This window comes from Lampris incognitus, chromosome 1, assembly GCF_029633865.1.
Source record: "Lampris incognitus isolate fLamInc1 chromosome 1, fLamInc1.hap2, whole genome shotgun sequence".
NCBI classification, from domain to species: Eukaryota; Metazoa; Chordata; class Actinopteri; order Lampriformes; family Lampridae; genus Lampris; species Lampris incognitus.
Genome location: NC_079211.1, coordinates 142,296,303 through 142,361,393, shown reverse-complemented (window position 1 = coordinate 142,361,393; position 65,091 = coordinate 142,296,303). Strand labels below are relative to the sequence as shown.

The 65,091-nt window shown below is 45.4% G+C and overlaps 1 protein-coding gene across 1 annotated transcript; it reads left to right on the top strand.

The window, feature by feature from the left end:
* Positions 1-37,115: 37,115 nt before the first annotated feature.
* Positions 37,116-59,603, top strand: LOC130112576 (anthrax toxin receptor 1-like). The gene is made up of 18 exons (XM_056280009.1): positions 37,116-37,267; positions 40,396-40,467; positions 40,672-40,743; positions 41,308-41,389; positions 41,571-41,604; positions 41,925-42,004; positions 42,735-42,803; positions 42,976-43,056; positions 43,990-44,050; positions 45,036-45,134; positions 48,332-48,401; positions 48,543-48,621; positions 48,818-48,913; positions 50,726-50,767; positions 52,187-52,282; positions 53,339-53,506; positions 54,473-54,553; positions 57,485-59,603. Exons 1-18 carry the CDS (start codon positions 37,116-37,118, stop codon positions 57,911-57,913), a joined length of 1,863 nt encoding a protein of 620 aa, XP_056135984.1. The 3' UTR covers positions 57,914-59,603.
* Positions 59,604-65,091: the final 5,488 nt, after the last annotated feature.

The window sequence follows — 65,091 nt, the reverse complement described above, 5'->3', positions numbered from 1 at the left end:
ACGGGCTAACGGGTTGTGAAAGCGACAATGTCAGCTTGTTCACAATTTAACGAAAACAAATCCGTGGGGATGCCCAAGATGGCTATTAAGGGGCATGGTTGTAGGTCAATTTCAAGGACATCAGAAAGAGTTTTAAAGATTGAATGCTAATAGGGTCACAATTTGGGGTAGTGAACAAACATATGAGAGAGGTCACATGGGGAGGCATGACACTTGTCATAATTGTCACTTACATTCGGATATATTTTGGATAGTCTGGATTTGGGCAAGTGTACTCTGTGCAAAACTTTGAATTGTATCAGCCCGAGACGGGCACAAGAAGTGGTAGTTCGCACCCTATCAATCGCCTCATCCCACTAGTTTTCATCCAATTCAACCCCCATTTCTTGTGCCCAAACAGTATTTGTCTTGTTCAGAGAACACATATCCAATGACGTGACAATTGAACAGATGTTGGAATTAGCTGTCCTCAGTTGGGGGAGTAAAATTATAAACTTGTCCCAGCGTTGTTTGGGAGGGAGAAAAGGAAAATTAGGAAAACAGGAGGAGAAGCACTGCCTAACCTGGAAATAATGGAAAAGATGAGATGGGGGTAGGGAGACCTTAGAGGCTAGAGTGGGGAAGCTAGAAGAAGTATCACTTACAAATAGGTCTTGGAATGTCCCTAAACCTTTCCTTTTCCAAAGAGAGAATGTGTCATCCATTATGGATGGGGTAAATGCGTGATTTCTATCGATAGGGCCTTGAAGGGATGTGGGAAAAAAAATTTAAGTGTCTGCGAAATTGGTACCACATCTTCAGTGGGGCGAGTACTATAGGATTATTGGTGAAACGAGAGGGACTTAACTGGAGGGAGGAGCAAAGTAGAGCAGGGAGTGATGATGAAGTAAGAGACTGAGCCTCTAGATGGTACCATGGGGTATCGGCAGTATGTAGCCAAAACTAATGTTCGTCGCCCCGCCCAGCATCTCCTCGATAGCCTGTTTGAAATGCTCTGCTGCATGAGACTCGCGAAACGGATGTGCATGCAATACCGCAGACTTCAACTTAAAAGCGGAGTCGATCCAGTGTGCAGTGACATTGGGCTAACATCAGAACTCCAAATGTCTGTAGTAAATGCAATAGCCTTCACATCTGATAAAAGACCTCGTAGGTGGGGACGAACCTTGTTGTACAGCTCCGGCAGCGCTGTGCACAACATGTAGTGTCAGGAAGGTAGGACATAACGTGGCTCCAACGACTCCAAAAGATGACGAAAACCAGTGTCCTCTACCACAGCGATGGGCTAGTCACCAAAGCGATGAATTCAGCTACTTTTTCCAGTTAGGAGGTAATTTCTCTCTCTTTTTAAAAGTACCCTCCAGTGTGAGTTGCTTCAGTGCAGCCTTCAACTTGGTTAGCTGAGGGGACTCGTTAAATTCCGTTTCGTGTTTTTTTTTTAGGTGCCTAATCAAGTTAGTGGTATTGTATGCAGCTCTACAAAAACCGCCCCGTGAAATGCTTGCACTGCAAGCGGCTGTTGGGGTATTTTCAGTTTCTATTTTAAAATAACGCCACACCTCAGACCAGATATTTTAGCTGCGTCCTGGTCATACCTTATTCTGCCGCAAATTGTGCTCCCTGTTTATGACAGCTGCGTGACAGCGGACTGAGCGGAGGTGTCGCAAAACAAAACAAAAGATTGGACTTATTTTCTACTCGATCCGATCTCTTAAAAAATGCCTGGATCAGCCCCGGTCCTGATCCTTAAGATCAGATCGGGAGATCCCTAACAACTAATACTACTACCACTTTCGGCTGCTCCCGTTAGGGGTGGCCACAGCAGATCATCCGTTTCCATTTCTTCCTGTCCTTTGCCACACCAGCCACCTGCATGTCCTCTCTCACCACATCCATAAACCTCCTCTTTGGGAAAAGAATGTGGAGGAGAACTGCCTAAAAATCCTCATGGGGCATTCTCCAGGAAACAATCACAGCAATGTGGTATGCACAATTGTATGCATCTATCAATAATTCCAGATATGGCAAATGACAGATACAGTTCAGCACAGCATCCGACAACAATGCATCCCATAAAACACCCATGTTACAGCAGTACAATGAATCAAAGTCACAACACACACACCCAAACGTAACGTAGTGTATTTGGACCCTATTGCAGAGAAGAGGCAATAGGTCTTTGACAGATGACATCACACACTAGCGCGCTCTGAGTCAGCCGCCATGTTTCTGGTATTTCTGTGGTCAACGCTGTACTCTACTCAGAGCATTTTCCTTTCATTCGCTTTTTTTTTTCTTCTTTTAAATCACTAAAATGGTAATAAAAGAAGACACACAAATCTGAAAATCCACGTTGAAAGGGTCATCGGAAATGTTTGTCAGAAGTATAAAATCTTAACAGGAACCACACCCATCAACATGATACTTCCATGTGAAGGTGAGGCAGTCACATTTTTAGAGAAGATTGTCACCGTCTGTTGTGCGCTGACAAACCAATGTCCAGCTATAGTTTAAAAATGTGATGTGTGCTGATGTTAAGCTCAGCCTTTAACTGCACCAGCCAAATGAATGCAGCTGTAAAATCAATCAAACATGTACATATTCAAGTAAAGGATCTGAATACTTGCACCATTGTTACCAACAATAAAGTTGAATAAGTTGACTTTTCATCAATGTGTTCTTGACTCTTTCCTTATCAACATTTTCACAGCCAAATGACATAAGGAAATCAAATGTTATCCAAAGTGCATGTATTGAAGTTCATTTAATTATGTATTTACAAGTATCTGAAGTTCATCTGCCCAATACAAACAAATCAGTACAGTACACGCGTCTGTAACATATGCAACGTAAACAAACTTTTCTAAACATCTTTTGTGCTGTATGTATTGGCAGATGTGTGTGTAAGACAGACATAAGTAAAAGAAAGAGCATGTCTTCATGATCAGTCAACTTGCAACAGAAGGCTAGTCGATATATAAATAACGCAAAATAATACAGCAATTCAGATAAAAGAAGACACACAACTAACCCTAAACTTCTGTGTCGGATGTTTGGTGTGTTCTTTTCTGATTCCCTGCAGGAATAGAAATCCCTTGAAGTGACCTCTGTCTTGCACCCTGAGTGAAGTAACAGCCTACAAGTTCAGAGAGACACACGTGCTCAAAAAGTGCTGTGCCTTTTTCAAAAAAGCACTCCAGAGCTGTGGGTCAGGTGCAACATGCAATACAGCGCAGTCTTCTGAAGTCCACAAAACAAAGTCACAGTACTCTAGATCAGCCACAAACAATTGTGTCTGGACCTGCTTGTAGTATGGACTACTCTTCTTAAGCTGTAGTTCTCCACCCACCACTTCCAAACAGAAGTGTGTCACTGCATGCCTCCTTGACAGTACTCTCACGGTGCTAGTATGGACACTATCTCAATGCAGCCTCTTCCACAGCAGGTGCACTGCACCATCCCCTCTGGCGAAGCCCCAACCTGAGGAAACTTTGGATTCATGATGAAGCCACACTCAGTCATCTCTACATCACAGTGATGTTTCTCAGCCTGCACTCTATACCGTGTTCTTGCATTCTCCTCATTTTGTCTTCCTCATGCAGTAGCAACATATTTATTCAGGGGACCGCTGTTGGGATAACAAACTGCTTTCACTGTAGACAGTGCAGGCTTGTCCAAGTCAGACACGAAGACTGAATGCATATTTGATACAGTTATCCCTCCAGTGCAGAAGTGATGCCAAGATGAGGATTGGTGCTGCTTTCTGGTCTGTCTTTCAATGACGTGTGCCTGCTCAGGTGAAACGTCTACCTTACTTGCCAAGGTTTTACAGTGCAGGCTCAAGAGAGAGAGTTCACTGTCATCCATTTTCTCATCACGGAGACAGCGCAGCGAATCTGGTGCTGAGAATGGCTGCACAGGGTCTGCAAATGCGTCACAATAACTGGGCAAATTTGACAGAATTGCAGCTTTCAGGGATACTTTCTGCAGTTGTGCAAGATATGACGCCCACTGCTCCTGTGTAGCAATGCCGAACTTGTAGGTGTTTGATGAAGTCCTTAGAGCAGGCATGCTCTCTATCTCACTATCCAGGAGTCTATTCAGAGACTTTCTTTTCGCTTTGGCAGAGGTGAAGTCAATTCTGTGTCCTGCCTCTGCTCCCACCTTCGTGATGTTGCTCGGTATCATCCAGTATGCAGGTTGGCCAGTCACTGTTTTGGTCTCCCTGCATCTGACTACCACCTCCAACTTGAACATCATAGCTGCCACATGCGTGTATGTCTCGGCTATGCCAGCCATACATGTGAAGTGACCTGATGTTATAGCCCCGGATGAGTTGATGATGGCCCATGGCTTGAGTGGTGTGTCACTCAGGCGTTGCAAGTGCAAGACCTATAGACAAGACAGGTAGACAGGGGACAACAGGATTAGCTCATTTTTACCTCCTGTTTGACATTTGTCCATGTTCAAAATAAACAAAACATAATCAGGCCCCAAAGACAGTATAACATGACTATATCCTCATTATTACAGCCATGGGCATAATTTCCTGTGCTTCCCCTTTCTCCCCCCACTTTTTACAGTCTGTAAATCCAAACTTAGTCAGTGGTTGTGCTAGCTATTTTGCACAAATAGCTAGCTAGCTAACGTTACCTCAATCATCAAAAATGCTAGCCACCTGGTAGATGAAGTTAATGCAAGCTAATGGTAGCGGACCTTATTTTAAAAGGTAAGTTAGCCAGCCGGTAATGTTAGCTAGCTAGTGAATGTGGTCATCAGCAACCCCAAACGAGCCCAAAAATGTTCTCAAAAAGTAAGATAATGACCCTCCCTCCCTAAAGTTTCGCCCTTGATAACAATCTAAATGTGTAATATGTTTGTAATATCTTACTTTTCATGGGAAGAAAATGGAAATTAAGGCTACTATGCTAAGCACAAGTTTCCTTGATTTAGCTTACCTTTGCTGTCAGGACTGTGTTGTCGCAGTGATCCGGTCGAAATATAAACAATTCCTGCACCCAGCCATTGGTGAAATGTCCGTGGGCTTCAAGGGATTTGTAATTTCAGAACTGTTCACAGGTATAAGCACTTATACCATAAACAAGATAGTTTGTGATATCAAGGGACGAGGTTGGAGGCAGCAACGCGGGGTCAGCACTCCACCGTTTTGCGGGCAGGTCGTATGGATCAATGTTGTTAATTGATGACAATTTTTTTCCAAATAACGGTCCCTAGCATCCTTGCTAATTTTGTCTTGGTATAATATCCTCTCTGCTTTTTTATGCTTCTCCATAGCTACTTTAAAAGGGATTTTATTTGCTGCTACCTGTCTCCGTGTTAGCTATTTCTACACCATTGGTAATAACAGAAAACCGGCACCTGGGAGACATCACAATCAACAAACATACGTAACTATCAAAGACCAATTGGTAAGGTATCAAGTCTCTTTACTAGACTTCAGCCGAAACACAAAATAACAAAAGACTACTGCCACACAGGGCAGGCAAAAATGCAAACTAGAATAAACATACTAAACTACGCAAACACACTCTCTCACACAGAGGAAGTAGATGAGACACTCTCTCCCACAGAGGAGGCAGATGAGACACTCTCTCCCACAGAGGAGGCAGATGAGACACTCTCTCCCACAGAGGAGGCAGATGAGACACTCTCTCCCACAGAGGAGGCAGATGAGACACTCTCTCCCACAGAGGAGGCAGATGAGACACTCTCTCCCACAGAGGAGGCAGATGAGACACTCTCTCCCACAGAGGAGGCAGATGAGACACTCTCTCACACAGAGGAGGCAGATGAGACACTCTCTCACACAGAGGAGGCAGATGAGACACTCTCTCACACAGAGGAGGCAGATGAGACACTCTCTCACACAGGAGGCAGATGAGACACTCTCTCACACAGAGGAGGCAGATGAGACACTCTCTCACACAGAGGAGGCAGATGAGACACTTTCTCACACAGAGGAGGCAGATGAGACAGTTTCTCACAGAGGAGGCAGATGAGACACTCTCACACAGAGGAGGCAGATGAGACACTCTCTCACACAGAGGAGGCATATGAAGGTTCGGGATCCAAGCACTTCTGCAGACCAATGTGAAGCCTCTCCAAGACTTGACCGGGAATGTCTGCAAAACACCCAGTCAAATAGTCCCCAGCACAGGCCAATCAAGGAGACTGGGCGCAGGTGAACCAAAGCACCAATCAGGAGATGGGAGAGCCCAGATCACAGACCATGACAGGTGCCCCTAATCACAGGCCAACCAGTACGCAGGTACCACTCATACTGGCTGATTGCAGGCCGATAGGGAAATGTCACCTGTTGGCTGCTGACCCTCTGGCCAGTGATCGTGTCAACACACACACACACACACACACCAGGAACACTCAATTCATGGTACATGCAAGTATACACAAACATCCTTAACAGACTAAGAATGTACACTCATGTAATATGACTTAAGAGTTTTCACAAGACAAGAAAGATAAAGGAGAAAATAAACAAATAATTATAACACACACACACACACACACACACACACACACACACATATATATATATATATACACAAGCGATAGTCATAATAGGCCTTTAGACTTATATGACAAAGGAAAACATTGGTTGGACCCAGCTCATATAGGCAGACCATATGGAAAATATTGGTTGGTTAGAAGTGATTTCGGGGATCTTTTAAACTGCCGTGAAGACAAATTCAAAAAATATAAAGGCAGAGAATTCCATATTTTGGACCCTTGGTAGAATATACTAAACTGAGATTGGGAAGTACAGGAATGGGAAGGTCTAAGGAGAGAAGAACTACGTGTGAAGTAAGTATGAAATTGATAACTGTATGCAAACGTCATGAAAAATGGGGTGAGGGTTCTTTTTAACTATGAACAAATAAGGCTATCTGGAGATGGTTCACTTGATAAACACTGAGGAGACGTAACTGATACAACAGAGACTGAGAGGAATGTCTTCCATGTACACAATTTATTATTCTAAGTGCTCGTTTCTGAAGACAGTATATGGAATCAAGTTTGGTCTGATGAGTACTAGACCAAGAGAGAAGGTTGGATGATGTGGGGACAGTGAATCGAGAAGTGCGGTGGATTAGCAAGGAGGAAGTGAGGGCAGCTATGAAGAGGAGGAAGAGTGGAAAGGCGGTTGGTACAGATTACATACCTGTGGAGGCATGGAGATGTTTAGGAGAGATGGCAGTGGAGTTTATAACTAGATTGTTTAATACAGCTTGGAAAGTGAGAGGATGCCTGAGGAGTGGAGAAGAAGCATACTGGTACGGCTTTTCGAGAATAAGGGCAATGTACAGAACTGTAGCAACCAGGGGCATAATGAATCAGCACCAGGCCCTAATGCCAGATGATCAAAATAGGCCCTATAGTAATAGGTCGGATCACCATAACGCGCACCTCTAACCACAGATGAAAACATAACGGTGACGGTGCACCTCTAAACACAGGTGAAAACATAACGGTGACGTTGCACCTCTAAACACAGATGAAAACATAACGGTGACTGTGCACCTCAAAACCCAGATGAAAACATGACGGTGACGGTGCACCTCTAACCACAGATGAAAACATAATGGTGACAGCACACCAACACACAAGCCTACATAAACATTATGGTGACAGTGCACCAACACATAGGCCTATGTAAACATCATGGTGATAGCACACCAACACGTATATAAGCACCGCAGATTATAATAATAAACAAGATGTACTTACATCATAGGCGCACTGTAAATCCCCCCAAGGCACGGCGAACACAAGTAGCTTTCTCGAACAGGTTTAATGAAGTCTCCAAATCTCGTTCAACACCGTGAAAACTGTATACATGAAACAATACAATTAGCACAACTAACAAAAAATCAGACCGCACATAACGTGGGCTACACATAGCAAACATAACATACCTCGTTGGCTGCATGCCAGAATGAGGGAATTGTCCGTGAAACTTGCAATGATTGTCTTTGATGTCCTTATAGCTTCCGTGACAAACATTAACCCATGATGTCCGCGAACAACGAGAAAAGACCGCAGGGCCACCCGACAGTCTATGCATCATCCCGCCAGGAAGCAGGCGGAAGCGAGCGACCGGAAAAGAAGGTGAAAGCACGTCTCCCAAACAACACGAGACGAGACTCAAATGCACACATGGGAACAACATGAGAACAATCACAAACAAATCAAATCATGTGTCACTCAATAATCAACAAATAAACAACATACAAACCAATCATGGAATCAATTATTAATATGAAATGTAAATAACTATATATAAACTGTATATCAATTAAGTATCAATGAAATGTATCAAACTGTATGCACCATTATGGCTACATTTATGTACACTCCCACCAAATTACACAAAGTTAACAGTATGTGGGATTTCTCAAAAACAATGTTATTGCAGGTACCATATCATCAAAGGATATTTCTCAAAGTTAGAAAGGTAAGTTTTTTTCAACAGGTAAACTTCTATATCATAGGTACCAGGTAAGTAAAATATATTTCTTTCAATGTGTAAAATAAATAAAACTGTTTCCTTTTCAGGGGTGAAAGGTAAGTAAGAAACTTGCTGTAGTACTCTGTACTCTAATCTGCTTCTATCAAAGTAACGACTTTGTGTATAGGTCTTTCTAGATACATTGTGCTGGTTGTAGCTTTCCCTTTGCTATCAAATGTGGTGTGGCTAACTAGCAGCTTTAGCTCTCTGACCCTACCATCTTGCCCTGGGTAGACTTCAGTGACTCTTGCTAGTCTCCAGTCGTTGCGGGATGTCTATTCGTCTTGGAGAAGGACGATGTCATTGACTTTTGAGTTCCTTCTGTTTATACACCACTTCTGTCTTGGTTGCAAGTTCAGAAGATATTCTTTCCTCCATCTGGTCCAAAACTCGTTGGCCAAATACTGGACTCGGCGCCACCTCTTTTGTAGATAGAGATCTTGCTTCATGAATTGTCCAGGTGAGGGAAGAATGATTGTTGACTTCATAGTCAGAATGGGGTTAGGGGTTAATGGTTCAGGTCCGGATGGGTCATTCAGGTGCTCAGCGGTAAGTGGCCGGCTGTTGATAATGGACATGACTTCATACAGGTAAGTCCGGAGAGAGCTGCTGTCGAGCCTTTGTGCAGACTGGTCCAGAATTGCAGTCAGGGTGCTCCTTAGAGTTCTTATCTGCCTCTCCCATATGCCGCCCATGTGACTTGCCACTGGAGGATTCATGAGGAACTCACATCCTAGAGCCTTCAGTCTCTCTTCATCCATTCCTTTCATGAGTTCTGCGAACTCTCTCCTTGCGCCAACGAAATTGGTTCCTTGGTCACATCTCAGTTGGCGAACGTTTCCTCTTAGGGCAATGAATGATCTGAGTGCATTGATGAATGCGTTGGTTGTCATATCGTCAATCACTTCTATGTGAACGGATCTTGAACATAGGTAAGTATGAGTCCATATCTTTTGAGATCTTTTCTTCCTTCCTTAACGCAAATTGGGCCGAAGCAATCCATTCCAGTATACGTGAAAAATGGAGTTGCTTCCATACGATCTTGAGGTAAGTCGCCCATTCTTTGTTCTTCGTTAAGTCATCTGTACATTCGGCACTTGACACATTTGTAGATGTGTGATGAGACAGCACTGCTGCATCCCAGGATCCACCATCCATTTGCTTTGAGTGCATTTGTCGTCATTCCGCGTCCTTGGTGTTGTATTTTTTCGTGGTGGTGCTTGATGCGTAAGGCTGATATGTGGCTTTTCTGTGGAAGTATTGCTGGATGCTTTATGTGCGGGTGTAGCGCAGCTTGACCTAGACGTCCTCCCACCCTGAGGATTCCGTCTTCGTCCAGGAAGGGGCTTAACCTCTGCAGCTTACTTTCTTTGGTCTTGGCAACTTCCTTCTTTAGCTTGAGCCTTTTTATCTCAGCTGGGAATGCTTCTTCTTGAGCCAACTTAATGATGGCAAGCTCTGGTCGTTCCTTTCTGAATGGTAAGGGCATCTCGTAGTGACCACTCTCCTTTTGTGTGATGTTTTCTTTCAGTTTTGACAGGAACTTCAGGTCGTCTTGTGAGATGGGATTATCTTCTTTGGCTCTTTCTGAGAAGTCGGACTCGAGGACCTTGATGATGTCTGAAGTGGTCACTTCTTTCACTTTGATCCGGCTTACATAGTGTACTTCTGTTCGGAGGTTGATAGAAGACTCAACATCTGGTGTCACTTGTCTCACTACTATGCAATGACTCGTTCTGATGGCATCTCCGTAGTCTACACAGGGACTTCCACACCCCACAATGCTCCATCCTAGGTCCGTGCGTTGTGCGTAGGGCTGGTTTGCTTTGCCAGATACGACTTCTCTTGGTAGAAGGGCTTGTGAGCAGTTGTACCCGATGAGCAGGCCCACTTCACATTCTTGTAGAGGTGCTATCTTTTTCTGAAGGTGCTCCAGGTGGGACCAGGCTTTCGCTTTTTTGTTTGTTGGTATGTGAGCTCTGTTGGCTGGAATGAACTCCCGTGTATAGGCTGGTGGTAGGGAGATCTTCTTTCTGGAGTAGAAGCCACGGACTTATAGAGTGTTTACTCTTTGAGAGTTTACTGTTGTGGTTGCAGTCATCATAGTGAGCTTGAGCTTGATTTGGTCTTTGTTGGCCTTTAGCGTTTCAGCTACTTTGCTTAGAATAAAGGTTGAGTCACTTTGAGATCCAGCAGCGCATACACAAGGACTTCTTGTTCTGGGCAGGTTGCAAATGAGAGCCAGACAGGAAGTATTGCAGAGGTATGTGTGCCAGCCTCACCAACTATTGCTCTGTGAAGTGGCAGCTGTGGGCGTTTCTTCAGGAGGTGATGATTCGGGTTCCTCTTTGCTTGGGCTTTGCTTTTCCTTGGCTTGTGGTGGCCTCTTGTCACCTTTGGCTCTATCCGCGTGCAGGCAGGTAGGGTGCCACTTGTGGCACACATCACAATCACTTCTGCTGCTGCATTTCTTTGAGTGGTGGCCAGGCTTGAGACAACCAAAGCACAGCTTGTTTTCTTTAACAAAGGTTGTTCTCTCTTGAACTTCCTCCTTCATGAACTTTCTGCATTTGTGCAATGTGTGTCCATTCTTCTTGCAGAAGACACATGTCATGACCTCTTTTTCATCTGAACTTGTTGTCAGTACCTTTGCTCCAACGGTTCTATTCTTTTTGCCTCTTGGGTTCTCAGCTTCGCCTTGCTTGAGTGACTGCAGAGAAGTGATGGAGTTACAGGCGATCTTTGCTTCTTTGGTTAGAAATGCGACGAACTGGCTGAAGGTGGGGAACTGGTTGTTCCGTTCTTCTATTTCAGTAGACTTCCGGTTCCACCTAGCCGTTAACCAGTCCGGTAGCTTGGAGAGAATCTTCCTGTTTTCACTGCAGTCATTCAAGATTTCCAGAGACTTTATGTGGGTCATAGCGGCCTCACAACTGCGGAGAAAATCAGTGAACCATCTGAGCTCGAGGCTATCCTTAGGTCCCATCTTGGGCCACGTGTGGAGCTTGTCTCTGTATGACTGTGCGATTGTGAATGGGTCTCCATATCTTTCGTCCAATAGTTCCCATGTAGCAACATAGGCAGACTCGGTGCCAAGTAGGAAATAGCCATCAATCGCTTTCTTTGTGTCTCCATCCACATACCTACGGATGTAGTAGATCTTCTCATTTTCCTTGATATTCAGCATTTCAAATGACAGTCTCCAGTCATTGTACATCAATGGATCCCCACTGAATACTGATGGCTCAGGGATTGGGATTCTGTTGGTACTCACTGCATCTGCTAGCACCTTGACGAGTTCTGCTGTACTTTCATTTGGGGAGGTGAGCACAGTCTTTGGTGCAGAGAAAACATATGGGGATGGAGGACTTGTGGGAGCAGGCACTTGCTTGACTGTTCTCAACTCACTATCCAGTGTGATCTCTTTCTTCTCTTCTGTGACCTCCTCTTGATCATACACTTCAATTCTCGCTTGTGCTGCTTTTAGACTTTTCATCGTCTCCAATTGCTGTACCTTTCTTCGCTTCTCTTGCAGCGTCCTTTGGCGAGCTGCATGTTTCGCTTCCAGTTGAGCCTTGATTTTAGCTTCCTCTTCCTCTCTCTGGATTCTTAGTTTCAACTCTTCGGCTTCTCGTTCTAAACGACGCCTTATAGCAGCTGCCTCTTGCTCGGCTATGTCATTTCTAGCTTCTTCTTCCAGTCGCTGTATTTCCTGTTGTTCTCTTTCTTGTTCTTGTGACACTTTCAGAACAGCTTTGCTTGCAGCGACATCAGCAGCAGCGTCTTGTCATTTTTCAGTGGACCCATTTGTATGTAGTGAGGTCCTCTTCGAGCCAAAGGCGAAACTACTAACACTAGAATTGAACAGAGAACCTGCTTCAGGCCAATCTGGTTCTTCCTCTTCAGGTGCAAGTCCGCCCAGTCGTCTTGAGGCTCTGTCTACGATGAACTGGGATACTTGGATGCACAGATCGACTCTCCGACGTGCTTCTTGGTCTGATGTTATGATTTGCCGTAGTTCATCATAAGCACACTGGACGTTAGAGCTGTGAACGAATGCCAAAAATAGGCCTCGAACGAATAACGAATATTACACACTGAGGTTCGAATGGCATTCGAATACCTTGAATTTGCATATCACCCCCAAAAATCAATACAGAGAGAGTAAGTCTATTGTAGCCCGTGTTTTTATTAACAGCATATTTATGACAACATACAACTCCAGCACATTGTCCGCACATATTAGTCCAAAAACTGTTGTTGAGCACCCCTAAACATAAAATAAATCTGACTAGGAAAAGGCCAGATGATGTTAACTAGGGCCTACTCTAAGTAACATACAAGTAAAATAAATCTGACTAGGAAAAGGCCAGATGGTGTTAACGAATTTACCGTAAGTAACATAGGCATAGTAAATTATCCATGACCCACGGGGCTTAAAAAAATAAAATCAAGAGTCCTACTCACTGTAGTAGTATAAGAAGTTTTGCTAATAGTGGTTTGCGAGAAAAACCAAAGCGTCCACGTGTTCAGACTCGAGAGCGCTCCTTTTTTTGGTGACTATGTTTCCCGCATCAGAAAAGACACGCTCAGAGCGCACGGATGTCCCTGGCACGGCGAGGTATCTCTGAGCCATCTTCCCGAGGTGTGGATATTTTCCGGAACCACACGCCTTCCACCAGAGAAGTGGGTTTTGGTTGGCAGGTATCGGGACTTCAGATTCATAGTTGTTCATCTCTTTCTTGAGGTTTGATGTTGTGGAGTATGAATGACTCTCGCAGGAGATGTGCTAGTGCTAGTGCTAGCGCTTGGGTCACAGCCAACGTTCTTCTCGGATTCCGCCATTTCCTGTGTTCTATGAGCCCGCCCGCTCGGCGTGGGAACTGACGAGAGCTTTTTAATTTCCGGTTTTACTACGGATGTAGGCTATGCTTATTTTCATAAAATACGTTTCACGAAACCATCATTTATTTCCATTTAAACGTGTGTGCATTAATAATAATAATATTAATAAGGGGGAAAAATATATAAAAAAAATATATTACAAAAAATCGAATTTCATATTTTCATATTCAAATTCGAATATTATTACCATAATTCGAATGTACATTCGAATTTCAAATGCTATCTGACAGGCCTACTGGACGTCTGCAGAGAGACCATGGACTTCACCGATGATGTCGTTGAGCATATCATCAGATACTGGCTCTGTCTGTGATAATATCTTCTTGGGAAATTTAACCTGAATTCTCCATTTATCATACGTTAATTTGAATCTTTGTTGAAGACCTTTTATTTTTTCGTCTTGCATTCCTTTACCCTTCTCTGTCAGAGTTCTGGTTCTTTCACTTCGTCTTACCTTCTGTTCTTCAGCAGCATCACCGACTTGATTCTTTTCAGGCTTCTCTATGGAATCTTCTTTGTCACTAGCTTTATCCCTAACCTCACCGGTAGACTGCTCTGGACCTTCACTATCCCTAGTACTGTCTTTAACTTGATCAGTAAGCTGTCCTTGCTCTGAAATCTTGTAAACTTGTTAATAGGTAAAAGTTAATGTAAACATAATGAATGTCAATATAATAAATCTGTAAGCCTTTTTAAACTTACTGCTTGCTGTGTGATTATTTATGAATTTTAGAATTGTTTCTCTAAAATAACCTTCACTTATGTAAACCCCTTTTTAGTTTAAATGCATCAAATAATATTGTTCAATGAAATTATACTTATACTTTAAACTTCAAAGCACACTTATTTCAAACATGCAAAAGGAATTCAGTCAGACCTTGTTATCTTGAAAATCACACCCAAATATAGGCTAGTCAATGAAAGACTTCAAACGCCCTTTTCTTAGATCACTAATTTGTTAAGTGTCCAAGCTCTTTATGGCTTCGTTTGGCAAATAGCCCTTACGCAATCTTCTTGCCTTTAATGTGTGTGTGTGTGTAAAATGCGAGCTGAGCTTAGCTTTCATTTGCACCGTCATGTAGTCCCACGCGCGTTGGCGAAACCAGGGGGTGGAACAGACATCGGCGCCATCTTTCGTCCCACTTGCGTTGGTGAAACAGGTCGAGTTTTCACTGTAAATCCCCCCCAAGGCACGGCGAACACGAGTAGCTCTCCTTAACAGGTTTAATGAAGTCTCCAAATCTCCATCAACACCGTGAAAACTGTATACATGAAGCAATACAATTAGCACAACTAACATAAAATCAGACCGCACATAACGTGGGCTACACATAGCGTACGTGACATACCTCGTTGGCTGCATGCCAGAATGAGGGAATTGTCCGTGAAACTTGCAATGATTGTCTTTGATGTCCTTATGGCTTCCGTGACAAACATTAACCCATGACGTCCGCGAACAACGAGAAAAGACCGCGGGGCCACCCGACAGCCCACGCATCATCCCGCCAGGAAGCGAGCGACCGGAAAAGAAGGCGAAAGCGCGTCTCCCAAACAACGCGAGACCAGACTCAAACGCGCACATGGGAACAATCGCGAACAAATCAAATCATGTGTCACTCAATAATCAACGAATGAACAACGTACAAACCAATCATGTAATCAATTATTAATATGAAATGTAAATAACTGTATAGCAATCATCAATGAAATGTATTGTAACGTGCATGGATAAGTACACACGCTGGCCGCTAGCTGGCGTGTCTGACCCTTTAGTCGAGCGGTTAGCGATGTCTCCCGCGGTGCGGGCGATGCGGGTTCGCTTCCCGTCCGCACCAGCGCCTGTGATTGCGTTGTCCCCCCAATACACTACAGTATCAATGAACTGTATTCACCTTTATGTCTGCATTTACGCGCACTCTCCTGGCTTTTCGCTGTGCGAAGTTGTCAATTAATCAGTCAATCAATTAGTCCTGCTTGCTAGCTCCTCATCTTCCTTTTTTCTAAAAGACACTATTTTTGGGAGCTTAGCTTGTTCCTTCTCTGCTGCTTCTTTTACTTTTCTTTTTTGAAACCCGCTTTTGTGTTTGTACTCCACGCTGCTTGCTGTCAGTTTTAAACTAGCTGTAGGCTATTGTATTGCAGTATTACCCAGCAATCGTTGCATATTGTGTGTAAAATTACGAAAAATATACCAAAATAAGAAGCACTCATTCATTTAATTGAATAGTTTTAGTTTATTTATCGTGTTTCATAGTTTATACATTGCTACAGACTACTTTATGTAAAAACCATAACGGAGAATGCCTTTTTGCGGGTATATAGACCCTTTTACTGTTTGAGAACAGTGATGACGTAAGTGTGGGTGCGCGCGCATTTAGGCAACGGAAGTATGGCGGAGTTAGCTAGTTTATCAAACTATGCAAGGGGATTAACGACAAAAGATCGTGAAAGTTACCTGAATAAATTAAATTTGGCGAACGGCAACCGACTTCCAGATCCATGTGGTATTACCGAGTGGGTGGAAGACGTTACTAAGTGGCCTAATATCCAGTGGCCAGATATATATACTACATATTTGGTGGAGAAAGCGAGCGTATTAGAGAAGTTGCGGGCATACAAGTCACTGGATGCTTACAACTATGTTGTGTGTGGTCACGTACAAAATGTAAAATACCATGACACAGACTCTGAGTTTTGTGTCCTGAAATCCGAAGTCTTGGCAAGTCAAAGACAAGGACACAAGACGGCTATGTACGAGGCATGGGTCATCATAAACAAACCCGAGAACTACGTCCTCACAGCCAAGTGTACCTGCACGACAGGGTGAGTATTTGTTGTCCTGTTGCTTTTCTAGTTTGCTCAGGGTTAATGATATCGGCCTAGTTGTTGTGCAAACATGAACTCTGCTTCTATTTTACTGTCATTTTCTCCCCTCATCACATCAAAATGTGCCTTTCCCTGTAACTCAGTCATGATAAACGGGGCATGAAATTCACATTATCATGAACTAAACAGTGTCTTGTTGATTCAGAGTTCGAGCTGTGGATGTTATTAATTTGCAGTGGAAAAATGCGAAATTATATAGTAGAATTTACAGTCTTCTCAGCCACAGCCCAATTTTGACTGAGATTAAGTGTTAATTGCAAGCCCTGGTCATCAAATTAATATATAATGTGTGTGGAAAGACCTAAGCAGCAAAGATGTCAAGCCAGCTCCAATTGGGGAAATCAGCTTACATAAACCAAAGAGGCTAGGCAGGCAGCTCCCACCAGCTCCCAAAACTTCTAGGAGGAACAGTGTCAAACCAGGAGGCATGTAATAGTTGACAGAGGCTAGATAAGTTTCCTTTTGTCATCGTGCATTTAATTCATTTTCAAAAGTTCTCCTGCATCTTGTAACACCATAAACTACCCTGAAAACCGAGCTTTTTTATAATACAGAGAGGAAAACCATAAAGACGTATAGACACTGAGTCATTTCAATGTATTTGTTTGACCTTTACCTTCAGATTATTTATTCTGGAAATCAGATTGTCTAGTTTCTATTGTGTGTGGTTTCTGTTGTAATGCTCTGCTTCATGACTTTAGTAAAAATTCAATCAAGGGTCATAAAATCTTGAAAAAAAATTATTCAGCATAATAATTGTCTTCTTGTTGTCCTGTCATCATTTTCATTGCTAGACCCAGTCATCAGTTGGATAACTGGGTCTAGCAATGAAAACCTCTGTGCAATATATTATGCACCGGCATCTTCTAAAGTTTCACTTGAAGATTTTAGGCATGTTCTTTAGTATAGCTCCCTTACTTGGCCATTTAATGAGTGGCTTGAGGACTATGGCCATAGCAGGTATCCAGCTCAGACAAATATTTGATAAGGTGGTTTTTGATACCTTAAATCTATAGGCTAAATCAGTATTAGTTAGGCCCAGCCTTAATTTCATTAGCACAACCAATAGATGATCCTGTAGAGAGAGGTTTTGGCTAATTCTTTCTACACTGTCTGTTATTTTTGCACACAGCCAGTCAAAGATAATGGAGGTAAATCCTGTGAAAAAAATCAGTTGTCCCATGTTGGACTTAATAGTGGCACAGGAAAACTTAGAGTTTTGCAGCTCCTCTTTAAGCTTCTCATTTTCAGCCCGTAGTTTTTCACACTCCTGCTGCAGGTTGACATAGTCATTCTGAAGCTGAGTGTACTTCAGGTTCAGATCATCATATTCTGTCCTTGGGACTGGGATGTCCTCTTCAGCTTTAACAGAAAAGCGAACAGTTAGGATATGCTGGCACAAGCTCACAACAAATTGGTTGATTGCACAACTAAAATATATCCTTACCAGGACAGTGATCCATGCTGCTGACTTGTCCTGGAGTTTCAGAAGGAGCAGGCTGATTTGGTGGAGCGTAAACCCTTTCATCTCGTCTCCTTTTCCTATGGTACCTTAACATAAAAAAAGCTAAATTAATGAACAGAAATACTGATCAGAGGCCATATTACAGGAAATTACTAACTTGCAGATCCCATCTTAACTGTTTGGTTATGATTGGATATTAGGTTATGATTTGCTTAATACCAACTGGAGAAAAATCCTATCTTAGACATCCCTAGCTTCACTTTATACTTAAGATGGTAAATATTTGTAATACAGCCCCATTTTCTCAAAGCCAGCAGCTGCAAGCTCCAAAGTGCACTGAATAGCATGAAATGAAAGAGGGGGAAAGGTAATTCTAAAACGATTAGGAAGTGTTGGGCCTAATTATTCTGACCTTTCCACCTTTGCCTCGGGGTTCTGACTTTGTTTTGTGTACTTAAACACAGAGGGCACAAAATCAGGATTCTGTGAGTCCAGTGATGCCTCACCTGTAAATAGCCAGACACACCACATTAGCCAGATAATACCAGCTAACGTTGCTTATCGGTTACTTTAGATATTAGTCTACATCTACACCAGGCATTCCAGTGGAACCAAGAGTAGATAGACAACTTACCTGATATAAAATGGCCACTGCAAACGCCAGCATTTTTGATCGTGTCCTCAGTCCAGTTTTCATCAACACGTTTGATGGCTTGCAACCACAGGCGGCTCCGGTTGCTCTGAAATGGCCGTGATCCCATCGGAATTTGGTCAAACTTCAGTCCGCTGTTGGTAGAGTAGCGATTCGCACAGCCAAACACACAACAACCGGACATTTTGATGCTGGCTATACTTCTGAATAAACTTTGTAATCTCCTCTTCCTCGTCTGAATCCGTGAATGAATGGGAGACTTGTGGGTAGCGTTTCACTTCCGTTGCCTAAATTCGCGCGCATACTTTTGATGACGTAGGCTGGAAAAGACTCTCTATGGCTCGCTCCACGGGCCCATTCGCCTCCGGGGGCGGGGCCCAGTGCAGCCGCGCTGCCTGCCTTGGCAATATTCGGCCGTGCAGGGCGGGCCCCAAATAATCGCGGGCCCCTATGCAGCTGCACACCCTGCATATATGGTAGTTATGCCCCCGGTAGCAACTATTGAGGTATAAAGTTGATCAGCCACAGCATAAAGCTATGGGAAAGAGTAATAGAAGCTAGGTTAAGAGGAGAGGTGACGATTAGTGAGCAGCAGTATGTCTGTGAATGTTCTCATTCATCCAGGTCATGGTTATCCAAAGGAATTGAATCAAGTGCAACTGGACTTGGTATATATCCGTGAAGACGTTTCGCCTCTCATCCAAGAGGCTTCATCAGTTTGTGCCTTTCTGACTAGACCAAGCTAGTCTGGATGAGAGGCGAAACGTCTTCACGGGTATATACCAAGTCCAGTTGCACTTGATTCAATTCCTTTGGATGAGCAGCAATATGGTTTCATGCCACGAAAGAGTGCTACAGATGTAATGTTTTCTTTGAGAATGTCGATGGGGGGGGTGTCTAAGAGTACATCTCTTGTCATCTTACAATGCTGTGATCGCAACTACTCCCCCCAATCCTTTGTGAATAATACACATGACAATCGTACACTAGTTAATGGTCACAGTAGTTTGCATATGAAACCAATCATTGGTTTTGGTCGTTATGCCACTGTATTGTTTATAAGGGTGGGATACCTGCAGTCAGTTGACACTGAAGAGGTCACTTAGATGAGTGATGAAACGTTTCTCTCAAAACACGTTGTGTCCAGATGAACTGATTCAACCTTCTGTGGTTATGGACGAGGTTACTCAATGAACATGAGACGAGAGAGAAAGAAGGGACCTTAGGAGAGAATGTTGTGGCAGGAGATTGTGCTGTGTGTCCCTGTGGTGGGGGACAGGCACCTGTAGTTGCTCATAATAAATAGAAGATGCAACTTGATTGATTGATTGATCATCGTCATCAGTTCCGTAACCTATGGAGGTTGTAGGAGCACAGCTGATGGCTCATCAAGTCTCTTCCACCATTCCCTATCCATTGCAGCACTCTCCGCCTCCACTACACTAATCTGTTGCCATTCTCCGATGTTTACCCAGGGTTTTCTCGGTCTCCCTCTCTTCCCAGTCCCTTCTACCAGGCCTTGCAGGATGCCCTTTGCAAGTGTACTTTCTGTTCGGCAAACGTGCCCAAACCAGTTTAATTTCCTTTTTTGACCATTGTTGGTAAACTGTCATGGTGACCAATAGCTTCCTTAACTCTGTTCAGCACTTCAATGTTGGTGACATGCGCTGTGTGTGGGATTTGCAGCATTCTTCTATATGCTCTAAGGTCAAAGGTTTGTATTTTTTTCTCCATAGCTTTTGTTAGGGTCGAGGATTCTGCACCGTATAGAAGAGTTGCTATTATGATGGTGCGGAACAGTTGCATTTTTTACTTCATTCCAAGGTTTCTATCTTTCCAGATCGTGTTGAGCTTGGTCGTTGCACTTGTTGCGATGGCAGTTCTGCTCCTAATTTCTTTTTCTAATCTTCCGTCTTCATTAAACACAGATCTGACATATTTGAAAGACGTGACTTCAAGTTTTTTGCTGCCAACGATGATTTCAGTGTTTTGCTCTTCAATCTCTTCAGTCTCCCACCTCGGGCGATCTTTTGTTGTCATGATTTTGCTTTTTTAAGTACTCATCAACATACCCTGAGCCGCCTTGTCCAGGCTTCTGGTTATTTCAGCCAGTTCTTCCCTGTTGCTGGCGATTAGATCTATGTCATCTGCAAAGCAAAGGATTGGTGATTTTTCTTCCGCCGATTGTGAGTTGGTTCAAAACCCTCCATAGTGTTGGTGATGGTCTCGTCAAGGAATACATTGAAAAGGCACGATGACAGTAAACAACCTTATCTCACTCCTACTGTTGTAGTGAACCAGTCGCTGAGTGTGCTGTCCACTAGCACTGCGCTTTTCGAATCTTTATAATGAGCTTTGATAACTTGGACAAGGTGTTTGTTGATGTTGTTTTCTCATGATTTTCCGTAGAGCCTGTTGCCACAGTCTGTCGAATGCTTTCTTAAGATCAATAAAGTTATAAATAGAAGAAAAAGTTATGAAAAGAAGAAGAAATATTTTAAATAGAAGATTACTGCACTTAAAAATGGTGCCAGCAGTGGAGAACACACACACACACACACACACACACACACACACACACAAAAGCTTCATGTCCCTTTTGAGTATTTTGAGTATCACATCTCTTTTGGTCATAATTTAATTTTCAGATGTCAGCTACTTGTATTTTGTGTACAAAACGTTTCCAATTTACTATTGCCAATTTCTAAAACCACACAAAAGACAGTTGTTTGAATGCACCAACCACATAGTGATCAACCCAACCTAATGTTGTTCTGCCCTTTTAGTCCAATTTTTATTGTATTGCGGTGATACACAGTTGAGGGTAGATTCACCAGGGGCTGCTGCTCCTTTAAGGCAGACGTTCAGCGTGCTGACGTAGGCTCTGCTTAGAGTTTCCGGGGTGGAGCCATGTTTTCAGCAGCCTAGCGGTTAGCTGGTTGCCACGAGAGATTGTGCTGTATCGGTGTCGTTTTGTGTGGCGAGTAAACGGAATTGACTCGACCTCTCCATTCCTCATTCCTGCACTCCCACAGTAACCAAGATAGAATGGGACGTAAAATGGAATGATGACCTGAATTTGTGAATCCCGTCACAATATTGTAACGTGCATGGATAAGAAGACACGCTGGCCTCTGGCTCGCGGGTCTGACCCTTTAGTCTAGCGGTTAGCGATGTCTCCTGCGGTGCGGGCGATACGGGTTCGCTTCCCGGCCGCGGCAGTTCCTGTGGTTGCGTTGTCCCCCTGAATTCGCTACATTGGTGTCAGAAGTGGGATGGAGCGACCGTAAGGCCATCGGAAGCGTATGCGCCCTGAGGCGTGAAGGAGCTGATATGCTTAAGCACGGGGACGCGCTTCCCGAAGGAGGGGGGGTAGTGTAACGTGCATGGATAAGAAGACACGCTGGCCGCTGACTCGCGGGTCTGATCTTTTAGTCTAGCGGTTAGCGATGTCTCCTGCGGTGCGAGCGATACGGGTTCGCTTCCCGGCCGCGGCAGTTCCTGTGGTTGCATTGTCCCCCGAATTCGCTACAATATGCTGATTGCCAAGTGAACTGAGGGATGCTTACTTAGGACTTGCTGCTTCTCCTGGAGCACAGGCTTTGCCATGGATGTCTGCTTCATCCAGACGGCAACATCCCTGATCTTGGCGGTCCATTTTGCCACTGATGCCAGAGAGTAGACACTTTGTGCAGCAAAATTTAGTGTGTGGGCAAAACAGCCTAGCTTTATGAACTGTAGCCTTTTTATTGCCACGTCCATGTTTGTGGTATTGTCAACAGCGACAGCCACGATTTTGTCCAATATGCCAAATTCTTGCAAATTCTGGCGGGAGAGCTTCTAAACGCGGGCTGGTTCAGATGGCGGACTAAACCGCGTTTTTCTGCGTAGAAGATCATTTTAAGTCCTGTGTTAAAGATTATATTCGGGGCCGCTCTGGTGGCCGAGCGGAATAAACCGCCGTTCTTGCAACCCGTTCGTCACGTGGCTGGGAGGTTCGTATCCCAGACTCGCCATAACCGGTCACGGCCAGAGCGTCCACGGGGTACGGCATTCATTAGGCCACCCTTACCGGAGGGATAGTGGGTGTAGTGTTCGGGGACTCGTTGTTCTCCAGCGACCCCTCTGGCCCACCCGGGCGCCTGCAGCCAAGCAACTGAAAGCATTCTCCCTACGCCTCCTTCGCGGCCTGAAGGTGATGCAATCCACGCGAGGCTTCAGCGTGTAAAATAGCGAGAGCGGCCGACACGAGCTTGAAGGAAGCTGGTGTTACGACTATCTCCCTCCTGTGGAAACGTGAGCCAGGGGAGGTATTCGACAAGAGTTCCGGCCATATGCCATTGGGTTAACCGGGTGGGATAAAGTGGAAAACTAGAAATAAATTTATAAAAATAAAAAAAAAGATTATATTCGATTGGGCTCATGTTTGTTGTGTAGTAGGCTACTAACTCATCACCATTATCTCTCTCTCTCTTTTTTTTTTTAAATCCAATTCGTTGTGTAATTTTACAGGCAACAGCAAAAACATAAGAGAAGCGCGGTGAGTAATCATGAACAAAACGTACGTTTGTTGTGCGTGGAATCAGCTTTTAAACGAGATTAAATGTTTTGGCAGGGGATGGACCTACAGCCCTGTTTAATTCCAAAGGTCTCTGAAGAGCCATTATTTAAAAGCGAGGCCACCCCATTGAGAAGATACAATCCTGTATTTTAAATTCACTATCTTGCCACCATTCACCTCTAACAGCTACCTGACAGTCCGACGGCCACTATGGTGAGTGATTATCGTTTCTTTTTCTTTTTTGTAATAATAATAGTCATAGTAACTGTAATGAATGAAAGGTCACGTGTTTAACTTGACCTACTCACGGATGTACGTGCAGTGCGTGTGACGTATACAGGAAGTTGGAAGCGCATGTTATGAAGGTTGTATGTCGGATGAACGCTAGTAAAAGCTACACAGTTAAGAACCTACGAAGTCGGCTCGTTCTTGAATTATTCTTATGTCAGTAAGACGAGGCGTCTACGGACATTACATGGTGTCAGAATAGTCTGTGTATCTGAACACGAGCGGTCATGCCGAAGTTTAATCCGCCGAGTGAATTCAAGTTTGACTGCCCCGTTGAATGGCCGGAGTGGAAACAAAGGTTTTCGCGCTTCAGGCTCGCAACAAAGCTGGATAAAGACGACGGGGAGATTCAAGTGAGTTCGCTGATTTATGCAATGGGCAGCGAGGCTGAAAAGATATTCAGCTCGTTTGACTTCGCGGCGGAGGGTGATAAAGTGGACTATGATATCGTACTGAAAAAGTTCGACGGCTACTTTATTCCCCGCCGTAACATCATACATGAGAGGGCGTGCTTCTATCAACGTAGCCAGCAGCCAGGAGAGACAGCGGAGATGTACATCCGGACATTGTATGAGCTGTCTGAACACTGTGAGTTTGGGGACAAGAGGGATGAACATATCAGAGATCGTCTGGTAGTGGGCATAAAAGATAAGGTGCTCTCCCGTCAGTTCCAGCTCACAGCGGACCTTACTCTGGTGAAAGTCATTGAACAAGTGCGCCAGGCGGAGGCAATAACAAAGCAGCTCAGCCTCCAAGCTAACCAACCAGAGGCCCTGCTGGCTAACGTCAATGTTGTCCGATGGCGGGACGAACGCCAAAACAAAAAGGGCGGACAGCGTCATGGTGGCGGCAGTCCGGCAACCAACAAAGTAGATGAATGCGGGAGGTGCGGCAAGACGCAGCACACCGATGAGCGGAAGTGTCCTGCAACGAACAGTAAGTGCAACAAGTGTCATAAAAAGGGACATTGGGAGCGTGTATGTCACTCTAAAGCGGTGAGAGAAGTCACTGAAGAGGTTAAACAGCTGTACTTTCTGGGAGAAGTTGGCAAAGAGAGCAGTCAGGAAGATTGGACTGTTAGTTTAACAATAAGTGATGTACCAATAACCTTTAAAATTGACACGGGGGCTGACGCTACTGTTATCAACCAAGGGACATTTAAAAAGCTGAAGCCAAACATAAAACTGGGACCTCCTGACACATGCTTCATAAGCCCAGGTGGAAACATCAGCTGCATAGGACAGTTTCAAGCCACAACCAACTACAAGGAGAAACAATACTCCTTTCCAGTGTATGTGATCAAGGGGAGAGGCAGCTGTCTGCTGAGTCGTCCAGAGGCAGTGGAGATGGGTCTAGTGAAGCGGATGAATGAGGTCAGTGGAGTTTTCGGTTCAAGTGGACTGCTGAAAACAGACCCAGTGAAAATAGCTCTGGTGGAGGGTGCCCAGCCATACGCGGTGCATACAGCCAGACGGATACCACTGCCACTTGTACCACTGGTTAAGAAAGAACTGCAGCGCATGGAAAATGAGGGCATTATTGAAAAAGTGACTCAGCCCACAGAATGGTGCGCCGCTATGGTGCCGGTGCTGAAACCGAACAAGAAAGAGGTTCGCTGCTGCGCTGACCTCAGGAGGCTGAATCGAGCGGTGAAACGTGAGAAATACGTGCTGCCCACTATGGAGGAAATAATGCCAAGGCTCGCAGGGTCAAAGTTCTTCACAACGTTGGATGCAGCAAGTGGGTTTTACCAGATCCCCTTGCATGAAGACAGCAGGGGGCTCACCACTTTCATCACCCCATTTGGGAGGTATGCTTTCTGCCGCCTTCCATTTGGTATAACGAGTGCTCCAGAGATTTTCCAGAGAAAGATGGCGGAAACTCTGACCGGGCTAGAGGGCACAGAGGTGTACATGGATGACATCCTTATACATGGAGAGACTGAGGAAATCCATGACCGGCGCCTAGCAGAGGCGCTGGGGGTCATTGAAACAGCAGGTCTCAAACTGAACCAAGCGAAATGCAAGTTCAAACAGAAACAAGTCCGCTTCCTTGGTCATATCATCAACGAGGCAGGCATCAGACCTGACCCGGACAAAGTGGCCGGAATAGAGAACTTTCCTCAGCCCCAGAACGTGACGGAACTCAAGAGGTTCCTCGGGATGGTGAACTATTTGGCAAAATACGTCCCAGAGCTGTCCACTGTAGGTCAGCCGCTTTATGGACTGCTTAAAGCAATGACAGAGTGGCTGTGGGGACCTGCACAGAACACAGCATTCCAAGACCTTAAAGCAGCACTCACCACCGCCCCGGTACTCACCTTTTACGACGTCACTAAGGCTACGGTGGTGTCAGCAGATGCCAGCAGCTACGGGCTGGGAGGCGTTCTGCTCCAGCAGCACGGGGAACACTGGAAGCCCGTGGCCTACTGCTCCCGACGGCTGAGTGACGCAGAGACAAGGTACGCACAGATCGAGAAAGAGTGCTTAGCCAGCGTCTGGGCATGTGAAAGGTTCGAGAAGTACTTGTTTGGGCTTGACAATTTCAGACTTGTCACCGATCATAAACCACTAGTGCCTCTCATGAACAGCAAAGACTTGGATAATGTGCCCATTAGGTGCCAGAGACTGTTAATGAGGCTGATGCGTTTCAATGCAGTGGCTGAATACGCACCAGGCAAAACTTTAGCTGTGGCTGATGCACTCTCCAGAGGCCCAGAGCAGTGCTACGGAGATGGTGCTTCTCATGATGATGTTGCAGCGCACATTGATGCCATCGTGTGCCAGGTGCCTGCCACACCTCAAAGGATGCAGGAGATAAAACAGAGCACGGATGGGGATCTGCAGCTCCAGACAGTGTTGGGCTTCATCAGACACGGCTGGCCTGAGTATGTCGATAAAGTGCCGGAGACAGTCAGAGACTTTTATCAGGTGAGAGGGGAGTTATCTGAGGTAGATGGTTTAGTCATCAGAGGCAGTCGTATCGTCATTCCCACAGAGATGAGGGAGGTGATCTTAGACAGAATACACGACGGGCACCAGGGGATAGTTAAGTGCAGAGAGAGAGCTAGCCAGTCAGTGTGGTGGCCCAAAATGACAGAGCACATTACAACAAAGATACAGCAATGTCAATTCTGCAGAGAACACAAGAACACACAGAGAAAAGAGCCTTTAATGTCAAGTGAGCTCCCATCTAGACCATGGCAGAAAGTTGGCATAGACCTGTGTGAGTACAAAAAGCAAAACTACTTGATAGTGTCTGACTATTATTCCAGGTTTTTGGAGATCCTAAATCTACCAACAACTACTAGCAGTCAGGTTGTAGCTAGGCTGAAGGCTACATTTGCACGTTTTGGTATCCCTGAAATTGTAGTTAGCGATAATGGGCCACAGCTAGTTTCAGAAGAGATGAGGAGGTTCAGTGAGGATTATGATTTCATCCATGTGACTTCAAGCCCACACTACCCCCAGAGTAATGGACAGGCAGAGAGGGCTGTTCAGATAGCCAAAAGCATATTAAGGCAGGAAGACCCTCTCCTCGCCCTGTTGACATACAGAGCTACACCCTCTTCTTCCACTGGAGCCAGTCCAGCGGAATTGCTCATGGGTAGGAGACTCAGAACCACCTTACCCACATTGCAGCATAACCTGAAACCGGCCTGGCCTAAAGAGGAACTGATCAAAACCGCTGACGCCGCAGCCAAATCGAGGCAGGCTTTCTACTACAACCGCAGGAACGGCGTGCGGACACTGCGCCCACTGAACTCGGGTGACGCAGTACTCACCAAACCTGATGGACAGAAAACATGGACAATGCCAGCAGTTGTTCACAGTCAGAGCTCCACTCCCAGATCCTACATAGTGGAGACAGCTCAAGGTGAACATTACAGAAGGAACAGGCGCCACCTGTTGGCCACACCCAAAACACTCACCTCTGTCAGCAGGGATCCTGACCATGTCACTCCAGGGGAGAGTGGAAACACGGATGAGTCCCGAGCAGCAGAAATGCCAACTTTCACACCATATGTTACTCGCTCTGGCAGGGTGAGCAAGCCTGCAATCCGGCTGGATTTGTGAGGCGTATGGACTTGTGTACTGTGGGAGATTTTTAATTTTTTGTGAAAAGGGGGGTGATATACAGGTTAAAATTGTTGGCAGTAAATGTTCAGAGAAATGTTTAGAAAATAATCTTAGAGGGGGAGATGTAATGAATGAAAGGTCACGTGTTTAACTTGACCTACTCACGGATGTACGTGCAGTGCGTGTGACGTATACAGGAAGTTGGAAGCGCATGTTATGAAGGTTGTATGTCGGATGAACGCTAGTAAAAGCTACACAGTTAAGAACCTACGAAGTCGGCTCGTTCTTGAATTATTCTTATGTCAGTAAGACGAGGCGTCTACGGACATTACAGTAACAATAATCATTACTTTCACCTAGGGCATTGAGAGATGGCACTACTAGAGAGTGGTATAACAGAGTTATATGTACATTTGGACAAATTATCCCTAGGTATGTGTGTGTGTGTGTGTGGGCCCTGTGATGGACTGGTGGCCTGTCGGGGGTGTCTCCCCCACCTGCCGCCCAATGGCTGCTGGGATAGGCTGCAGTATCCCCGTGACCCTGAGAGCAGGATAAGCGGTTTGGATAATAGATAGATGGATGGATGGATGGATATGAGCATAACAATCTGAAATCATTAGAACAACTGAGATAATAATAATAATAATAATCATAACATTTATATAACGCTTTTCTAGACAACCAAAGCACTTCACATTTTCCTATTAAGACATTAATTATTAAGAGATCCTATTTGGGCTTCTTTCAGCAAATTTTTTTTTAGATATCTACAAGTTAGAGACTATATGAGAGCACAGCCGGGTGGGAAACTTGCCCCATTAGAGGATCTACAGACTCATGAGCCTTACAGAAAGTGGAGTTCTTAATGCAAAGGTGAAATGGGAAATGGACATGGATTATACTTTCGAGGACTCTGAATGGAAACTGATTTGTAATGGCTTTCAATCATTTTCCTATAACAGTCGACATAAACTCATACAGTTTAACCTTATACACAGGGTTTACTGGACGTCTCCATAGAATAACTAGCAGCTACTCCGAAGATTGTCCTAGATGTAAGACTGAAACAGGGACTCTTTTTCATACGTTCTGGACATGCAGGTGTCTGCGCAATACTGGAGATCCATCTTGGATGTCATAAAAAGAATTTGGGGGGGGGGGGTGTTTCAGTAGGCTATCTTATAAAGAATGACACACACACGAGTTGCTCAGTGCAGCCAAGTATATTCAAAGTGATGTAACATGTTCCTGAGCGCGGGTCATGTGTATCTAAGGTAAACTAGTGGATAGCCGATGGCATCGATCTATCTAGACCCGTAACATCCTCCTTTTCCAAGTATAAACACATACACATGAAGTTAGTGCAAAATAAAATTACTTTCATATACGAACAACCAATAACAGTGCAACAGCAGTAAATCTCTTCATATCCCATACCAGTGTAATAACCACAGTAGCGTATGATAACATTTCTCCTCTTTTCCCCCTCTCTCCCACATAGCAACCATCAACATTATTCAGATTACATAGTGAGTTTCAGTGGAGGTTTAGACAGCCGTCCAACCCTTGTGTAAGTGTGTCCATCCGAACGCGGAGCGCCAACAGGAGTAGATGGCGCCTTGGGCATGGACCTGATGGGGCTCGGCTCGAACACAGCCTGAGGGGTCTCAATGACAGTTTCTGTAGCTGGATCCCTGTCCGGTGTGTGTGCCGCAGCGGGTTCAACAGGATCGTGCGCGGCCCGTGCAGCTGGCTCAGCCACTCTGAGATCGATCCTGTTACGACGGTACAGGGAGCCATCAATGTCCACAAGATAAGACCTCGGCGCAACCCTGCGGAGACAAGTTCCGACTCTCCAGCGGCCAGTGTTATCACCTGGCAGGGGCTTCATCCGTACGACTTCCCCAATTTCAAGTGCCGGCAATTCACGGGCAGATCTGTCATAGAAGGATTTGGCGAGTTGCTTCCTGTGGCGCAGCTTTTCAGTGACGCCCACGACAACAGCTGGTTCCAGGAGCTTGCTTGCCGCCGGGATGGACGTCTTCAACCGGCGGGACATGAGGCGTTGTGCTGGGCTGCTGCCCATGTTTTCCGTAGGTGTATTCCTCCAGTGAAGCACGGCTTTCCAGGGGTCTTCACCATCATGCGCGGCCTTACGCAGAAGATTTTTTACAATCTTCACGGCCGACTCGGCCTTGCCATTCGCTTTCGGGTGTCTGGGAGAGGAGGTCACGTGCTCAAATTCCCACTCAGAAGCGAACCGTGTGAACTGAGCTGTGAACTGAGGGCCGTTGTCTGTAATAACCTTATCTGGTTGCCCATGTCGGGCGAACTGTGCCTTACATCGCTTGATGACTGTCTCTGCAGACATGTCAGGTAGAAGCTCAATCTCCCAAAAATCGGAATAGTGGTCGACTATTAGGAGATAGTCTTTCTGTCTGAAGCTGAATAGGTCCATGCTCAAGACCTGCCATGGCCTGGTTGGTACTTCGTGAGAGAGCATGGTCTCCTTTTGCTGATTGTGGGCGTACACATTGCAGGTCGAGCAGCTGCTTACAAAGTCCTTTATCTCTGACTGCATGTTGGGCCAGTACAATGTCTCTTGAGCATGTCGGTAGCATGCATCACCCCCTATGTGACTTGAATGTATGCGCGTCAACATTTCTGGGCGGAGTGACTTTGGGATGATGACTTTTTGCCCCCGGAACAGAATTCCGTTCTGCACACTGATTTCATCCCTGAAGGGCCAGTACTCCCTAGCGATGAGGGGCGCTTCCTCCTTTACATCTGGCCAGCCCACGAGAACAGTGTTCTTCAGTGCCTGTAAGCATTCATCTCTGTCGGTGTGTCGTCTGATCTGTTCCAGCCGCTGGTTAGTCACATTCAGGTACTCTGCCTGGTTCACGTGCTGTATGTCTTCCTGCTCTTGTTGCAGAGAGCAGATAGCGTGTCGCTGATATGCAGTCCCTCTGCCGGAGCATCCAGCCGTAGCTCTGCTGAGCGTGTCGCTTATGAACATCTCTGGGCCTGGTTTGTAGATTACCCTCAGGTCGTAGTTCTGCAGAGTCATGAGCATGCTCTGGAGTCTCTTGGGCGCATTGAGAAGTGGCTTGCTGAAAATAGAGATCAGAGGCTTATGGTCCGTCTCTGCTGTGATTGGGTCGCGGCCATATAGGTAATGGTGAAACCTCTGGCAGGCGAAGACGATACTGAGACACTCCTTCTCAATTTGTGCATAGTTTTTTTCGGTGGGGGTAAGAGCCCTCGAGGCAAATGCGATGGGCTGACCTTCCTGCATGAGACAACAACCGAGACCGCTCTGGCTGGCGTCGCTCTGGATTGCGATTGGCTTAGTTAAATCATAGTAGCGCAGGACGGGCATGGCTGTCACCAGCGCCTTAAGCTCATGAACCGCCGCCTCGTGCTTAGGCAGCCAGTGCCAGGGTGTGTCCTTGTCCAACAGGCGTCGCAACGGCTCGCAGACAGTAGATAGATGAGGCATGAACTTGGCTAAATAGTTAGCGAAGCCAATGAGACGCTGCACGCCCTTGGCATCTGTTGGGTTCGGCATGTCAATAATGGCTCTCACCTTCTCTGGATCGGGCTTCAGTCCAGCAGATGAGAGAATGTGGCCATGAAACTGCACCTCAGCCACCTTGAACTGCAACTTTTTCAGGCTTAGGCGAAGCTTGACCTCGCGGCAGCGTTCCATCAACGCCGCAAGCTTGACGTCGTGGTCGTCCCCAGCCTCCTTGTCTGTGTCCCCGCAGCCGACGACCAGGATATCGTCTGCAATGGGCTCAACGCCCTTCAGACCGGCGAGGAGCTCGTGCTGCTTGCGCTGATATACCTCGGGCGCCACTGATACTCCAAATGGTAGCTTGAGCCACCGCTTCCTCCCCCAGGGGGTCCAGAACGTGGTCATGAGGCTACTCTCATAGTCCAGTTTGCATTGCAGGAATGCATCCCGAGCGTCCACTAACATGAAGACTCTGGCCTTGGGCAATTTATACAAAATGTCCTCCAAGGTAGGCATGATGTAGTGAGAGCGCTTTAGGGCTTTGTTCAATGGTTTAGGGTCAATGCATATTCTCAGCTTCTCCGGTTTTTTAACAATCACCATGTTGCTGATCCAATCTGTAGGATCTGTGACAGGCGCAAGGTGGCCGTCAGCCTCGTACTTGTCCAGCTGGGCTTTGACTGCTGCTTTCATTGCGATTGGGACATTGCGAGGGGCACTCTGTACTGCAGCAACACTAGGATCAAGGTCAAAATGGACCTCCCCAGGCACGGATTCCACAGGGGAGTTGAACACGTCACTGTATCTGTTGATAAGCTGTTCTTTAGTTAGGGCTCCTGGTTGTGTGTGTTCCATTTTGAGCACATCCTCTGGAATTGTGAAATGCATGAGCCCTAAGCGTTCACAGGTGGAGCCTGACAGAAGAGGATGTTGGCTGGTCCTCACTATTTCGAATGAGAGCTTGTGTGTTTGGCCTCTCACAGTACAGTCAGTCTCAAAGGTGCCCATAGAGCTCAGTGTTTCCCCCGAATACAGCTTCAGTCTGGTGTCACTCGGGCGGAGAGGTGTCTTTGGGGCCAGCCTTTTCTTGTCTTGAAAGCCCATTACATTGCAGGTGGCTCCAGAGTCCAGCTGACATTGTTGTGGCTTGTCGTGGAGTTTCAGAGTCACAAACCACTTCTTTCCTTTGGTGTGCACTGCGCCGATTGACTCAAACATGTACAGATCATCTGCATCATTACTATGCTCTGGGGGTTCTTCTGTGTATTCCACACAGTTTACCTTGCCCTCAGCATGCCCCTTTTTGCTCTTTAAGCACACTTTAGAAAAGTGATTAAGTGTCCCACATGACCTACATTGTTTCCCGAAGGCCGGGCAATGCTCTCTGCCCCTTGAATGCGAGCTGCCACAATATTTGCAATTGCCTGCATCTCCTGCTGTTCTGGGTGGATTGCTCTGTTTCCATTGGTTTTGTCTGGGTTGCCTAGCAATGGCATGCACTGCCTCCGGCTGCGGTGTTGTTGCAAACTCCATTGCTCTCATACGGATGTCAGTTTGCTCTGCTGCGCGACACATGTCAATAGCTGTGACCATGTTCAAATCCTTCTCTCTCAACAGCCTGCGCCTAACAGCCTCGCTTGCAACTCCCAGGACTATCTTATCACGGATCATTTCATCTTTCAACTGTCCATACTCACAGGTTGCTGCCCTCTCTCTCAGTCTCGTCACAAAGGTATCAAACGATTCTCCTTCCTCCTGCTTGCAACTCCCGAAAATGTACCTCTCGTATATTGTGTTTTTTGCTGGCTTGAAGTATTTCCCCAACTCTCTCAGTATGGCGTCAGGATCCCCTTGATCATCTTCTGAGAGGTTCAGATTGTGGCGGTAAATATGCCTGCATTCACTTCCCATCACACTTCTTAGAGTAGCCGCTTGTATTTTCTTGTCCTTGCCAAGTATGCCCGTGACGAGGACGTAGTCTTCATATTCGGCCCGAAAAATGTCCCAATTGACACTCCAATCGCCTGTGAAGCTCATCGGGGACGGTGGTGGAATATTCACGTTAGCTGCCATTGTATGTGATGCTATCGGCGCCGGTAATGCTAGCGTTAGCTCCTCTGTGACAACGTCTTCAGCAGAAGTACTTTGCTCTGAATCGGAATCCTCCGACATGTGACCTACTCAGGCCTACAAACTTAAAGATGCGAGCTAGTAAAATAAGAAATAAGTTCTCCGACTTCTGGCACCATGTTTCAGTAGGCTATCTTATAAAGAATGACACACACACGAGTTGCTCAGTGCAGCCAAGTATATTCAAAGTGATGTAACATGTTCCTGAGCGCGGGTCATGTGTATCTAAGGTAAACTAGTGGATAGCCGATGGCATCGATCTATCTAGACCCGTAACAGGGGGTCCCAACCAACCAACCAATCCACCAACCCGAGACTGACACTGCTGGGGGACATCGCAGTTTATCAGACTAGCCCTGATTGCAGCTAATAAATGTATAGCCATTCACTGGAGAAGGGAGGACGCCCCCTAGTGTATCTTTGTGGCTTAAAGAGCTTTCATCATACTTAGCGTCAGAAGAGATTATGTTTAATTTTTTTTTTAAAAAAAACATTACTTTTTGATAATTGCTGGGGAGGTTTGTAACCTTTTTACAGAATAGAACTTCCCTTAATTATGATGTCCACGGTCAGACTTGAAGCTACACTGCGGTCTGGCTCGGGTTGTTGGAGGCAGGGGGCGCTGCTGTTCTCTGGGGCCAGGTTTTGGGGGCATCTGTGGGGATGGGACTGGGTTCGTCCCCGTGTGGGGCTTTGTGGGGTGGTCGTGCTCTCTGCCTCTTTTGGTCCGGGTGGTCCTAGGCGTTGGCTGGCCCTGGTGGGAGCCTCTAGGGCTTTTGTTTAGTTCTGTAAACTAGTCTAAGTTTGGCTAAGCCACGAAAGGGCTAAGTACACTAGAAACATTATGTAAGAGGCTTCAGCATTCCTGCCACCCCGAGAGCAGGATAAGCGGTTTGGATAATGGATGGATGGATGGATGGATGGATGGATGGATGGATAATATTCTGCATGCATTAGCCTGTTACTATGTCCATGTCTTATACTCGCAAATTTTCGTTTTTTTTCCCCCAATTTTTTTTTTATTATTAGGGATATTTTGGAGGAGGGAGTGAGGAATTGATGTTTGATGCTGTTTGTATTGATTGTATTGTATCTTTTTTTTGTATTGCATCTTTTTTGTAGGGGGAAAAGGAAAATCTCAATAAATATATTGTTTAAAAAACAATCAGTGCAGTTATATAGTGTTTTTGTAGACACCCAAAGCGCTTCACATTGAGGGTGTATATATATATATATATATATATATATATATATATTATTTTTTCCAAGGTTTTGGATAAATTGAAATATGCCCTAATCAGCACGTCGCCAAAGAAAAGTGTTCAGAGAGAAACTATAACTGGAGAATTGGGAGTTATGTTTGTTCCTGATCTATATATTTACCAAGTTTTTTCCAAAATTGATCAATAGAGAGAGGGGGGAGGGTCCGGGTGGCGTGGCGGTCTATTCCGTTGCTTACCAACACGGGGATCGCCGGTTCGAATCCCCGTGTTATCTCTGGCTTGGTTGGGCGTCTACAGACACAATTGGCCGTGTCTGCGGGTGGGAAGTGGGTATGTGTCCTGGTCGCTGCACTAGCGCCTCCTCTGGTCGGTCGGGACGCCTGTTTTTTTGTGGGGGGGGGGGTAGTGTGATCCTCTGACACGCTACGTCCCCCTGGTGAAACTCCTCACTGTCAGGTGAAAAGAAGCGGCTGGTGACTCCACATGTATCGGAGGAGGCATGTGGTAGTCTGCAGCCCTCCCCGGATCGGCAGAGGAGGAGGAGCAGCGACCGGGACGGCTCGGAAGAGTGGGGTAATTGGCCAAGTACAATTGGGAGAAAAAAGGGGAGGGGGAGGGTGAGGGGATCAATAGACAGTTGATTAAACGATTTTTTTATGGATAGTGTAACCTAAGGTCGTGAATGGCAAAATTTCAACATTGTTGAGACTGGCTCCTCTATAGTTTGGTGTAGGAATATCAAAGGTTTATCATGAGGTAACCCCCCCTCCCATACACACACACACACACACACGCATCATATATCAAAAGGTCATCATGAGCGACAACCCCCCCCCCCTCATACACACACACACACATGCATCATTAGCTCACTGGATCTCGTCCTCGCAACGTCGTTCACCTTAACAGGCTGCAGCCACCAAGTCAACGTTACACAATAGATGTTTCCTGATGAGTATGTTTAAGCAGACGATGTCTCGGGAATTTGAAAATATTTGTGAATGTGGTGAAATGTCTTTGGATCCGACATATTCTTGGATCAAATTAACAATCTGATATTTTTCTTTTTTGTTTTCCGTCAGGAAATACTTGGCTCGGGCCTTGTTCTCTTGTGTGCTTTTCTTCTGAGACTAATTAAACTCACTACCTTAAGGTCACTTCCTGTTTGTTTCGCTGTTTTGTTCCTGCTGCTTGGTGAGGTCACTTAGATGAGTGATGACACGCATGTGTCGATAAACGCTGTGTCCAGATGAAGCAGTCACTAAACCTCGAGTCCGAGTCGAGTCTCGAGTCCCCGGTGTTCGAGTCCGAGTCCCCAAAGAAGAGTCCGAGTCCGAGTCATCAAGGCTGAGTCTGAGTCGAGTTCCAAGACGGGCTCCGGTGCTCCACTCTGACATACAAATAAAAAAAGGGTCGACATGAAACAAAAATGACACAGCTGTCACCACTGCAAAGGGAGCTTATTTACTTTGTGACACAATAGCCGAACAGAAAAACTAACAAAAACAAAAAACAGTCCTTATCAATTCACAAGCCCGAGTCCTCATCTCCAACTTACGAGTCCGAATGCAGTCAATGCTTGAGTCCAAGTCCGAGTCATCGGTGCTCAAGTCCGAGTCGAGTCACGAGTCCTGGACTCGAGTATTACAACACTGAGATGAACTTATTCAACTTTCTGTGATTTTCTTACCTGGATTATTGAGCATGTGTAAAGACACTTCCTGCTTGTTTTTTTTTTGTTGTTGTTTTTTTATCTTTGGTTGTGTTTGAAAAGCTGTAGAAAGGAGTCCACATGCATCTACGCCACACGATGAGAGACGCCAACGTTTGATTATTCATTTGCAAGGCGATGAAACCATGCTTGGCTGATGAAACATGAAATTAGTACTTTCAAGCAACATTTTGCTGACATATCATTTAGTCGACACCGGCGTCCACTGTTTTAGCATGGTAAGTGAAAGTTGGGTCCCAGTTGGAGATGCGACACGAACACACACGTGTGCAGATATGTGTGTGTCTGTGAAAGGTCAGACAAACCATTTAGCCGAGTGTGCCCTTAAAATTCTTGCCACCACGGGGTCAACCAATATTTAATTTATCCACTGATAAGTGGGCTTGGATGGGGAATGGGCACCGGGAAACCGGGACCTCTCAGTGGCCTAAAGGATCCGTACTTGATGTAGAATAGCCTGTGTGTTTCCCTACTATGGTGGGCTCGCTCTCCTCCTCTCGCTCACCTTCTCCCCTTTCTTTAAGAGAGCTTCAGCTCCTGGGCGAGGCACTGGGTGGTTTATACGTCCCGGGGGTGAGAAAACGCGGCGGCTATATTCACCAGTAGATGGCGGTAAAAGGTAAGAGAGTTCCTCTCCACCGCAAAGTGAATACCTTTCCAACTGCTCAGGGAGAGAGAGAGATTTACAAAGAGGGGGACTTGCAAAGGGACCGAGTTTGACATCCAATGGTATCTTGCTCTGAGGAGCTGTGTGGAGTACACTCTGTCTCATGACCTTGCAATAAACAAGAAACACGGACAAAGGTGTGGGGTCCACTGCATCTTTGGTGCATGCTCTGTGTTGCATCCACTGATGGAATCCCTGAGTCCTGTGATGCACCCAAGACAGATCTGATCCATGTTGTGCATTCTCTCCCCCTTCTGCAATAACCTCAGCTAGCCTCGCTGAACTCCCGTGGATTACTGCCGCCTTCACTGCCGAGGAACGCCGGAGAGCATTGAATGAAGACTTTTTAAGGAGGGATTATTGCTGCAAGTTTTTTGTTGTTGTTGTTGATTATTTTCAGCTGAAGTCAGCTATACCGGTCATCTTATCTGAAGGAGGCTTTCTCAAACTGGAATAATGCTTTGGTGCTGGAGTAGATGGTCCTGCTTCCCTGTGCTGTTTGGAGTTGTGTTGGTGCTTCTTGCTGCAGGGAATGCTGCACAGAACAGAGGGCAGCCTGGCTCATCCTCGTGCTTTGGGGGTTTTGATCTCTACTTTGTTTTGGACAAGTAAGCCATTCTCTTTCCTTTACCTGCCACCCTCGTGGCTCGTGCATGACAAGATAACTTCTCCCACCAAGTGAAAAGTTAATCCCCTGCAGGAAAGCAGTCGATTTGGCTTCTCGAAACCATAAATACTTTGTTTGCTGTGTGATTTTAGTCTGTCTTTCTTTCACCTCCACTGTCTGAAATTGACTTTAATATTCCTTCAACTTTCTCACATGCTAATCCCCAACCAAAAGCAAGTAAGGCAAGTATTCTCTGCATGCTTGATGTGTGAGCGCGAATGTTATTGTTGTGACTGCATTTTGCTGCAGCCAGTTGCTGTTGATTTGAGCAGAAATCTGCGTATTCATTGATTTAAGGGACGATGTGACGTTAGTCGCTTTTGTTATCATTATGACCCCCCGCTGACGTCAAGTTAAATTGGATTTTAAGTTACGGATTTTGACGAGCCAGAAAATAATAATAATGGAACCGCCTTCCTTTTATTCATATATGCACGTCATGCAAAACAAACACAACCTCATGTTGCGCAGCATCGCGTAAAAGGCACATGGGTACCTTCCCCAAAGATGCAGAGATGTTTATCCCCAGGAGCCGAGTAGCTGTTTGCTCGGCGGGGCTTAAATTGCATTGCACGGCATAGATTTAGGTGTACCGCTGCTAGAGAGCAGCGACAGGAGGTCACATTTCACCATTAACATGTTGCGTTTGGTGGATTCTTACAGCCAAAGTTGCATTACTGTTTTTTTTTTGAAGTGCACACTGTTTCAGCATTGGATAAGCCGGTGGGAATCAAACCTCTTAACCTTGCGTTAGCCAAAGCTATGGCTGGTCGGAAGGGAACCTCTCACCCTGTATAACTCGGCTAGTGTGCCATGCTCTATAAATTTAGCTTAACGGGACGTGGGCGATCCTGTCGGTCACATTTTTCCTCTCAATTTACGCCCTCCCTCGCACTCAGACCAGAGAGACGCAGCAGAAAGTGCACTCTGTGGTCTTGTAAGGGGTCGCCGACACACGTTGTAGAATCTCTCACATTCGCCTCTTAAAAAATGTCGGCGGTTGTGTTTACCTGACCTTTTTCCCCGAGGCCTGGTAAAGATTCCTCGGAGTCTGTCACTCTTAACGTGGGGGAAGAAATTCGTCAGCCCGTGAAGGTATATATGGGCACCGACACCATCACTCACCCGAGTTTTATGTCTTTGGATTGAACCAGCGCAATCACCTTGAGAGATTTGTGTCTCTCAGATGTGGTTGTCGGAACTCTCAAAACCGCAGGCCACCGCCTTCGCCAAATGATGGAGAAATGTGTCATCGACATTTTGGTTGGCTCTGCGGGATCAGATTTAAATGCGACGCTGCGAGTCTGACATTCGCACACATCTCCCCTTTTACGCCACAGTACAGCGAGTGTCCAACTCATAAGACACGGTGATGGATTTTCCATTGCTCTCCTACATGGATGCCAAATCCAGACTGTGGTGGTTCACTGCTTGTACGCAGAGGGGAAATTAGGCAATAGTGAGCAAATGAAAGCGATGGTTACTGTGAATGACGGTTTCCAGGTCAGAGGAATCTTACTACGCGGGCCTGACACGGTGTTGTGTTTTGCTTGGTTCTCGCAATTGCTGATCTTGTCATTTTCAAGATCTCCTTTTGACCTGATCCGAGCACATCTGTCTTCCTGTGCTCTTTTGAGGTTTGGCGGTTCATCTGTGATGAACTGTCCCGTCGGGATGTCCGACGGCCCTGTTGCAACATTTAACCGTCCTCTCGCTATAGACAACTGTCCTCTCGCAGTTTATAAGCATCGCCTTGCAAAGTCCAACCGTTCTCTTTCTTTGGGATCCCTGCTCTCTCCTTTTTCGCTCCCTGTGTCGCTCAACCCTTTCTCCATTAGGTCCAGATGTCCCGGTGCTCCAGCCCATTGGTAGGGCTTTTGTGCCGTTCCTTGTCTCATGGTAACTAGGGAAATAGAGGTGTTTTGCAAAATGCAGGGAGGGGGACGGTGTGTGAGTGTTGGCGCGCTGGGTTGGGTGTGTGTGTGTGTGTGTGTGTGTGTTAGTGTGTGTTAGTGGGGGCGGGGGCGGTTCTGAACTAAATCAATACTCAACATAAAAGTGTGACAAGACTGCACACTGATGCACACCAGGCAAAAAACGCATTTGACTAATAGAAAGGAATCCAGCCATTTTATCAGCTGCAAAAGCTGAATCAGCAGCCTCGGTCAGTGTAAGCGATAAGATGCTTGCTCTGCCCTCAACTTGGGAACTACACATGGCTGTTATCTACAGCCTGTTGGTCCCCCCCCCCCCCGCAGAACTGACTATCTAACACAAACACTTGTATCGTTATTCCTAACACAGTGTATGTGTGTGTGTGGGGGGTGGGGTGGGGGTGGGGGTGGGGGGGGTCTGAACAACCTGGGCACGATTAAAACGTAATTCCGAATGAAACCGAAACAAGCGAGGGCTTTGTCTCCGCTACAGCACGCTCCGCCGAAATGAAGAAGACGAATTCAGTGTGATGACGTGAAAAGAAACCCAATTTCTTCTGGTTAGGGGACTTTAAGTGGATACAGAGCGATTCAGGCAGCTGACGTCAGTAGACTGACCTACTTGTGAAGACAAAGTTACTCGGGCTTGTGGCCATAATGAGGCTTCATTTATCCGACTCCGGTAACACTGGAATCGTCGCTGGGATATTATACAGACATTTATGGCCACCTGAGAGCCATGACGTCTTCGTAACATCTCGGTACTTTACAGAAGGATGGCAACACCGCTGTGCTGTTGTAAAGCTGCGAATATTTACTCAGTTATAACTATGGGATAAGCTTGTTTTATTCAACTGACGCATGTATTTGGGAGTGTAACTGATGAAATAAGGCCCCGGTCATGGGTGATGAACCCGAGTCAGTGGATGCCAGCAGTTCAGCACAATCCGTGTCACAAAAAAGAAAGGGGTTAGCAATTACCTCACTGCACAAAGAGCTCATTTTCGGTTATTCATGGACTCACTTTTGCTGGTAACACAGAGACTCGTGTAGCCTTACTGCTTATGACTGTGGTGACTCGGATTAAAAGAAAACAACAGTCAGTATTAATGCAAATGATCATTTCTCGTTGCAGATCTGGGAGTGTACGGAACCACTGGACTGAAATCTATCACTTTGTAGAGCATCTTGCACACAAATTCATAAGGTAAAAAAAGAATTTCCCCCCTTTTAACTCCCATCACATCAAACTAACAACCTGAAGATGTCTACCTAAACCCAACATAGCCACAGATCAGTCTCAAAACAAACACACAGTTTCAATGTTGCTACCATTTGCTTGGGTAAAACAGGAAATAAGGAGATGCAGAGTATTGCTATAAATGTCTTTTTTCTCGTGTATTCACCTCAGTCCACAGTTGCGGATGTCCTTCATTGTGTTCTCCACGGAGGGGAGGATTCTTATGAGGCTGACCGAGGACAGGTGGGTGCAGATTGACCCTTTAAGTTGCTTCTGAACCTTGTCATGTCCTTATCAAGCAGAAAGAAACGTGCAATAAGTGGAAAAACAAAGTCTGACGGTTTACACACAAATAGGAAACCTCAAAATCTGTTACTACTGACAAACATTATGGAAGACTGATACTTTCCCACAATGCAATATCTGTCTGTACTGTCATCAGTCCAGTTAAGTATTTCAACATGTGGTTTTCAACACATGTTGGACTGCACATGTGTCTAATCTTTCTTTATGCAATTTCCAGGCAGCTACAAAGCGATCACTGTTTATAGCTTTCCTGCTATGTTATTTTACAAAAAGCTTATTTCCTGCCTATCTGTTTGACAGTACGGCCTACAGCCAGTAGTGCCACCAATATCGTTTCAATTCTGTTATCGGTAACAGATGGTCAGCATTGTCTGAAAATATCGCATTTTACAACAGCTGCTTTAAGTCACCGGAAAGTTCGTCAGTTATTCTGCTAAAAGGGACTGTTTGAAAAGTCACATAACAGTGTGGGTCACCTCCAACCTGTGTCTGTTGGCCCAGGGAGCGAATCCGTAAAGGTCTGGAGGAGCTCCAGAGGGTACTTCCGGGGGGAGATACCTTCATGCACGAGGGCATCCAGAGGGTGAGCTACTTTCCCAGATACTTTAAAATGGCGTCCACTGTCTCTCCTCTCACGTCCACTGGCTCAGAAGCAATTGTCAAGAGCCAAAATGTCCTCTGGATCACAACAGGGGAGATTTACTTGATCGGTTGCACACCAATAGACGTAGCACGAACTGAATCCAGCTTTTCCTTTTCTACAGGCCAGTGAGCAGATATATTACGGAAACACTGAAGGTGCGTAGTTCATTCATTGTGTTCTTTTGGACTGGAATTTGCTGGAAACCCAGCATTGTCTCAACTGTCTCTATGTCTGTCACGCTGTTTTACCTCAATTTGCTTTTGCCAGTTAACCCGCTAGCTATCGTTATTTTACACGCGTGTTTCTTAAGAGAAGGCCCCCTTAATTCCTTGGTGATATAGGTTACTTATGGACTATAGATCATTGAATGCATCTTTGTTTTTGTTGATAAAGCTACAAAATGGAAACGTATATTGGACCGACTGCATTTTATTGCAAAGGATGCTAGCAAAATTCTGCCAAATTGTGTTTGCAGGTTACCGCACGGCCAGCGTTATCATAGCTCTTACGGATGGAGAGCTGCACGAGGATCTTTTCTATTACGCGGAGAGAGAGGTGAGAGAGAGGGAGAGAGAGAAGGGGAGGGATGGGGCGGCGTTGATGGTAGCACACAAATGATAAACAGGTGAAAGACTGGGCCGCGCACGTGACGCTGCGGATCAAACGCTGCCACGCTACACATTAACACTTGGAGCCCGTCCTCTTTGGCGGTCTGCAAGTGGGTCAAAGCGTCTCTCAGATTTATTCATCCCATCTGCCCCGTGAATGAAACAAGCCCCGTCATTCTCCACACATCTGCACCAGCAACCGGTGGTTTATTCCCCTTTAAACCATCCAGGGGACGCAGGTGCAGACATGCCAAGCCCGGGTTGTTTTATCAGCCAAGGACAGTAGCTCGGAGATAAACCGAAGCTGATATTGTCAGTAGCCTAAAAAAAAAAAATTTGACTCACGGCATTTTTTTGAGCGATCTTTCCACTAAAAGTCGTATTTCAGCTTCCAACGCCATCATGTGTCTCATTGGGTGCAATATTACCGAGCAATGCGCACTCTGACATGCATTCATGACGCACATTGCGTTTTGCAGACCCACTTTTCAGCAGTTAACGTGCCACTAAATACTTCTATTCAACAACAGTGTAGCGTTGCCTAACATTCTGGCAGAGCCACACAAACACAAGGCCGAGCGCTTTAGTTTTACTTAATGTTGTAAAATGGGGCGGTGTAATTGAACCCAGGTGCTGAGCGTCTTCCTGTTTTTGTCCCATCTTTGAATACCTAACAGGCCAACCGCTCACGGAGTCTGGGCGCTTCGGTTTACTGCGTGGGGGTCAAGGACTTCAACGAGACACAGGTTTGTTTCCCACCGGGTTTTGCCCTCTGACACGATATGACGCGACGCCCGGGCTTCGTGGCCGCGTCCATTCACAGCTCTCTAAATGAATTTTCCAAAACCGGTTGGCGTTTAGGATGTGCACATGCGGTGCCTTAGAACATTTCACCGATTTTGCCGCCGTCTCTTTTAGCTGGCAAAGATTGCCGACAGCAAGGACCACGTCTTTCCTGTGAACGACGGATTCGAGGCCTTACAAGGGGTCATTGATTCGGTAAGCATCTCGGGTATCCCCACGTACACACATGCCCACACAAAGCAAATGTTAAACCTAGGGCTAACTAGAGAGCTCGTAGAAAGGTAGGTAGGTAAGGATAGTGCGTAGAAAGGTAGAAAGGTAGGTTTCACAAGAAATGGTGGCGCATCGGCGGAATTTCCAATCACAGAGACTTCTCCCTCGATCCATCATCACAATAGCTCAAGAAACAAGAAGCAAATAGGCTTCGGGACAATAAACAGTGCCATCGGACAAGTCTGGCCAGGGACATAATTCCAGGAAAACCTGCTGCGACTGTAACTTCCCCTCTTTAGATCCGAGCTGCTGCGGTCTACCCAAACAGGATCAAAGCTTCTACGGGGGGGGGGATCCTGTCAGGTCCTCCTCAGTGGTATTGACTTATATTTTCATATCTGCTGGGCGGAGGAATGAAAGACAGACAGTTTGTCGCAGAGGGGCCATCGTCGCTTGGCTGCAGGGTGCGTCGAGCGGTGTGAAGGGTCAGAGAGCTGACTGTCATCTGGAGCAAATTAACAGAGTGCTAAAACCCTTTGGCTGTGTCTCAACTGAGCAGTGCATACTTGAGTCATAAATCAGTCCCATCTCCAAGGTTAGAGTGCAGACTTTCCTGGATGACAGGGTGCATACACAGACACGCACGCAGAGCACAAAAGAGTGCAAATGGCAACGTCGAGTCAAGACGACATCACACAGAGTAAGAAAATGGCAGTGAAAGGCTAAATGGAAGGTCCATTAAAGTCATAATTGTGGTTGACACTGGCCATACTATTTTGTGGAGAGAAGAATATAATCTCGACAAGGCTACATGCCAGCACCCGATGGACACGGTGAAAATGAACAGGATAGCTCCGAATCATTACCTTTAGAAAACGTAGCTCATTCTCGACCCCTCTCAATTTATCTTTTCAGATCCTGAAGAAATCCTGTATTGAGATCCTGGCAGCAGAACCCTCCAGTATCTGTGCAGGAGGTAAGGAGGATAACCTGCAACTGTGGCCTTTCCCATTGTTCTGCCTAAGGCCTCTCCGGCTTTCACAAAATGAAACATCTTAAGCCCGTTCCCTCCAGGAAGTACACACTCAGGCTTGTCATGTCTGCCTCAGTTCAAGTTGTGTCACACGGTAGCAACAGCTTTATTCAACCCTGACCTGATGCCAACACAGCTACAGCAACTTTGAATAGTTGTCATTTTTTCAGATTTTACTGTGCAAAATGGTATTCAGCTGTAGTTTCACTACTAGTGACCGCTTTCCTCGTCTTGAGAGAAACCGTTCGCGTGACATGTTTTGGGGTTTTAGAGATATTGGTTCCAGAGGAACCTCGGCATCACACCCACATGCCTGTACAACGCTTGTTGAAATCTGTTAGGCCACAAAATCTTTTGTCCGGGTAGCGTAGCGGTCTATTCCGTTGCCTACCAACATGCGGATCGGTGGTTCGAATCCCCGCGTTGCCTCCGGCTTGGTCGGGTGTCCCTACAGACACAATTGGCTGTGTCTGCGGGTGGTTGTGGGTATGTGTCCTGGTCGCTGCGCTAGCAGCTCCTCTGGTCGGTCGGGGCGTCTGTTCAGGGGAGAAGGGGGAACTGGGGGGAATAGCGTGATCCTCCCACGCGCTACGTCCCCCTGGCAAAACTCCTCACTGTCAGGTGAAAAGAAGCAGCTGGTGACTCCACATGTATTGAAGGAAGCGTCTGCAGCCCTCCCCAGATCGGCAGAGGGGGTGGAGCAGTGACCGGGATGGCTCAGAAGAGCGGGGTAGTTCGCCGGATACAACTGGGGGGGATTCCAAAAAAAAAAAAATCTTCTTAAGGCATTCAGTGTGGGGATTTGAACTCGCTGACTACTGTAATGGCCGTCTATATATTCTCATACAGATGAGGTGTTGAACCTGGTTGTTTGCTTGATGAGCTGCAATGTAAATCCATGCTCCTGTTGCTTTTCTCTATGTCCCAGAGTCTTTCCAGGTCGTAGTGAGAGGAAATGGCTTCCACCACGCCCGGAACGTTGATAAGGTGCTATGCAGCTTCCGGATCAATGACACCCTTACGAAGAGTGAGTACGACCCCGACTGACTGATGATGAAATGTTTACTGCAACTGCACTGAAATGTCTAAAAAGTATGGAATGTAATTAAAATGTAATTAAAATGTTGGGCAGGCGGGGCGAAAACACCTCACCTGGGAAGATACCAACTTGTCTTTTTTTTTAAGACATCAATTAAGTTATAAATAATTCAATAATACGTTGATTGCTAAATCTTTTTTCCAATCAATTATCTTAAATGGCGGGAGGTGAAAATCCTTCAATCAATCAATCAATCAATCAATCAATCAATCAATCCTATGTTGAGCTCATTAAAGAGTTGATGTGAGGTCAACGGTAGTCAGAACGGCTGGCATCAACAGACTTACGAGTCGGAGAATACATTTTTATTGACTCCTTGAATTTCCCAGAAGTCAAGTGCTAAGTCAGGAACGCGGCTGGAATACTCCATCATCTCTGTTGGTGTCTTCTTAAAATCCATTTTGGTTTTACAGTTGGGAAAGTGATCAGACGCGAAACGTGAAGGGGAAACGGTGCCACACATGAGGCAGAAAGGGGAAAAGGCCTTTAGGTGTATTCAAATTACCCGTCCTCTTTGCAAATGAAGTGGCCCACTGGTAGTTAAATCCACTTCCTACCAAGCACGATAGCTGCAGGAGGTGCTGTTCAAATAACAAAGCAAGGTGATTAGCCGGCGTTGAGGCACACACACGTCTGCCTCTCGGAGCCAGCAGGAGTGAAGGGGCTGTTTTGGCCAGAAGTGTTGTTTAATCCAAAGCAGCTGATTGAATGCCGTTTTTCACCCTGATGTTGGCAACCACGGTTCACCTCAAGTCTTTTTCACTCAGCTGGAGATTGTAAAATAAGCCCATGTTGAATATAATACTGTCATTAGTCAAGTCATTGTATTTGTATAGCCCTAAATAACAGTTCAGCCCCAAAGAAGCTCTACAATCGCATTACACTCCCCAACAGATAAAGTATACAGATAAGCGCCAATGTAGGACCCCCTCGTTTCCGTAGACCCTCGATTTGGATGAGAGGGAACTCCACAGAATAAACCCTATCGGGGGGGGGGGGTGAAATGTCAAGAGCATCAGAGGAGGGAACACTCCTCCAGGATGGATAGAAATACAGTAAGTGCAGGGTGGGCAGAGTAGACAAGCAATAACAGATTTACAATCCATTAGGGACGTTTGCTTGCTGATTTCCTCAGTTTATACAGGAGGTACTTCAATATGTGCAACACCAAAGAACACATGTTAGACAATATGCATCATGTTAAAGCCATTTTTACAACGTTTATGATACCCCAGAAGGTATTCTCAAGGTTCTTTAGCCTGATGGGAATGGAAATTGGATGGGAATTGGCACCGGTAGTGCCCCTCATACAGTAGGGACACCTTGTTTTTGAAATCAAATCACCGCCCCATGATAAGGAATGCGGCCACAGGTGAAATTGCTGTGCTATTCAAATGGCTGACAGTAGACCAAACTTTTAAGAGGTTATATGTGATACATCAAACTTCCTGCGGACAAAATGAAGACATGGAAAGAATGTGGGTAAAATTACTTCCTTATGTCAATCCCATTATCCCCTGTGCTCACCTCTTCCAGAGTCACTCGTTCTGTAGGGTGTTTACACTTCCCCCCCCCGGTAGAACGTGTTTACTTCTCTTCAAGGGCAAACTGAATGAAAATAACTAGGCCACAGTTCTGCTGGTGGCCCCTATTCACTAAGGACAACTTTATCACTTGTCTCTGTATTATACCTTTGCTTGCTGTCCCCAGCTGTATAAATCCCTAGCCCATCCCACCCCGGCCTTCCCCGTATTTTAGAAATATGGCGGACTGGTGAGAAGGGAAGCAGCAATATGTAACAACATGTGTTGAGCAGCTGAATAGTTGTTTAAGTCTGTGTCTCCAGGAAAAGTAGCAGCGAATGGAGTCGGGCGCTCCGGGCTTTGGCAGCGGAGGGATGTCTGGTGTGTTGCGTTGCTTTGATGACTGATGGTGCACTAAGCAACATGGAGCTATGTGTACAAATGGGTAACCTCCCTTCGGTTACCGTATCAATTGATTTTCTGTTGAGAAAGTCCTGTTCCTAAACAAAAATATATCTCAACTCTGCAAACACACCATTGATTTTCTCATAGGCCGTACTGAACTCACACACGGCCCGTCCATTGGGTATTGTCTTAAAGATGTGAGACAGTCATTTCTTGCACCTCTCTGGGGTTTAGCTTCTGTGTCAGTGCCTCCGTGTAGAAGGGGGGTGTTATGCCTGGGGAATACACGATCAAGTACACCAATATTTCAAAGAGAGAAGAATCTGGTAGCCTCCTCATCCTCGGAGGATTAAGCCCTGGAAACAAGATGAGCGTGGAGAATCGGAGTCCACTTGCTTTTCGCTGGGTCTGTCTTTTGTTCTACCAGTTGTCTTTGGTGGTCCCTCGGTCCTCTTAAGTCGTGCAGTGAAAAGCCATTCTGAGGCGGGTCCCCGTGGAGATGAACTCTGAGACGGTGATGCCTGGCCCAGTTTTTATTGGCAATGAGCTCTCTCCGGCTGTATCGGTCCCCTCCCCTCCATCCTGCACAGTGATGCGAGAGCGGATCAGCCAGTCCACGGGGCTCTCATTTTGATTTCCTCAGGTCTTGGGTATGCTATCCATCAGCCAGGATAAACAGACAGCCCTGGGCGATGATGCTTGTTGAATCTGGGTTTTTTTTTTCTTCTTCTCTCTCTCTTTTTTTCTAAAAGCCAGAAACAGCGAGATCGTCGACTTCACTCAGAAACAAAGGTTATGGCCAAAACAGCTTCTGTTGGTGTTTTCAGACGGATACGGATGTCTCTCAACAGTAGTTTTGAGGCAGCCCAGTGTGTGCCTGTTTTCAACCAGTTTGACAACTGAGTTTTAGACCAAGATTTGACATCAGCGAATGGATTTCATATGCTAGGGGGCTCTCTTGTCACTTTGCAATATTCATCATCCAATTAACCAAAGCCAGCTGACGCTAGTCCTAAAACTGAATCAAACTAGGGCAAAAGATTGATATGATCTGAGCGCAGATTTGGGTTGTGACTGCGGCCCCCAAATGTCAGGAGCGCCTGGTTGACATGTCATTAGATATTCCTGACTGCTGCGGCAAGACGAGAGAGGAATGTTTGGCTGATGTTTTAACCCTTTTCCCTTCCTCCTCTCCAGTGGTGAAGCCTTTGGTGGTGGAAGATACATATCTTCTCTGCCCTGCACCAATACTTCAAGATGAAGGAATGTAAGTCCAATGTTTCAATGAATGTGGGTCAAACATTACTCCACATCTCTCCTTCTGCCCCATTATCGGTCAGCTGCAGCTAAACCCTGTTCTTCTGAGGTACTGTAATATATGGCAGCTAAGCAATTTCTCTTATTTCAGGGCAGCCAACCTGTACGTCAGTATGAACGAAGGTCTCAGTTTCATCTCCAGCTCAGTCACCATTACCACTGTGGGCTGTGTGAGTACAATATGTCAAATGAAAGCCTTGAATTATTTCTCCCGTCTTACTTCCACGGATAGAATTCCTGCTTACCTCACCCATTCGTTGAAATGGTGCGGAACTGATTACAAATAAGGCGTCACTTGTGGACCAGTTTTTAGTGCTCAACTTTAATGTGCGTTCATGCTTGATGAGATCACTGTAATTGTCACAGTCTGATGGGACCATCCTGGCAATATCGCTGCTGATCCTCATGCTGCTCCTGGTATTAGCCCTTCTGTGGTGGTTCTGGCCCCTCTGTTGCACTGTGGTGAGTTTACTCAATACAACAGAACAGTGATAAATACACACACACACACACACACATACACACAGCATAACTGTAAACTGATTGAAATAGCGAATGTCTTTGGAGGTGTCAGAGAACACTGCTGAAGTGTAGGAAGTGTAGCAACGCGGTGCACAGACAGAAGAAGATGGTGAAATCTCTTTTCCAGGGCTGATTTGTCTGGCTAACGCCCCCTTAGGGTAGGCACCTTGTTAACCTAAACAACATTCCCATGGTGGGAAGGTTAGAGGCTGCGAGTCAGCATGAGATTGTCAGCCTTTCGGCTCCAGACAGATGTTCTTAGAAAGAGGGCAAGGCCACCTGGTATAGGAGTGTTTAAGTAATTATTATGCAGTTGACATATTTTACGTCTCTGGGGGTCACAGCTGGTGACCCCTGAGGTCCTAGAGCTCTTATCTGTCATCACTTAGTATTGACTGGAAGCACCGCCTTCTAGAAACTGTTAACGGTTAATATTTTGTTGCCCCTGTAAGCCGATTGGCCAGCTTTCATTCGTGGATTTCACGACGTTTGGTGTGAAACAACAATATGAAGCAACATTGTTCGAGTGTTTTGTGTGGGTCTTGTTATCACTAGCTCACCTATAGAAGTTTTCACGAGAAGACATTTTATTGGGCCATGATTGACATCTGTTGTTCTGGGTTCAGTAAAATGAGAAGCTATGAGTGGAAAAACATCTCCATAGAAAGGTCAAAGTTCGAGGAAATCTGTCTTATCTCTGCTGTCCTGTCAGAATCTGAATTTCCCTGCCCTTATGAATAGCCCAGTGTCCTTTCAAAATTCCGTTTTACAGCTCTGGAAACATGAAAATAGAAGGCCAGAGAAAAATGTCAGCTCTCATAACATGGCTGTGCGTCTCCTCACTTTTTTTTTTGCTCTCGTCCTCTATTTCTCACGTCCATGCCCAGCTCTGTTTAGGAAAGTGATGCTAGGTTACCATAGTGAAATCCAGTTGAGTTCCCGGCTTTGGATAAGCTTGTAGGAAAAATCAGAAATCCATATCAAAAAACACATAATTTGCCAAATGCTACAAGTGGTCAGGGACTCATGTTGGGGACCTAAGTGCAAGTAAACATCGAGGTAGGGGGGAAAGTGCACACTGCCACCCATGACACATGGACGGGGCCTCACAGCGCAAGGCAATAGAGGAAAAACTTAGAACGGATAGGGGACCAAATAAATCGCTCTACAAATAATCGGAATAATTTTATTAGGCACATAGCGTGGCTGCTCTGAGCCTTGTAAAGCATGAAGGTAGTCCTCAAGGCTCAAGTCGTAATATATAACAAGACTCGTAGAGACGTTATAAGTGAAAAACAAGATTGCAGAAACAACTTTAGACAATGATGAAAACGTAAAATAGGGCACAAAACGCCAGTTGAACTGATATTATTCAAAGCTAGGAATCCAGTGTTAATGTGCCTGTTCTTCGGCCCTAATGAGCAACCCAAGGCCCCGAATCTGGCTGGCAGATTTCTAGGTCAGTGCGTTGCCCGTGTAAATAGAAGAAAAAGTGAGAGCGAGAGAGGAAACGACCAAACAATTCCTCAGCCATCTGTTGCTGCGTAACTGTGTTTTCACACACACACACACACACACACACACACACACACACACACACACACAGACACACACACACACACACACACACACAGAACATATTACCGAGACAAGAGGGAAATTCTGTATTTTAATTCATGTTTTGTGACGACTTTTTTTTTTTAAGCATGTAGCAATAACCCTGATTCTGTCATGCAACGTCTTCCCTAACAGATCATCCACGAGCCCCCACCCCCGGATGCGGAGGAGAGTTCGGTAAGAAGCGCAGTATAAATCCTCCCCGCATGCAGAGAAAACGGCATGGTATTTAACATTAAAACAGCGGCGATGCACTGCAAGACAGTGATAGTTTAAAGGGAAAAAAATGAGAGATGTTTTACAGTTGGTAAGGTAGTGCTGCATTTTTGTGTTTTAGCATGTGACCTTGAAGGTGCTGGGATATATCTATATCTCTATTTATATATATATATATATATATACATACATATCTCTCTCTTGCTCTCTCTCTCTCTCTCTCTCTCTCTCTCTATATATATATGGCAAAGAGAGAAAAATGGGGCGGTTATGTGTATGTTGAGCCGCTGTCAAGTTTACTCTATCATTTAGACTTACAAGCCATTTGGATAACACTTTGCAGTTGTGTGATTCATTTAACTCCCCGCCAGAAAGCTCTGTTCAAGCCAATTCATCAAACATAGTGCGAGACCTGCCGGCCATTTCGGAGCATTAGTAATGAAACCCCGATTTCAAACATTTTCCCCCTTCTATTTTTAAACAGGCCTGTTGCTGGCTTTGCTATTTCAATTAATGTTTCGGTGTGAGACAATCTGTTTTTTCCTAATCATTCCCTTTGGAGCCTTTCGTACTTCTTTGGATTCCATCCTGAAATTCATTCATTCATTTTCCAAGCCGCTTATCCTAAATCAGGGTCACGGGGTGCTGGAGCCCATCCCAGCGCTCATTGGGCGGAAGGGGGGGGGGGGGAGACGCCCTGGACAGGTGGCCAGTCCATCACAGGGCCGACACACGGACGGACACATTCGTGCGCACATTCACACCTTGGGGCAATTGAGTGTCTCCGATTCACCTGACTTGCATGTCTTGGGGCTGTGGGAGGAAACCGGAGCCCCCCGGCAGAAACCCACCGATCCCGACGTTGAACGACGGAATTATTTTCCACAGATCTCGTCAACAAATGAAAGTACCGAATCATGCTTTGGCAGCCGGATAGCAGTGAAAGGCAACTTTTACTGTACAGATTAATTGTTAAACGAGTGCTGCTGAAATCGAGTCCACACACGGCGTGTTTACAGGGAGTCACTGTGATGGAGGAGGACAAGACAGGAATGATGAATGGGCAGCTGCTGGGCTCTGTGATTTCCTTTGTACCGCAGATATTAAGAAAGACACAGCTGGGGGCGGGGGGGGGGGGGCGGGCAAAGGGGACAGAAGCTTAGACAAAAGGAGTTAGACTTTCCAGCTGGCCTCAGTGAACCCCCCCCCCCCCCCCAGTTTGAGACTGCGATCCTATCAGTGTGTGTTTGTTTGTGTACCCTGCAAGTGCTCTCTCCTACTCACACGTTTTCATCATTAAGAATGTTTGTTGTCAGCAGGGGCTAATGTAAATGTTTGTATGGTGTGTGACGACATGTGTTATTCAACTTTCTCCTGCAGGATGACGAGGACTTTGAGACCCCAAAGAAGAAGTGGCCCACCGTGGACGCCTCTTACTATGGAGGGAGAGGAGTTGGAGGGATTAAAAGAATGGAGGTAAGCTATGTTAGAACTTCATGTGTCAGGCGTCCGGGTAGCGTAGCGGTCTATTCCGTTGTCTACCAACACGGGGATCGCCGGTTCATATCCCCGTGTTACCTGCCGCTTGGTTGGGCGTCCCTACAGACATGATTGGCTGTGTCTGCGGGTAGGAAGCCGGATGTGGGTATGTGTTCCGCTGCACTAGCGCCTCCTCTGGTCGGTCGGGGCGCCCGTTCGGGTGGGAGGGGGAAAATAGTGTGATCCTCCCACGCGCTACATCCCCCTGGCAAAACTCCTCACTGTCAGGTGAAAAGAAGCGGCTGGCGACTGACTCCAGATGTATCGGAGGAGGCATGTGGTGGTCCGCAGCCCTCCCCAGCTCGGCAGAGGGGGTGGAGCAGCGACTGCGACGGCTCGGAAGAGCGGGGTAATTGGCCAAGTACAATTGGGGAGAAAAAGGGGGGAAAAAAGTCAAAAGAAGAAAACTTAATGTGTTGTGTTGCTGTAAAGCCCCTTGAGGCAAATTTGTGATTTGTGATATTGGGCTACACAAATAAAATTGACTTGACTTGACCTCTGTTTGATCAATACACAAGATCTGACATAACTCATATTTTGCAATACAAAGCAGACGCATCAAGTCCCATATATAGTGACTGTACCATTTAGCAAGGGGGAGCACCTACGTAGACACAAGTCGTTAGATGAAATGGGGTCAGGCGACAGCAGATGTGTGGTTGAAGTTACCAAGAAGGCGCCTCACAGCGAAGACGTTCGGCCGATTAAGGTCCACAACACCTTCAGAAGGTTCAGCAAAGCATTCAGGTTCCCCCAAACCATCCCAATCTACAGACATCCTAAGCATCGATCAGACATACGGTCTCCTACATCAGGCTAAAATGAAGTAAAACAACTGCACTGCTCTGCTATGTGGACTTCATAGCTCACTTCCAAACAAAATGTCAGACCTAGCTGATTGACCATTTTGCACTCAAAAGCCTGGCTTGACCTTCTTGTTTCATTTTGAGTTGCACATTGCACGCTTAAACGCCTCTGGCCATGGGTTTTCAGGTTCGCTGGGGTGAGAAAGGTTCGACTGAGGAGGGAGCAAAGCTGGAGAAGGCCAAAAATGCGAAGGTGAAGCTACCTGATCAGGAGTTCGTGTCGTCTCCCATGCGGGTTCTCAACAACGGCATGCGCAAACCCTCAGGCCCACGCAAGTGGTACTCACCCATCAAGGTATGGCCACAGCTAGCCAAGGGGAAACAGTACGGGCAATGTGTTTATATAGTGGCCTTAATGATGTTGCACAGATGCTCCTTCGGCGTAATTACCGACAGCAAGTAAAACGGAGAACATCTCGAGTTAATAACTCGCAACTGTTCATGATGAAAACAACAACTGGTGGACTATTTGACATACCTTTTTTGGGGTTCTCACATTTCAGTTGTCATGCAATTACAGATTAGTGATGAATACTCAATAGTTTTATGATTCTGCATATAGCACATACTTTACTGCGTTTAACACGGGATCAAATCAAATTACTCGACCAATTAGTCTCCGTAGGGGCGGTGGAAACGGCGTTAATGAAAATAATCGCAGAGATGAAAGCACGAGAGGCGATGAGGTTCTTAGGTGTCTATTGGCACACAGTCCCCTCTTCCAGGGCCAGAAGGGGGTTAGAGGGGTTGTTTTAAGTCTTCCCAGTCAGCGGGGGATTACTAATAGAAACCAGACAGACGCTGGACAGACCTCAAGGGAGCGGGGCTGCAGAGCCAGCAGTTCTGTGAAGAAAAACAGCTTTATTTTCTGACCCGTTTTCAAAGTCTTAGCTGTGTTTGAAACTATGCAGAAGTCACAATAAACTAACATAATTTTAGGTTTTGATTCTTAAAACGCGAAAAATCAATTATGGTCAGGTGGTTGCCATTGGATATCAGTGGGGATGAGGGGAACTATTAAAGATGGCACCGAAGGAGAAAAGGCACCCAGAAACGTACAAAAAGAAAAAAATGCGTACAGGAAATCCGATAAATCTTTTGATTTCGTTTTCATTTTGAAGGTCTCCGTCAATGGAATTCGGTTCGGAGAATATGCAAATTAGCCTTTCAAATGAGCAGGTTTTTTTTTTTAAGTCCACTGTGAAGAATGTGTATCAGTGATTTTCCTCAAAGACCTGTTTGTTCCTCTCCGATTCTGCAGGGCAAACTGGACGCGCTGTGGGTTCTTCTAAGAAAAGGCTACGACCGTGTATCTGTAATGAGACCACATCCCGGGGACAAGGTAAGAGCCACACAAAAGCTACACGAGCATCGAATGAGCATCTTTAATAAGCCTCTGTTTTACTTCGGGATGCCAACCTTTGGCTTCGCATACGATTTGGCAGGCGAAGAGTTTTTTTTTTTCCTTCTGTGGAAACAGAGCAGCTGTGAGCAATAAAATGCGCAGAGAAGGAGAGACCAAGGGGGAAACTTGGGCGAGTTGGCATTTAGACTGCAAAGCCTGGCAACAATACATCCCAATGTAAAGAAATCTGGTGAAGTCATTACGAAAAAGCAGATTTATCTCCCCCAGTGGGCTGCTCTATAAGGGGTAAGGACAACAGTCTGACCTTCGCTGATGACTACTCACGTGTAGCCCGACACTCCGGGATTTAGCGGCGTTGACAAACTTGGTCATGGGGAATTCTCTGTATAATATTGCCTCATTCATGAAACATTTGTAAAAAAAAAAGAGAAAAAAAAGCGATGACTCGCTGCCCAGGAAAGCAGAGCTTTTGTCTGGGTTGAACAAAGAGTGTGCATTGCTACCAAAAGTGGAAGTTATAGTGAAAGCAAGCACGTTCATTAAACTGGCACTAAAACAGTCTGGGTCAGCATCTCTGACACACTGCGGTCGATTTACTATGTGCATATACTGTACGTGGGTTATTGTACAAAGTATAGGAGAGAACGGTACACCATCTCCAGTTTGTCTGGACAAACAGTATCCCTCCCTTAAGTCTTTTCATGCCATCTAAGGATCAACTTCCCTCGCTTAGCTGGTTATTATTCATAGAGGATTAAGGCAATGTTAAGTCAACAGACTTGGAGGGATGTTTAAGTGAATATGAAAACAACAACAAAAACGACATCCAACAGTGAACTCGCCGACTTCGGGCTAATTTTCAGGGGGTTTCTTTACTTTTCAGGCCATAAAAGAGTGGTTTCTTTTAGTGCTACTAAGAAAACCATTCCATGCTGCAATTTAGGAGTGTTTCCCCTCTTCATAAAGCTCTTCATTAGTACACAGGAAACTAGGAAGAAAGCGCCGTTGCAGTGTCCTTGATGGTTCGCTGTCAACAGGCCTGTTCTGGTTGCAATTAAGAATCTCTCGTCAAAACAGTGCTTTTACAACTTCCCCTAAGTGATTGAACAAGCGGGAAGGAGTGTGTCAGCCTTAACCCGCTGCCTTAAGAGAAAACCTAGTCGTGATCTTGTCCAGTGTCGGATGATTTCTGAGTCTCTCATGACTTCTTGTGTAGCATATGGGAAGTAAATACAGCCCGATGCACAGTGCAGCATGATTCACATTAATAATATCAGACGTCTCAGAACTTTTTGGTTGTCACTTTTGACTTGGGCTCTGCACTCCATTTGCCCTTAGGATGGAGTATGGGTCTAAATTGTCATCCTTTATCAGTCCAACCCACTCCCTTACTCCCTGAGCTCAACGGCTGCCTCAGCGATGTGGATTGTTTTTGGCATATGATAGCCCCCTTGCATGACCCCACTCTGGTATGCAAGGAAGATGGATGTTGCCAGATTAGCTTTTTCGACTAAATAGAGCATACAATTCAGCTAAACCGAGCAAAACAAAATACTACCCCTACCCCGATATTACTTGAGTGTTAAAGCAGCTTTATAGAAATAAATAAGACCCAGTCGTAATGTATGGTGCAATATGTAGGTCTTGGCAATAGGCAATGCCTCCATAACTGAGTCAAAGAAACATCTGGTTTGGCTATTAGTCGACACAATTTGTAACAGTAAGAGGCAAGAGACATGTTTATTTCTTAGACTAATTCATCTGTCAAAGCAATAAGGTCCTGGGTCTATTATCAAAGCAGTAAGATAGGAAAATCAATGTGATATACAGCAGGGCCTTGTTTTTCCAAATGCCAGATTCCTGAACCGACCAGCCAGCAAATGATCACAATGAGCAAAAAATGCAACCATTCAAATATTGTATTCTATCAGCTGTATGTTATTTTTACAGCCCATACAAATTTCAGCAAGTTGTACCACATTTGATGAATTCCCCTTCTGTAACATGTGATGTGTGAAGTGTCGGCCTCTCCAGGGTGTCTCCCCGCCTGCCACCCAGTGCCTGCTGGGATAGGCTCCAACATCCCGCGAGCCCAGTTGGGATAAGCAGCTTGGATAATGGAGTGGAATGCTTTAGTGTATACCTTATCTTCCACTTCTGTAGACTGTAAACGTATATTCTTAATTGTTCCTCATTTCCTGTTGTTTCAGGTTTTTCCTTCATTATATCCTCCATATGCATGTTCGTATGACAGAGTGTTTTTGTGATGTGTTTGGATCCAGTGAATAAGTATACGTGTATATGATTATGTATTGATCTAATGTTATTCTCAATTCATTTTTTTTGGCCAGCTGTTTCCTATCTGCCCTAAATTGGGGTCTTACAGTGATTGGTTGTGTCTAGCCTTAGCCATATTATTCATGTTTTTCTTTTCGCATTGCATCAGTTTTTTGCCTGATGAAGGTCGTGTGACAAAATGCTGCCTCTTTAATTCAGAGATTTTTGCAGTGTGCAGGAATCTATGCATTTTATCTCTACCCTTTTTCAGGTGTGCATAAGACTTAATCTATTATAACACAAATAGCAAATCAGATGGCACAGATCATTTCAGAGAGTATGTGAAAGATTTTTTTTTTAACTTTGCATCAGCTTTGATAAAGACTTTTGACATGGTTGAGTTTTTCAAATGTTACGTTATCTCGTTCTTTATTCCTAATGAGAGTGGACAAAAAAGATGCTGTTAAGAGACCTCTCACTGTTTTATTGCCACAGAGTTTGAGAAAGGTTTATCTGTTACAATACATTTGCAGTGAAAGGTCTGATCATCTTCAGAACTAAAAAAAAAAGGAGTTTCCTTTATTTATTTGCTCTAAAATCTGTATCCTTCTTATCTGTGTCTAATTTCAGGGCAGATGCATGAACTTCACTTGGGCCAAGCCAAATTCTTCTCCTCGCTACCCACACTACAACCATCACCCGTCTCCCATCTATAAACCTCATCTGAGCTTCAGTCCTCCTCCTCCCCAGGGCACCCTGCCACCATCCCCCAACGGGGCTCCATCCTCCCCCGCTCTGTCGTTCTCCTCCACCCTACCAGCGTTGCCTCCTACTCCCCCTCCCAACTCCACCACTCTGCCTCCTCCTGCCACACCTCCGCCTTACACGCCTCCTCCAAACCGAGCTCTTCCTCCTACCACTCTGCACATACCTGCAATGTTGCCACCTACCCCTCCGCCCTCTGCCTCCCCTACCGGCTCCTTGCCCCCTCTCCCACAGGGACCTTCCCCTTGTCGAGCTCCTCCCCCTTCCCGCCCACCACCACGCCCTTCCCTGTAGACCCCCAGCCATCAATGGGAGTGAGTTATACAGGGTTGAAAAGGCAGAGTCCTGGCTGTCAGGAGACGATCATCATTGATTTTGGCCTGCAAGCGTGGACATTTGAGTGGTCGATAGACTTAAGTCTCTCTGCCTTGTGTCGAGGAGTAGTGAAAAGAGGACTTGTTTCCAGCTATTTGTCTACAGGAACTTTTGTACACATCTAGCCCGATGGTGCAATTGTTCAGATGCTTGAAGTACACAGACTTTCCCTGACGGATAGTTCACATACACGAGGCCTGGCATGCTCAAAAACATTTGCCGAGCTATGGCGATCAGAGCTGCCTCGGGCCCCCTTTTCCCCTCCACAACCACAGGAGAATGCATAAAATCCTGTCCAAGCAAAGGAGTGTTTTGTACTGATGGCCCAGTTTATATATGAACATAGGCTGTCTAAAATAATTATTCTGCCAAAAATGTTTGCCTATGTACTATTGTCACTTTCCTTGAGCAGAAAAAGAAAGGTATTGTGTTCAGTAAAAGTAGGACGATGTAGTGGTATCTGAAAATCCCTTTTCAGTGCATTTCTGGAGGTTGAGCATATCTATGTCACAATGTTAAAGTCAGTATTTTTTGATTATTTTATGACATCTCTGCATCGTTTTAAACATTATAAACTCATTGTTTAACTTGTTTTATCAATCAAGCAATTGTCAATTTTTGTTTGAGCTTTAACGTTGAGAATGGAGAAAGAACCATTGCAAAAAAGGAACAGTTGGTGGATTAAAAACAGTTTGGCATGGCTGAAATGACAATCTGTGCTTTTTCATATGCTTGTATTCACAGATACTGTGTTCTGAGCGGTATTGTATTGAAATTTGTTTTGTTGGTGCCACATCCCCCCATTTTTTTGTGCATGTCCATGTTAAGTGTCCCTTATCTTTATTAGATACTTAGTTGACATATTAGGCTAACAAAACTGAGAAATGACGACAGATCTCACTGCTATAAATGTTTGTGTGTTGCCTTGTCAAGACGTAGCCTGAAAGATTTCATAATCAAGGGAAAAATAAATCTGAACACAAACGCTCATCCCTCCCAACCTTCAGCAGAGGCAGGTTTTTGCTATGTAAATACTTTTGGTAGAACTGAGTGTGTGCTTATATGGGCTTTTGTGTGTGTGTGTGTGTGTGTGTGTGTGTGTGTGTGTGTGTGTGTGTGTGTGTGTGTGTGAGTGAGAGAGATTACTACCAGGCAGAGCTTTTGTCCCTCAAACAATGTGTAATATACTCCAGACTGTATGGTTATCCATGGAAAAGGAATTAGAAGCCCACTCATGGAACGTTGGCTTTCAACCCTGCCAGTTTCATTAGGGACAAAGGTTAGAAAGATGTCTGGTTTTGTGGACGAGATGCCTTCAACGTTTTAGTGCTTTGGGACACGGGAGCACAATGATAAAAGCATTATTTATCGTGACACGCATGTAGTTAATCTGAGGTTAATATGAAGTTATTCTTTGATGCCAATCGATGCAGAAGAGTGTCTGTGGAGCGCAATGTAAATGGCAAGCCTGTGCCCTGAGCAATTACAGACGCTCCAGACATCAAAATAAAGAGTATGGAAAGTTGACTGTGCAATAACTTTTCACCCCTACTATGTAGACATTGTTCTGAGGCAAAAAGACATTGGCTCTTAATAAAGTAAACAATTAAGGTGTACAACGCTGAGTGAAAACTTGTGGTTTTCTGTTTATCTTCGCGAACGGCTGAGCTGGGAGTCGTAGCCCGGCCCTACAAACACCAGCGACCATGCTTTACGCTAAGAGAAGAAGTTACACGATTGGGCCGCTGGGTCAAGTGACCAATGATGTCACTGGAGTCACACGATTGGCCAGCTGGCAAACGACGTCACTGGTAAACAAAGAAGTGGGCGTTGCTCCGTTGCTCTTTCCACATGGATCGGCGCAGCTGTTCCAGCTTGTTCCACATTTATTGCACGCTAACGAACGGAATATTTTGCTGCTCTTTCCACATCTGATTACGCACTGTAATAGTCCAGCATAGAACAACAGAGTGGGAAAGAACACTGCTCTCCATGCGCTGAGAGGCACGAGGGAGAGCGCAGTTAAAATCCCCCAAATAACAATCACTCAGCCCTAAACACTCGGTACTACTGAGCCCCTAAAGTCCCGAAAGGTGATTATATTTACTTTTTTAATCTTGTTCGCACTAGCTAATTATCTTGTCGGAACAAGTTATTATCTTGTGCACACAAGATAATAACTTATCTCTTGGGAACTAGTTAATATCTGCATAGTAAAGGCACGATAGGCCTATGCTTTGAAGACCACGTGGGTAAGTCGCGTGACGAGGTTGTTGAATTCTCAAGTGTGTTTGAAACATGGCGGCACTCATTGCTTTATTTGAACAGTCAGTTTGCCGTTTTTGGTGGGTGAGCTGGTTGAAGATAGCTTTGTGCTGCTCACTCGTTTTACCGAAGTGTGCACACGAGATCAAATCAAATGCTTTTATTTCGAACATGCAAAAGAAAAGAAAAAAAATGGACCAAGCATAAGTAAAAAAAACAAACAATAAATGATCAAAATAAAACCAGAAGAATTCAACAAAAGAATTCTCAATAGAGAATCCAACAAACATATGTTCAAAAATAACATTCGTGTGAGATGGAAGAGAAAGAAGAATTCAGGAGCGCATTGGATGAAGTACTGGAGAGTGTACCCAAGGGGGAGAAAGTGGTGATTGGAGAGGACTTCAATGGATATGTTGGTGAAGGAAACGGGTGATGAGGAGGTATGATGTCAAGGAGAGAAATGTGAAAGGACAGGTGTTGGTGGATTTTTGAAAGGGATGGAAAGGGCTGTGGTGAATACATATTTCAAGAAGAGGGAGGAAAAAAGGGTGATGTATAAGCGTGGAGGAAAGTGCACACAGGTGGACTATATCTTATGTAGAGGGTGCGATCTGAAAGGGATTGGAGAGTGCAAGGTGTTGACGGAAGAAAGTAGCTAGGCAGCATCAGATGGTGGTATGTAGGATGACTTTGGAGACCAAGAAGAGGAAGCGAGTGAAGGCAGAGCCAAGGATCAAATGGTGGAAGTTGAAGAAGGAAGACTGTTGTGCAGAGTTCAGGGAGGAGTTAAAACAGGCACTGGGTGGTAATGAAGAGTTGCCAGATGGCTGGGCAACAGCTGCAGAAATGGTGAGGGAGACAGCTAGGAAGGTACTTGGTGTGTCATCAGGACAGAGGACGGAAGACAAGGAGACTTGGTGATGGAACAAGGAAGTACAGCAAATTATACAGAGGAAGAGGTGGGCAAAGAAGAAGTGGGATTGTCAGAGAGACGAAGAAAGTAGACAGGAGTACCAGGAGATGCAGCATAAAGCGAAGAGAGAGGTGAGAAAGACAAAGGAAAAGGCGTATGGTGAGTTAGATGAGAGGTTAGACACTAAGGAAGGAGAAAAGGACTTGTATCGATTGGCTAGACCAGCGGTAGCTAACCATGTGTATGTGAGAGCCATGTGTATGCAGGTTTTCATTCCAACCCGACTCCACACCAGGTGATTTCACTGATACAATCTTCCTCTTTGGTTGAAGGGTTGCTAATCAGTGAAATCACCTGGTGTGGAGTCCGGCTGGAATGAAAACCTGCATACACAAGGCTCTCCATGGCACATGGTTAGAGGGACCATGAGACCAAGCTGGGAAGGATGCGCAGCAGGTAAGGGCACTCAAGGGTAGAGATGGAAATGTGCTGACAAGTGAGGACAGTGTGTTTAGAAGGTGGAAGGAGTATTTTGAGGGGCTGATGAATGAAGAAAATTAGAGAGAGAAGGTAGGATGATGTGGGGGATAGTGACTCAGGAAGTGTGGTGGATTAGCAAGGAGGAAGTGAGGGCAGCTATGAAGAGGATAAAGAGTAGAAAGGCAGTTGGTCCAGATGACATACCTGTGGAGGCATGAAGAGGTTTAGGAGAGATGACAGTGGAGTTTTTAACTAGACTGTTTAACACAATCTTAGAAAGTGAGAGGAGTGAGAGGAGTGCCTGAGGAGTGGAGCAGAGGTATACTGGTACCGATTTTCAATAACAAGGGTGATGTGCAGAAATGTAGCATCTACAGAGGTATAAAGTTGATCAGCCACAGCAAGACGATATGGGGAAGAGTAATAGAAGCTAGGTTAAGAGAAGAGGTGACGATCAGCGAGCAGCAATATGGTTTCATGCCACGGAAGAGCACTACAGATGCCATGTTTGCTTTGAGAATGTTGATTGAGAAGTATAGAGAAGTTCAGAAGGAGTTACATTATGTCTTTGTGAATTTAGAGACAGCATAAGACAGGGTGCCGAGAGAGTAGGTGTGGAACTGTATGAGGAAGTCGACCGTTACAGAGAAGTATGTGGGAGCGGTGCAGGATACGTATGAGGGAAGTGTGACAGTGGTGAGGTGTGCAGTTGGAAAGACAGATGGGTCCAAGGGAGAGGTGGGATTACATCAAGGATCAGCTCTGAGCCCTTTCTTGTTTGCAATGGTGATGGACAGGTTGACGGAAAAGATCAGGCAGGAGTCTCTGTGGACTATGATGTTTGCAGATGACATTGTGATCTATAGCAAGAGTAGGGAGCAGGTTGAGGAGAGCCTGGAGAGGTGGAGGTATGCACTGGAGAGAAGAGGAATGAAAGTCAGTAGGAGCAAGACAGAACACATATGCGTGAATGAGAGGGAGGACAGTGGAATGGTGAGGAGGAGAGGTGATGCAGGCGTATGAGTTTAAATACTTGGAGTCAACTGTCCAAAGTAACGGGGAGTGCAGAAGAGAGGTGAAGAAGAGAGTTCAGGCAGGGTGGAGTGGGTGGAGAAGTGTCAGGAGTGATTTGCGACAGAAAGGTACCAGCAATAGTTAAAGGGAAGGTTTACAAGATGGTTGTGTGGTTGTGAGACCAGCTATGTTGTATGGTTTGGAGACGGTGGCACTGACGAAAAGACAGGAGGCAGAGCTGGAGGTGGCAGAGTTGAAGATGCTAAATTTTTCATTGGGAGTGACGAAGAAGGACAGGATTAGGAACAAGTAAATTAGAGGGACAGCTCAGGTTGGAGGGTTTGGAGACAAAGCAAGAGAGGCAAGACTGATATGGCTGGGACATGTGTGGAGGAGAGATGCTGCGTATATTTGGAGAAGGATGTTGAATATGGAGCTGCCAGGGAAGAGGAAAAGAAGAAGCCAAAAAGGAGGTTTATGGATGGGGTGAGAGAGTGGCTGGTGTGACAGAGTAAGACGCAGAGGACAGGAAGAGATGGAAACAGATGATCCACTGTAGCGACCCTTAACGGGAGCAGCCAGAAGTAGTAGTGGATTATATGTTCAAAAAGGAGCACGAGGAAGTTACTACTTATAATTTCTTGTCCTTTTTAATGCTCAATTAATAAACCTAAATAATAAACTTAGCTTTTCACACATCAGAGTATGTCATTCTCAATATCTATCTCAGAACGACTCAGTAAAAACAAGAAAAAATAAAAACAAGAAAAAAAACAAAAAACAATAACAATGATTTCCAAAAACAACATTAACAGCATCCACCATGGGTTTCACGGTCATGAGAGAAGCAAAACCTCCTCCTCACCCTTGTACCTCTTTAAAAAAATGTGTGCCTCTTTTGGAATTGATCTAAACTTGTGCTTTCCTTGAGTTCATCTAAACCAATCCACAACCTACCCCACAATTTGAAATACACACTCTTTTGCGAGTGGTACGAAGTGTTTCATAAATTGTACCCCCCCATCTGAGAACAGTTGTATGTTGCCAGGAAGTAGATTATATCTTGCTTTGTACAACATTTGTGCAGTCTTAAATTCTACCAGGTCCATGAACTTCATAGCCCGCGAATTTTAATTGTTAGCGTGTTCCCGATATCCTACATTGTTCACTATCCATATTGCTTTCTGTAGTACACATAACGATTGTAGGTTGCTTTTGTAGGTGTTTCCCCATACCTCCACACCGTAATTCAAATATGGCAATACAAGTGAACAATACAGAATGTACAATACTTTATGATCCAGAATGTGCCTTGCCTTTACTTTCCCAGAACTCCAATGCTCCTAAACATTTTTGTTGTCATGAATCTTATGAGATTTCCAGCAGATTTTATGGTATCATACTCAGAAATTTATTTTCATATACTCTTTTTTTAACTTTTTCCTTTAAGCTGTGATAAACTCCAAAAGCTTCTATAAATCCTCCCCAGAACAAATAAATGGTTGTCCTCCGCAAATAACATGAATCAATATACTTGATACCTTACATAGTATGTCATTGATATACATAACAAACAATTTGGGGCCCAATACTGACCCCTGTGGGACTCCACAAGTAATGTCCGTGTATGCTGATTTGTACTCACCAATCTGCACAAATTGTTGTCGGTTTCCCATATAACTTCTCAGCCAATTTAGCCCCACCCCGCTGATATCATACCTTATCATTTTATTAAGTAATATTTCATGGTTAATTATATCCAAGTTTTTTTTTAAATCTATAAATTCTCCCACTATATATTTCTTTTTATCAATAGAACTAGTTATTTCTTCCATTAGCTCCATTAATGCCATAGATGTCGATCTGTTCGATCGGAACCCATACTGACTGACTGACAACAATTTATGTTTCTCAATAAAATTATCCAACCTTGCAATATAGAGTTTTTCCAAAATAGAGAACTGGGAATGTAATGACACAGGCCTGTAATGGTAAAGCGATGTCTATCCCCAGCTTTATATAGAGGGATAACTTTAGCAATTTTCATATTGCATGGAAATGCAATATGAAACATTGTACAGAGGCACCATAGAGAGTATTCTGACCAGCTGTATCACTGTCTGGCATGGGAACTGCAAGGCCTCCAATTGCAAATCGCTACAGCGGATAGTGAAGACAGCTGGAAAGATCATAAGAACTGCTCTCCCATCCATCCAGGCCATCTATGACGCACGGTGCACCCGGAAGGCTGTTAACATTGTGAAGGACCCCACCCACCCTTCCCACATCCACTTCTCACCCTCCTACCCTCTGGCACGAGGTACCGGAGCATCCGTGCTGCCTCCACCAGACTATGCAATAGTTTCATTCCTAAGGCTGTGAGGTTCCTCAACAGCCTGAACACTTCGACCTTCCACAAAAT

Excerpts from the sequence above, each read along its gene's own strand:
- LOC130112576 (XM_056280009.1), top strand. The coding sequence starts at position 37,116 with ATGCTTTGGTGCTGGAGTAGATGGTCCTGCTTCCCTGTGCTGTTTGGA. Across the intron at positions 45,135-48,331 it reads CAATGACACCCTTACGAAGA|TGGTGAAGCCTTTGGTGGTG; the intron begins GTGAGTACGACC and ends CCTCCTCTCCAG. Across the intron at positions 53,507-54,472 it reads AGTGGTACTCACCCATCAAG|GGCAAACTGGACGCGCTGTG; the intron begins GTATGGCCACAG and ends CCGATTCTGCAG.